Consider the following 72,089-nt stretch of genomic DNA (forward strand, 5'->3'; position numbering starts at 1 on the left):
ATACCAAATACTTTATTTTAAAAGCATGGGATGTCTTATGTTCAAATTTCATATGCGACAAAAATTATGAGGTTTCAGAATGAGCCATGAGATTTTCTCATTTATGGTGGGTTCTAGGGGTGTTCTTCGGGTTTTTTTGGGTCGAGTTCTTCGGGTTTCAAAGTTTTAAATCTTCACCCGAAACCCAACCCGAATCTCTCACGAGTTTTTCGGGTTCGGGTAATTCGGGTTCGGGTTTTTTCGAGTTGGGTCAATCAGGTTTCGAGTATCCTAGAAAACAAAACTAAAAACAAAAAAAATTTAAAAACTACAATGCTAAAATTAAAACAACATATTATTCTTTGCTAGTAAGCAAATAATCAAATAATAAACCAAGATGATTTGATAAAACAATCCAAAAGAAGAGTAAAACTAACTAGAACCATAATCGTCTTCAATCGAGCGTGATTTGGTTGTTCAATTACGGTTGCTATTAGTAACAAATGGAAATCATAAATTAACAATAAATAATCGATTATGACCAGATTCTGATAACGTTAGTGGCTAATACTATGCCTATTATATCTAAAAATATATTTAATTTCAGAACTAAAGTTTATTTGGGTTGACCCGAAACTTATAAATCAAACCCGAGAACCAACCCGAATTACTTCGGTTCGGGTTAGTCTTTTCTCGGGTTCGGGTTTTTCGGGTCGGATTAGTTTGGGTTCAGGTACGTGTTTTCTCGGGTTGGGTTTCGGGTAATAGTGACAGCCCTAGTGGGTTCCTCCTGAGAGTAGAATAAAGATTGCATATGATCAGATGGATCAATGCTCTGTTAGTGATCCAAATGGGCGTTAAACAAAAAAGTTAATAAAAACCCATTTTCATTGTTATATGTTAATGATTCTTAAAACTAATATAACACTCTTCTAGACTTCTAGTCTCCTTGTGTTTGTGCTTCTTTACACTTGCTTTAGATTTAAAGGATAAAAGGTTATTAAAAAGTTATCTAAGGTCGACTTGTATGGGTCGTCGGAAGATCGCAGAAGGGTCCGACATGGCATGCAACGTCACGCCTGAGACCCTTTCAAGTACCGCACTGGCCTCTGGGTCCGCATGAGGGTGCTCAGATGGATCACAATAGCTTCTCTTTCCACATTCTTTTTTCTTTTTTGTAAAGGTTAAGAGAAAGAAAGTTGTGAATATATAGAGAAGAAGATAAAAATGGGTCTTGTTTGATAGTGTCTTAGATCTATTCTCCTTTTTTTGTATACTTTTTTGTTTATTGTTAGCTAATATAAGTCGTAGACAATATAAATGCATTTTAATTATATTTATAGATATTATATGTTAAATATATATTTTAAGTATTATAAAGTGTATTAAATAAAAAAGAAAAATAGAAAATAGAAAATGATGAAGAATAAGAGAATGTCCCATGCTAGAGACCGAAAGGTAAAGTTGAGTTATGTAGAAAAAACTAACATGACTTAGACGTGACGAATGAGGAGAGTTTGACTCAAACGAGTCATACCATTGACAATGTCAAATGATTTAGAATTAAAAAGCATAATATACATCAAAAGAATTGAATTGTGATACATACAATTGAAAACATAAAAATGAAGAAAAAAGAAAATTTATAACCATCTAATCGTCCATTCCTCTGTCACTATCACCACCATTTAGGGGTGAGCATAAACCGAATTAATCTAACTGAACCTGAATTACCAAAAAACCGAACAAAGCATTAACTGACGACTAATTTTTTGATTTTTTAAATAACCGGATTTTCTGTTAACCACTTTTTAATAACTGAAAATAGCCAAACTGAACTATTTAACCAATAATTTATATATAACAATCATCTTCTTCTAATGAACTTTATTTCGATACTTCAACATGATATTTATCCAAATTTCGTTAATCATTGTATTCTTTATCTTAGATGGTTCATTCCATTAGTAACATTTATTAGTTCATTTTAAATGAAATGACGGTGACTTTGAATTGTGTTTATTCACTTATATAGTGTGTTTGACAATTAGCCATTCACTTGTTAAAACTTATATCTAAGTTTATGAGTAATTATTTATGTATATTTTGAAACTAATATGTATTAAATGATTGCTCATGTGTTGATTTTAGTAATTTTTTGAACAAAAGTCAACAAAAACTTAGTCAATGTTAAAATTTTGGGTTTAGCGTGTAATTAACCAAACATAACCGAATTAACTGCTAAATCACCGATTAACCGGAACCGATAGTTGTTTTTTAATAATTGAAATGTTTGGTTACGGTTTCGGTTCTTGCCATTAACCGAACCGAACCGTGTACACCCCTACCACCATCTATTTATTGTTGTTGCAACTTCCGCTTACCAATCCCCTGCTACCTCCACCACCTGTTAGTCCATGTTGCTACCTATCGGCCTCAACATAACCACATAAACACATGTGGGGGGAGATGATGACGGGGTGGCAGAGGCAACGACATGATGATAGTTGGATGTTCCGTTAATCCATTTCAGTTAGTTAAATTCCATTACAAGTAAAGGGTTTGTATGTTTTTTTAGAATCTTTGTAACTCCATATCCATTCAATCCTAAACAAACATGTTATCATTCTAGTTTCAACAACATTTGATAACACAAGTTATAACTGATTTGAAATTCCAACTCCATTGGATTGAGTGAACCAACCACCCATTTAGTGTATTTAATTATCAGCTTTTAATACAAAAATGTTGTCATATTTATACATATTAGGTTGTGGACCAAGTATTGAACAATGTGTTTAGGGGGGGGGGGGGGGGGTTGTTAAACCATGGACGCACATAGAATATTGAAGACACTGTTCGTGATCTTAGTGTTACCAATCAATTTATGCAAATGAAATTTATAGAACACAGAATGGATTTCATATCGGGCTTAATATGTTTGAGAATGCAGTGTCTTAAAACTTAAATGACAGACGTCTATCCAAGGTGGCAATAGTTTCCTCGCAAACCACACTTTACCGTTTTCTTATTTAGATAAACAAAAATATTTTCACTTAAAATCACCAAAAACCAACCTAACGTGGTAACTTGATCTTTCGTTTTCTTATCTATACTAACAAATGACAAATTATCTATGGTTTGCTTTGATTATTTTGTCTTAAAATTCGACCTGACTCCAATTATACGAACATAAATATCATGCAACCCTAGCCAATCTCTAGGTCAAATTACCGCTTTAAAGTGTGTTATGATCACAATTCTTGTTTAATATTATTATTATTATTATTATTATTATCAATCCAAAATGGCATTTCCAACAAACAAAAGGCACATGCTTCAAATGTTTACGAATTAATATTAATTTTTTTAAAAATTTTTTATGATAAACCACTAACTATAGTCTTGAATAACGTCAGATCAAACTGACCAGACTAGTTAGGCCGCCTATATAGCCAAAAACAGTCTAGCTTACCCGCTCGACTATAATCCAACAAAGTTAGCTCACGAAAATTACTCGTATAAAACTGTTCTTTTTATTTTATTATTACTATTTTTTTATTTTAACCTTTTGAATCTATTTCTAGAAAACCATTTGAAAAGAATAAAATAAAAAGATAAGTCTTGTTTAGTAATAACTCAAATTTCAAAGCATGGACATTTACGTCAAATGTGATCAAAGGTATATTCCATTCCAAGACTCATCACTACCGTTTTTCAACATCACGTGCTTCTTCCGTGACCGCTGTGTTAATCATAATAATAATAACAACAATAATAATAATAATAATAATCGATACAAGTTCGATTTCCACTTGTATTACTGTACATAAATATTGACAATTAAGAATTTGAATTAGGCTTTGCGAGGTTGTTAGTTCGAATTCTGAATTCACGTGAGTTTTCGTCTCACTGTGTGTTACGTTACATAATTCTGCTTTTTGTCGGCCGCCGACAGTATGGTAAACTAGGGAACACCCAAATCAAACCCTAAAGCTATTTAATAATAATAATAATAAAACCCCTTTATCCATCCATATAAATACAAACCGTGTGCTACCTTCAAGTCATCTCATCAATTCTCAATTCTTCGCATTGTGTGGTCTCGTAACATCGGTGCCCTAATTTCTCAATCGAAACCTTAATTCACTTATTCACATCTCACCGCATCTGTACAATCACTCGGTATGCATTCTTTTGATTATTATTAAGTTTAATTGAAATTGGAAACACTACAGAGTTGATTTTGATGTTTAGCTATGATATTGCTGTGATTAAGTGATTCGGAAGTGAAATTGATTTTTTATAGCAGGATTTGTGTTCCTGTTACTTTGAATTGCTTGTGATTTTATGTAATTGAAATTACAAGCAGTATGCAGGTATTTTTAGGTTTAGCTATGGAATTGTTGTGATTAGTTGACTTTGAAGTGAAATTGATTGTTTATAGAAGGATTTGTGTTCCTATTACTTTAAATTGCTTGTGTAATTGAAATTGAAAGCAGTATACAGGTATTTTGATGTTTTGTTGGTGAATTGATGTGATTAGTTGATCCGGAAGTGAAGTTGATTGTTTATAGCAGGATTTTTGTTCATGTTACTTTGAATTGCTTGTGTAATTGAAAGTAGTATAGAGTTGATTTTGATGTTTGTTGGTGAATTGTTGTGATTAGGTGATTTAGGAGTGAAATTGATTGTTTATAGCAGGATTTGTGTTCGATTCGGAAGTTAATTTGATCTGTTACTGTGAATTGTTTGTGTAATTGAAATTGAAAGCTGTATGCAGGTGATTATTATGTTTAGCTATGGAGTTGTTGTGATTACTTGATCTGGAAGTGAAATTGATTGTTTATAGCAGGATTTGTGTTCGATTCGGAAGTGAATTTGGTCTGTTACTTGGAATTGTGTGTGTTTTGGTGTTATTTGGTGCTCAGATGTTTATTTTTGAAGATCTAGGGTTTTGTTTTGCTTATTGTGTAAAAGGAAGTCAACTGTTGGATTTTGGATGATTATATAGTTTGTATAATGAGGTTACAAAATGCTGATCATGCAATTAGGCAATTAGCATATGGTTATACTTAAATTAGTGTAGGCTGTTTAGTTTAGAACCCGTATATAATTGATTCTCGTGTGTAGTTGGGGAATTGTCGTGATTACTTGATTTCGAAGTGAATTTGATCTTCAACAGAACAAAATTGATTGTTTATAGCAGGATTTGCATTCGATTATTGTTACTGACGATCTGTTACATTGAATTGTGTGTGTGTAATTTTGTGCTCAGATGTTGATTTATGAAGCTGTTAGGGTTTCTTACTTCTTAGATCTAGGGATTTGATTGTTGTGTAATAGTAAGCTTGTGTTGGAACATGAAGGATTATAGTTTGTATAACGAGGTTACAAAGTACTGATCATATGTAGGGTTTATGTTTGGCAAGATATGGAAAGGATGTTAACTATTAGCCTATGTGTATATACCTAAATTAGTATAGATTGTTAGGTTTGAGAAGCTCATGGATAGATTGGAGGTGTATGATATGTAATTTAAGACTAACAACATGGTTAACATGTTAGTTTTTCAGTTTGTTCCTTTTTGACATGATTCCATGAAATTAGAGATGTAAACGGCCAAGCTGCTTGTGAACTATTTGAGATTGGCTTGTTAAAAGCTCGAATCTCGCCACGTTTAAACAAACTAAGCCCGAGCTCGAACTTTTATTGAGGCTCAATGGCTCATTAAGTAAATGAGTTCTAGCCCGAGCTTCACATATCTTCTACATATGTAACTTTGATATACTTCTATTTTAGCTCCCATTATGTTAATTAAGGGGTGAAAGTGTGAAACTGGTAGTTTTATCTGTATATATATATATATTGATTAACCGACTGGTTTGTGTTTACAATTGTGGCAGCTAAGTTTGTGATGGTTTTGACGATTCTGGTCCTGTAATGCCCTTTGTGATTGTCTCTAAATGGGCTGCTTTAATTCTACTGTAAGAAAACCAGTTCCTGGGCACGAGAATCCGATTGTTCTTGCTTCTCAAACAGCCTGTAAGATGATTATCTTTTTCATTTATCATGCTTTTATTTTTGCATAATTCTATCCACCTATGGTCTATGGAATAAATTTTCCTAATGTTAGCATTCGTAATCGTCTTTTGTATCTCAGTTAGTGTCAGTGAAGTTGAAGCTCTATTTGAGCTTTTTAAGAGCATAAGCAGTTCTGTAATCGATGATGGATTAATTAATAAGGTATTCCATGTGCTCGTTATTATTTTGTTTCTCTCTATTTGTAAAACAAATTATGTGGTCAATATGTTAGGTGACAATACTATTCTTTTAATGTCTTTACCTTTAACAGGAAGAATTCCAACTAGCTTTGTTCAAAAACAGAAAGAAAGAGAATCTTTTTGCGAACAGGGTATGTTGCTCCCTTCTTTCATTTTCTGTCATGTAATCTGATAACTTTCAATTTTTCATTAATACTTGTCTGTTATCGCATCTTTGGAGCACTTATTTACTTGTTTTTTGTTACGTAATTACGTAATATCCTCCTCATAACAATAATTAGGTAAGAGTCCCTTTAATTGAGTGAAAACTATTTGGTGAATTTGAAGATAAAATATCAAACGTTTTACTTGTTAAGATTTTTACTTGCATGTGTAAGTGTTAACCACATTTCATCATTCAAAACTATTTTCCTGATATGACGATATATGCATTTTATTTGTCTACTATGTTGATAGAATTATAAATAATGTATTTTTTTAGTCATAAAGAGCACAATTAAGGAAGACCGATACTTTTTGTTTGATTACCAAAAACGCACTTTCAATGATTGAATATGCATGTTTATGCTTTTAGCTTTGTCATTAATATTACTTTCAAGCTACTTTATGCCAAATATTATATTATTGGATATATTTGGATACCGCTACAACTATTATTTAAGTTAGATACTTATTGTGGGTATGAATTCAGACAGATTCGGTTTCCGATTTTCATTCACAGCCTTTAATTTGGTTCAAATTAATCAAAGTACTTAATTTTCAGCTCATTAATTAGTTAATACTTATACCATATATTCTTCACTTTGTGAGTTTCATCTGCAACTCTTTTCACATCAAGTGCACATGCCTGATGACCTATAACCACATCATTTCTTCCCACCATGGAAATCACATACAAATAATGAGAATGATTAATAACTAACAAACGTTTATTTTCCAAGCTAATCTTTTTTCTGGTACGTAGTCATGATAAACTAAAATACCTTACCTTTTTGAAATATTCTTTTTCTAGTGCATAATCATAACTAAATGCCTTACGTTTCCTTTTTGTATATAATCGTTTATAAAAATAAGTTCGAGAAAAAATTTTATGCTCTCTTGTAAAGGAGCATCTAAGTTTAGGTGCTATAGGTGAAAACGAATAAATGCACCCTATGAGATTCCACATATGTTGTGTTTATAGAGTTCACTTTTTTTTCTTTTTAAAATATAATAGCACCAACTTGGATTCAGGATCTAATATATAATCTGATTGAAAAGAACAGTGCTTTCATGTTGTACATTTCCTAAACTTTCAAAACTTTCATGTGCAGATATTTGATCTTTTCGATGTAAAGCATAAGGGGGTTATTGATTTCGGTGACTTTGTTAGAGCACTTAATGTTTTCCATCCTAATGCTCCTCAAGAAGACAAAATCAGCTGTAAGTTCAACACGGTAGTCATACTGAAATTACATAAGGGCCCATGAATATGATCTTATTATTGCTTATAATATAATTTCATGTTGTGTTTCAGTTTGTTTCAAGCTTTATGATATGGATGGAACTGGATTCATAGAGCGTCACGAGGTATGTTTATCAGAAGTTACTTCCATTTTTTTCAATGAAAACATTAACTAAAAACTGTAGCAAATAACTATGTAAATATTGTGTATTAATTTATTGTTATTCCTCGTAACATCTTTATTATGCATACATTTTGCAGGTTAAGCAAATGTTAATCGCACTTTTATGCGAGTCTGAGCTGAAGCTAGCGGATGAAACCATTGAAGTAATACTTGATAAGGTAATCTTACTTTTGCCTTTTGTGAGATTCACACAATATTCTTTTTTGCCACTTATTGAATGCTTTTTAAGCGAGTGATAATTATTACTCGTCAGTACATATATTTTTGGAAATGTTATTATTTTGCTAGAAAGCGAACCTATAATAAGGTTATATAAGCACATCAAGTCGTCAAGTACAATTTTCGGACGCCTAATATGTATCATACATAACTAGATTTGAACAACTAACCTTATTACAGAAACATGATTTGAAATCCCGTTTTTGTTTGAACAGACGTTTTCAGAAGCAGATGTAGACCAAGACGGGAAGATAGACAAATCAGAGTGGCACAATTTTGTCACCCATAACCCTTCCTTGCTCAAGATAATGACTCTTCCGTATCTAAGGTAATTATTATATCGAATAATATTATGATTGTTGACTAGATTTAGGAGAGAAAGAGAGACAAAACAGTTATGCGGGTATATAACCGTCTTATATAGCCATACCTCCATGTGTTTATATATTAATGAAGAATGTGTTGCTAAATGCAGGGACATTACAACAACCTTCCCAAGTTTTGTGTTCAATTCCGAAGTTGAAGAGATTGCTACATGATAAGAATGGATTGTGAAATAGTGTTTTGTTGGTTGGCTATGTTTTCTTAACCGGTTGATGTGTTTCAGATTGAATAGAATTGTTTTGTCTTCTTATGTTAAGCCCAGTTTTGGTTTGGCTTTCATGAGGAGCAGCAACATTAGGATTTATGATGAGCATAATGATATTGACTAGATTTATTATATCGAATAATATTATGATTGTTGACTAGATTTAGGAGAGAAAGAGAGACAAAACAGTTATGCGGGTATATAACCGTCTTATATAGCCATACCTCCATGTGTTTATATATTAATGAAGAATGTGTTGCTAAATGCAGGGACATTACAACAACCTTCCCAAGTTTTGTGTTCAATTCCGAAGTTGAAGAGATTGCTACATGATAAGAATGGATTGTGAAATAGTGTTTTGTTGGTTGGCTATGTTTTCTTAACCGGTTGATGTGTTTCAGATTGAATAGAATTGTTTTGTCTTCTTATGTTAAGCCCAGTTTTGGTTTGGCTTTCATGAGGAGCAGCAACATTAGGATTTATGATGAGCATAATGATATTTTTTTTCTTTTTATTTTTATTGACAAATCATGATCGATGTTTTAGAATATGTTGGTTTGATATGATTTCGATCTGTTTAGATGTTATGTTGTGATTGATCGAAGAAACAATTTTATGTAAATGGAGTTGGATCATATATATCATGTTAAAAGTATAATTTATGATTAAACCATATACTGATATACATGTGCTTATTTCGTCTAGTACTCGAAATTGGTTATGCTAGTTATTGTAAAAGGTAAATTTCTTTTGAGTGTGGACGTGTGGTAGAAGGATTTTGGACGCAACGGTTACAAACTGGTAACACTGCAAAGTTGGACCATTACGTGCGTTTCGTTCTCTTCGATCTCCCATGTGATGAATTAGACACGCTAATATAACAAGGGAGGGTATTTGCGTAGATAAAATTTTGTACAACAATGAATCTAAAAAATTGACACAATGTTGAAATCAACATTGTATCAAAACTCATAATAAAAATGAATTAAAACACAAATTTGGATGCACTATTGAGTCAACAATGTGTCTAAACTCATTATATAAAACAATTTTTTAAAATAACAAGACTAGCATGAAATATAAGTGAATAAAGTTATATCATGACACATGAGCATTACATGTTTGGTTTGAAGGTGTGACCTTGTGCTTTCGGTTTTAAGTTTTCATGGATAACCTTGGAATTGTGTAATCACTTTCAGATTAATGTTATATGTTATTTTAGTGGTACTCCAAATCTTTAATCAGATAAGACAAAGGTTTCCAGAACGAGTACGGAAATCTCTCTAAAAATCTTACCATAATTTATATCAACTCGACATCTCAAATCTGAACAGAAATCCTTTATATATGTGTTTAATTGGTGTAATGTCACAACACTCCATGAAAAGACACAACATTTGGCAATAACGGTCAACTGTAATCATCTTTTGTTACCTTTACTTTATTTAGTTTTGCTATCGAGGAACAAAGTTGTTACAAACCTTCAGTTCTAATTCCACAAAGTCGATACACACACAAATCCTCATTTACCACCGAAGACAATTTTTTTATGCCAAAGTCAAAGTTCATACCTCACACCGATCATTAAATTCAAGCAACTTCCACTAATCATCTTTCGCTACCGCTACTTTAGTTGGTTTCGACCAACATTTTTGTCAACGAAGAAAAAGGTTGCTACAGACCTTCAGTTTACTACCGAATAACAAATTTAATACAAACCCTTTACTACCGAACACCATCTATAAGCAACTTTACAATTCCGAAGCAACTTCCAATACATAACAAACCAACCGGTCAACAATTAGGCCTCCAACACAAGCCCAAAGACTAGTCACGTGAGCATCACGTGCCATCACACTTTTCAAAAACCAATATCAAAATCACCCCCAAATTAATAAACACACAAACAAAACAAAACCCACCAAAGATCCATCCATCCATCCATCCATCCATCCATCCATCAAACACACAAACACAAAACCCTTGAATCAATTTAATTTAATTTAACCTCTCAATGGATTACTCAGAGCAAGAAGTCGATTTATTCGGCGACTTAGAATTCGAAAACCAAGACCACACCACCACCCACAAAAACAACAACAGCAGCCAGCAATCCACGTCATCCTCCACGTCATCATCCTCATCTGGGTCATCGTCCAATCGGACCAGTGGTAGCGGCAGTGATAACAGTGGGGCCCACGGTGAAGAGGAAGAAGAAGAAGAAGATGAAGATGATAATGGTGAAGTTAGGTCAAGTGGGTATAATAGTAATATTAATATTAATGATGTATCTGGGTATGTTGAAGATGATGATTATAATATTGTGGAAGAAGATAAAGACTTGTTTGGGGATGATAATGAAGAGTATCTTAAAACCCCTATTTTTAGCCCTTTTCCTGTTCCTGGTAATTCTTTTTATTATTATTATTATTATTAAAGTTTTGATTTTTATAGCATTTAAAGATGAATTAATATTAGTATTAGCTTGAATTGTAAGCATTTTAATAAAAAAACATAGATTTTCTTGGCAATAATTTCTTTAATTCTCTCTTTTTTCATATTTTTTTATTAAAGTTTTGATTTTTATAGCATTTATAGATTTCATATTAGTATTAGCTTGAATTGAACTGTTGTTGGAATGCTGACATAATATTAGGGGTGTTCTTGGTGTTTCGGTTTCCCCGGGTTGGGTTATTTTGGGTTGGGACTTGGGTTAATCGGGCTATATGTTAAAAATATAATTTCTAGCCCTTCTTCTGTTTCTTGTAATTTTTTTTTCATATAGTTTTTCATTAAAGTTTTGATTTTTATAGCATTTGCAACAAAAGTTATACCCAGTAAAATCTTTTAACTTAAAGTTTTGATTTTTATATCATTTAAAGATGAAATAAAATTAGCTTGAGTTGTAAGCATTTTAATGAAAAAAACATTGATTTTCTTGATATATGAACTGAATTGCTGTTGGAATGCTGACCTAATATCAGGGGTGTTTTTCGGGTTTTGGTTCAGTTCGGGTTAAAGTTTTGTAGCATATAAACAAGAGAAAAATATTAGCTTGAGCTGTAAGCAGTTAAACAAAAAACAGTGATTTTCTTGCAATGTATTTTGCTTTAATATTATTTTAGGTGCATCATTTAGTGGTTTGTTGTATGCTACATTTTTTTGTATATATCATATATGATATATTAATATTCCAGTTTTTTGTATAAATCATAAAGATATTTTTGGGTCTGATAATGAAGAGTATGTTAAAACCTTAATTTCTAGCCCTTTTCCTGTTCCTGGTAATTCTAATTAATTCCCCCTTTTTTTCATTTTTTTCATATTTTTTTAATTAAAGTTTTGATTTTTTTATAGCATCTGATAATGGAATAATATTAGCTTCAACTGTAAGCAATTACACATAAAAACATTGGATTTCTTGCTATTTGACCTAATGTTAGTTCAGGTGTATCATGTAGTTGTTTGTTATATGCTGCATTTATATATTAGTATGCCTTGTCTATTTTCGAAATTATTCGAATTTACAGTTTTGCCCTAACCACCATCACCAAACACAAACAAAAAACTTTGATTTTAATGATACTTGAACTGAATTGTTGTTGCAAATTGCAATGCTGTTATAAAATTAAAGTTTGTGTTTTGGCCTAATACTATATCAGGTGTATTATCTAGTGATTTGTTGTATGCTGCATTTATATGTACATATCATACTTGATATATGTATATCCCAGTTTGTTTGATTTTTTCTTTTGAAATTGTTTGAATTTACAGTTTTGCCTCAACCGCCACCACGGAACACAAACAATAACCCGGGAAGGGGTGGTTTTGGCGGGCGTGGGCGTTGGCAAAACGAGAGAGGTGGAGCTGGCATTCTTCCTAGGCCTGGGCCGATGCCACAGAGGCAGAATTACGGTTATGGGTCAAAGTTTTATGCTCCTCGTAATGATGAGCGGTTTGTTTCTGAACTTAAGTTTTCAAAGAGTGAAGAAACATTATCAAGAAAGTGCATAGCATTTCAAGAGGTAAAATCTTTCTTTTGATAGTTTACATGAACTGTGATGACTGATTAAAGTATTCACCTTTTATCTATTATTAGCTATTAGCATCATAATCACCGATAGAGACAATAGCTGCATAATTTAAGTAACATATTGCCCACATTTTTTGACTTTTTTGCTTCATATCGTGTTTAAAGTTTAAATATCTGTTTTGTATGAACACGTTTAACTTTGTTTTTGGATGGTGACATTTAGCCATCTGAACTTGCTTGCTATAGTCGTTTGGAAGGCGGAGAAGTATACTTTGATGATAGTAGTTTGGTGAGCATTTTTTTGTCATTTTGTTACTCTTTACGTATTATTAATTTCAATCATCTATTCAAGCACTTTATATGTTTTTCTACTTTATCAGCGGCTTTTCAAGCGACTTATTACAGAAGATATTGGGGCGGATTTGAACCAAGGTTTTGATACCTTTATTGAGAAGAAAGGTACATTTTATCTTTGTAACCGTAAATAAGTATATAAAAAACAGACTTTTTTACACAAAATAATCTATTTTAATAATTTGATACTTTTGTACCAGATTTGGGTTCTCAGGGCTTTGGTGATCTTCTATCTTGCATACGAAACAAAAATATCCCCTTACAGAATATGCACTTTGTGGTGAGTTTTTTTTTCTCTTTTATCTGCTTCACATTATGCTTCAGACTCTTAAGCTAATTACTTTGTTTTTTATTACAGACTTACAGAAACAATCTCAATAAGGTAACTTCTTGTATTAACATATATGTATATATATATTTTTGGCTTAGAGAGTTTTATAAACCTAATTTTTTTTAAAAAAAAGCTAATATTGTGAGCATTTAGATAAATATAAAATGGTCTTATGACTTTATTTATCACTTCGTTTAATGGCAGATTATGGCTACTGCTTATTTGAGGAACGAACCTTGGGAAATGGGTGTGCATAAAAAAAAAGGCGTTGTGTATCTTGATGTACATAAATTACCCGAAAGACCAAGAAGCGACCGCGATCGTCGAATGTACTATTCAAAATCTATTCTTTTTTGTGCCTTTTTATTATATAGATGCTTTAAGTTCATATTTTTATGCTTAGTTATATGGGCGTTAATTTGATACTGAATTTAGGAGTTATTGGGGATATTGTTTTGAGACACTTGCTACCGAAGATCCAAGAAGAGACGATGGAGAAGGGATACATCATGTGGATGCTAATGTTGAATATTGTGCCGTAATTAAAACTAAATTAGGTGCACATCGTATATTAATGGGCGCTGAAATGGACTGCTGTGATTCCACTGATGACGGAAGGAGGTTTTATGTGGAATTAAAAACAAGTCGTGAGGTACATCATATATTTAATTGTATTGTTTGATATGGATGCAGCAAAATATCAAATTTGTACCATAAGCTGAAATTTTGTGAATATGTTGACCTTTTTGCAGTTGGATTATCACAACAAGGAAACATTTGAGAGGGAGAAGTTGCTTAAGTTTTGGGTATTTTCATTTTTCTAATATATGTTTCACGCAATCATTTGTTATTAATGGTCTGCTAATACTTGTACAATGCAATCGATTTATTGCATTACAGATTCAGTCTTTTCTTGCTGGCGTTCCTTATATCGTCATTGGATACAGGTATACATTATGCTTATATAAAACTATATTTAGCTTAAATTTTCTGCAAGTGTGTTTCACGATTTGACTATTTCATGCGAGATTTGAATGGTTATGCATTTTTAAAATAGTTGCTAAAAGCTTTTATTGTCGTGTAGGGATGATGCTGGCCGGCTTGTGCGTACCGAGAGATTAAGAACCAAAGATATAACTCACAGAGTAAAAATGAAAAATTACTGGCAGGTATGCATTTACTGATATATAGTTATATACCCTCCAGGCCTCCACCTCTGCATCTAGATGTGCATAAACGGGCCCGGGCCTAAGACTGGCTATAGGCTTGAAAGCCCAATTAGTCTGGTCTGTTCTAGGGCCAAATGCCCAGTTATTTCAAAGTGGTCCCTAATCAGGCCTATTAAACTCAAGGGTTGGGCTTTTTTGTCCCGAGCCTAGGCCCGTGTTTTGTGGTTATATAGGCTAAATTTATGTAATGATTTTAATCAAGGTTGTAAAAGTCGCTAGGCAGAACCTAGGCGGTCGACTGGGGAGTTGGGTGTACTCGGAGTTTGCTAAATAAAATTAACCTTCGGATACTATATATATGTCAAATATCATACGTTTTGCTAATATTTATAACAAAATAAGTAAATATCAATATAAATAAGATAAATGCATTTATAAATACTAAATTATTTTAAAATTATTTAATTGTTAGTTAAAAAAACTGATATTCTTTTTTTAATATTATAGAAATATGAATTATGCTTTATTTTTTAAGTCAAAATCGGCTCAAGTTGACCGACTAGATGTGATTCTGGCTGAGGTTGATCACCTTCGATCGATTCTTAGTAACTAGGCGTAGTTATAGAAACTCTCCTCTGCGTCATACCTTGTAGCGATTACTCAGGGAGTACTCGGCGTTGTAGACCAACTTTTACAACATTAATTTTAATATCAATAAACAGGGAGGAGTTTGCTTAGCTTTTGCTGATGAGGTTTTATGTTGGCTTTATGGAACCGTTAAAGAGAGTAAGATCTCGTTATATTTTATAATTTTATTCTTATTATTTTTTTCATAAGCTTTTTTAACCTATTATTTGGTATTGCAGATGAAGACTATATATTGCAGTTCGCTGCACCGTTCACTCGTTTGGAGCTTTTACAGGCAAATTCTTGCCCACAAGAAATAACCGATCACGTTCTGCAACTGTGAGTTTTAAATTTATAATTTTGTTCATGGACAAATAGGAGCAACGTACAACTTTTAATGCACGATCTTCAAGTTACGGTTTGACAATGTAAAAAGTGTTTACCTAAATTAAGGATTTTGTTTTGAGTCGTATGCAACTCTTTTGTCGTATATCATTAGGGGGAAATAACAATGGATCGAAGAATGCCTTGAAGCCAAAAAATGGCTTTTTCGAGTTCTGGGCATGTCGATTTTTTAGCAGGATTGATAGACACATGTAGATTAACGGCTTATGGAGATTTGAATATCCGACATTTTTAATGTACTTGTAACTGTGAATCTAATATTTGTTTCTGCGGTTTCTGCTAGTATATGACTTCTCATTGAATTGTTTACATTTTGGTTCATATAATTGTGTGATTTTTACTTGCTAGATGTGGATATGATTTTAATTATAAGATTTATTTCATTTATATACCTCAAAGTTAATAAATATCATATATATCTCTGTAAAATTCCAACTATGGATCGAAGAATGCCTGCAATTCGTCTTTCATCACATTTAATTTCCAAAACTATCAACCCATAGTGTTCTTCAAAATGGACTTTTAGAACACCTTTGAAACTTAGACCAGGCGTAATGGACAACGCCCAAAACGCCACCCACTTTCATCCCATTTGTTGGTTGTATGGCCTATAGTATAGTCTACCTTTATCCTCTTCTAGCGTTTTGTAGAAAACATTGGGAGCCGTTTTGACACACATAACGCCAAAGGGGCCTGTGTTCCCCGATGTTTTGGGTCAAAACGCTGCCACAACTTTCCCCACTAAGCTTGGATTTAAGAGTTGGGAATGCGTGTACTTGAATTTTGAATTTTTTGTTTGGTCGTATAAGAAAAAGTCGATCAGTATATCTGCAAGCACGTTGTCATATAAAACAAAAGAAAAAAATACAAAGTCATTTGAAAAGTACTCGCATTTTATAGTTTTTATGACGGGTTTCATGGCGTGCAATTAATCAATTACACTTTCAATAACAACCTTTGCAAAGAACTGTTTTGATATCAATCGTTAAAAAAGGTTAAAAACGACTAGGTGCGTTCAAATTTTTGCATTAGACTAGTAATAGTGGCGTGGCATCCTTGTCACCTCACTCTACTTTTATTTGTTAAAACACTTAAACCATTTAAGCAATCTTCCAAGTGGGTGTCAGCATCATTCGTCACGTCTGCGCCACGTCAATTTTACCCACATCATTCAACATCACCCTTCAACAGTTCAACAAAGGAAATACATCATTCTCCATTTTTTATTTTTTTTATTTATATAAGATTCACCATTCTCCTCTACTGACCATGGTCAGTAGCCTCAGGTCACGCATGACCAATTTCAGAAGGGGGCGGGGGGTTTAGTGAAACCGGTAGATTGAGGAGTGCTATGTAGCTGCCACCTAGGACCAGTGGAGATTGTCCACTGGTGTATACCCATCGGCCTAATGGAACAAGGAGCTCAAGAGTGTGGGGTGTACAAATCCAACCAATCAAATTCAATCCATACATATTTTATATATAAAAAAAAGAATTATAAAATATTGTGTTGTTAGTTAAATCATTACACATTTTTAATGAAAAAGTTAGTGAGAGCTTTTGCCTTAACGGTAGTGACTTTTTTCAATTTTTGATTAAATCACTACACATCGTTAGACTATCCGTTGTGGGGCTTTTGTTGGTATTAGATTCATCCTCTAATATTGTGTCACGTCTTGCTAACCAGACGCTAGATAAGATTCAGATAAAGCCCATGTTCGTTAACTTGACCCTGTTGTGGATAAAGCCTATGCTCGCGAGCCGTTTTCCCAAACATTCCCCTCCAGTTTACCCATTAGCGCCACCCTCCCCAACACCCATTGCGGTGTTGACCCCACCAACAACAACATTACAGACTCCAATTCCAATCGATTCGACTCCACGGCTTAATCAATTGATTGAATCACAAGTCGGAGTTTGTATCAATGGAATCGATAACAGAAAGGTTATCACATATGGAGAACCTGTACTTCCCTAGGGCTCAGCAGTCATCCGCTCTTGAACCCTCACAACGCAAATCCATTCTTCAAGACCTTTACTCCCGTGACCTCCCTCTTTTCCTAGGTACCTACCAATTTCTATTATTATTATTATTAAAACCTTTCTTTCTTTCTTTCTTTCGTATCGTTTTATTATGATTGACATGTGCATTACATTAGCTAATTGCAATCGCCACCGATATGTTTGTTAGTAAAATATAGGTACCAATAATATCGGCTGACCGATATCAGTGTTTTAAGTCTTAATTCTCAGCTGTTAGTGTTTTGCAAGTTGCAAAAGGTTAATTTTTGTTAATATACTGAATTATTAGCCTCGTCAATGCCGATATCGGATATATTTCTGCATTCACTTTTTAGATAACAAAAGTAAGGGATTGTTTGGCAATCTAGTGCTGAATCAATAAGAGATTTAGAGGTAGTCTCTAAATCATTTAGCATGTCACTCTAACTTAACCATTTAGAGGCTCCATGAGCTATTAAGAGGTGTAACCAAACACACTCTACCTTTGACCGATTCAGAGGTAGTCTCTTTATGTAATCATTAAGAGGCTCATGACCTCTTGACTCCCGAGGCGCATGGAAACCAAAAGTATTTAAATGCAAATGGTATAAAATGTGTCGGTTGCCAAGACACGCTTTCTTGTGTTTGGTCATTTTGCATGAAGCAGCTTTTAACGCAACCTGACCCACTGTGAAAACATCACACTAATTGCAATTCCGTTTTGTTCTACTTTGCTTCCTAAAGTCTACAATTGAGTATAGATTGCATGAATTTGATGCTTGCCATAGAGATTTAAAATAGAACTTCAATTAAATTATGTCATTTAGTGTTTTAAAAGAGTGTTGAAAAATCAGGAATTTGAAGCTTTAGAAATTCATGGCAGTATATTGAAATTTATAAAGCTTTTAACCCATAACATGGCAAATAAGTATAGACACTGATTCCGCAACTAGACTTTTGAATTCAGTCACAGGCAGTATTGAAATTCGACAGTATTGAAATTCAACGATGAACCGCTAAGTATTAGGTTTTAGATTTAAAGTTAAAAATGGGCACCAAAGGGTACTGTGGTTTAGTATGTAAGGCTTGTATAATTGGTTTGATTATGCACTGTTCTAAGTGTATCAAGTCAACATCTTTGTTGTTTTCTTGACTGGCTCATGCAGTTTGATTTATCCAAATTACTAAAGGGAACATCTATATGATCAACAGAATTAGTATGATAATTTTGCTTTAATAAGTGTTGTAGAACTCGCTAGGCACTAGTCAGGCAGTTGGGTACCGACTAAAAGGGATTATTCGGATTGGAATTTTATGTGATTTTTCAATCTTATTATTCGGATTGGATTAATAAGGATAAGTTTATAAATACTTTAAAGATTTTGACCGATTTGGACTGGCTTGTTGGTTTGATTAGGTGAAATCGAATCGGTAGCATATCTATTAGTGTGTAATCGCAGATTTTTACAATTGAAAACATGAGGATGAGATATTAAACACTTCTATCACAATACACATTACTCTCAATATTAATCTACAATTAAGTTAGAAAGAAAAGAGGTGTTTGACTTTGACATTCTTCCTAAAAGAATTGCAGATTGGAACCCAAACACAAGAAGTAATAATAATAATAATCACTCTTCAATGAGTGAAGAAGAATACATAATCTTTTTTATTTTTATTTTTATTTTTTATTTATCAAAAATCTCTTATATTTTCTAGTAGTCATACATGCTAATAATGAAATACACATCCAGAACGCTACGGATCACTGTTAACACTGGACGAGCTTAAAGAATTTGATACACTAAGCGACAACTATGAAATCAACTGGCATCTAAACCATCTCCGCACCTTGATCAATCCAACATCCGAGGATCTGAAATCAAGATCCGCAAAGGTCAAGAACCGGAGGCGTGCGTTCATGGATAAATTAATGTATGATGGGAAGTTCTTCTCTGAGGATTCAATGAGGGACCGAGAACCCTACCTGCACCACGAGTTTGTTGGCAAATTTCAAGACCAAATCGGACGACAAATGTCTCGGCCCGGTGAACGGTGGTCCGAGACATTGTTGAGGCAGGCTGAGGAAGCAGTTTTAGTGGATAAGATTAGGCGGGAACAGCAGAGATTGGGTGTAGATGATCGGGAATGGGTCGGGAATGAACCGCAACAAGAAGAAGAAGAAGAAGAGGAGGAGGAAGAAGAAGAAGAAGATGACGTGGAAGACAGGAACGATAAGGGTAATTTGGTAAATGAGCGGTCAGGGTCGGTGGCGGGTGCTAGTTTATCGGTTGATGAGATGGAGGATCGAATGGAGCAGTTTACGCATGTAATGCAGCAGAAGTTTCTTGCGGGCGAGGATCATCAGCATTTCGATTACTCGAGTATTGATGATGATGTGACATTGGATGATCATTGGGTAAAGGAAGCTACTTATGATGCTGAGGAGAAGTATTTTGCTGATGTTTGAAATGCTTAATTTAAGGTTTTATTAGTGGTGTGTTTGTGATGATCTGATATTATTATTGTACTGTAATTACTTTCATCTTTGTCAAAGTTGCTTTTGGTTTGTAGTGAACTTTTTGTAAAAATGGGTTGTTTTACAAGGTTTTTTAATCTGTGTAATTTAAGCTGTTCAAGAAAAGTTAAAAAATGAAGTACTTGCGTCTTTTTTTAACACCTTGCCTCCTTGGTATAATCTTACTACAAGCCATTTGGTAAATAAAACACCTTATGTTACAATGCTAAAGAGAGTATTTTGGATATATATAGTTTTTAACAAAATTTACATTGAAGGTAGAAAAAACTTGAATAAACTGTATATTTAAGTTTTTCTTTTTTAAAAAGTTATATATTCTATATAGCGGCAACTTTGTGTACCAATGAAGCATAACGTAAAAAGCGTACAAAGGCCTTCGGCGTCGTGATTACATATGAAGGATAATTAGTACGCAACATACGCAATAAGTAACTAAATTACATATAGAAGTTAAAAAATTACTCAACATGTAAAAGTAGTTAGCATAACAAAAAAGTAAGTGACTTGTAAAAAATCATGCAACATATGTTAATAATCACACAACCTATATTTGATCTTGTGTAGGCTTTGCACGTTAAGAGTCATTTGTACATCTTAATTTTGAAACAACTTCGCATTAAATCGAATAAAAAGTTAGAATAAAAAATTAAAATATGATGTTAATCTTTTTTTGAATATGCAAGAAACTTTTTAAGATATTTTCTTGAATCAAGAATTTATTTCATGACCTTTACTTTTTAAACTAGTAGATGAGGGATTCGAGTAATCGAATCTGGATCATACAAAAAAATCAGCTGTAATGCTAAATAGAACTCTTGTATTTATACTAGAATTAAAGTTTAAAACATTAATTATATATTTAAAATTACTGAACTATACTATTAAATGTTATTTTAAAATCAAATATTTGCTCTTATAAATCTCACAATACATCTATAGCTTCAATAACTTTTTGGAGACAAAAAGATATAAATGCTATGAATTCTAATCATTTTTGATAAAAAGTGTTGTTGATGGTTCATTGGTCAAACGAAACTTTAGATCTTCTCACTTTCTTTCCAATATGGATGGTGTATAACCATGTAAAATTTATGTGGTTTTAGATAATTTTTGATTTTAAAAATCGAGTCGAAATGTGAATACGTTTTATTGTTAGTTTACTGTTTCAACCAGTTTAGCGAACTTAAAAACCAAACTAGTTTTCTTTGTATTGTATACTTTTATCGTCATGAAGTTGTTTATTTATGTTATTTTTTCTAAACTATTGTGTATACTTGACTTTTAATCATATAGCTTATTTAGTAGGCTTTTAGAGTCTTACACATCTAATTAAAGTTGATTGTGTGTGGCAATGGCGTGAGTAGACGATGGTAGGTGACAATAAATGGTGATTGGTGGTGGATGGCAAGCGACAATGATGGTCAACGACAACTAGTGCCCGTAGTGGTTGTAAGTGACCAATGTTAGGGAGACAACGGTAAGTGTGGATACACTAACACGGATTTTATTCACGCCCTAACTCCCTAACATTTGTGTTAGGGGGTTGGGTGCAACACGCATGCACTAACACAAATTTTGTCTTGTTATAATTTTAATATGTGCAGTTTAAGAAGATATGACAAAAAAAAAATTGTTAGTAGTTTGTTATTTATATTTAAAGAAATATAAAAATTTTATGGAAGTGAAAAGGAAGAGGATATCTACTCAGCCTTGATGTAGAAGGATGATAGAAAAGCCATTCCAATATGCCTCTCACTTGTCTACTTCATCATTTTGTTAGGAAAAACATTCCCATTTTTACATCACTTTTTCATTCATTGCATATCAATTATTAATTTTGCATTGCCTTTTCAAATATCAATAAACATATGTTTTAAAAATATACTATTATAATAAACAAAAAATAATAGTTCAACCACATAATTGATCTAATAATTTGCCAAGTGGCATCCCTATCTATTCATCTTAAATTCTTAATTATTTTATTAATATAAATCATTTAAAACATTCCATAACTTATCTCTTTATCTCTATCACATCAAAGCTCCAAAATTATAACATGTTTTTCTCATAATGTTTAATTTTAACAAAATGAAATGTTTCTTAATGAACTCCATTTTCAATATTTGTTTTAAAATTTGAATATAACATTCCATTGATTTTTACAATTTAATGATTTATACAAATAGTCTTATAATTTCAAATTAAAAAGTGAATGCTTTAAATTTATACTTATTCTTATTATTAGTTTAAACTATAAACTACATGTAACACTTTGATTTTTGAAAACCATTTATGATTTGTAAAATCTTTAACTTTTCAATTATAATTATAACTTCTATTATATTCCAAAAAAATTATTACAGTAACATGGTCAAAAGCTTGGAAACTACTCCTTCCGTCTCATTAAAGGTGTCGACATTTTCTTTTTTATTTGTCTCATTACAAATGTCCACTTTCAAAATTTATTAGCAAATTTTCAAGTTTACCCTTAAACACACACAACTAACATTAATAAACAATATTGATGGACCCACTTTCCAAAGACATTATTGTCATTTGGTAAGCAAAGAAAACAATAATTTAATCTACCTTAAACTTTGTGTTTTTCAAACCAAGACACTTTGACCATAATGAAGGGAGTAATTTTTATATAATCTTACTATCCTATGTGTTTTATTAACATTGGTTTAATTCACATAAAAAAACTGATGCTTAAATGTTACAAGTTTTGCACAACCATCCAACAACGGTAATTTTCATTTTCGGCCATGCAACATGCTCATGTGCATTAAATCTAGATAAATATCTTTTATGAAAATACATGTGAATATAACCAAAATATCTTACGGTCGTTGTTATTCAAAATCTATATTGACTTCATATTGTTTGAGATGTTTTGTTGCTTTGAAAAAGTGAAGCGGCTTTTTATATTTAAGATAATTTATTTTATGTTTTAAAGTACTTTTTCAATTTTTGTGGATTAATATTGTTTTAAAGTCTTAGTATCCGGTGTGTTGATTATATATTCTTTTTAATGTTAAACACAAGTATTAGTTTATATTACTTTATAAGATAATATATTTAGGGGTGTTTGGGATTCCTTATTTTCATCAACTTATAACTTATAAACGTTTTGAAAAGTTAATAAAGTGTTTGGCAAACCATAAGGCCTTATGAATTTTAACTTATGGAGAAGGCAAAATAAAGAGATTTTGAAAAGTTAGGAATATGTAACTTATTAACTTAATGGGTTTGATTTACCTATTACACTCATCTAACCCTCAAAACCCATTACACTCCTTTTAAAAAAGAGTGTCATTTTTAGTTATTTTGATTTTTCCCAACACATAAGCTAATCCAAACATTTTTTTTTTAAATTATTTTAAAAAATTCATAAGTTTTTTTTACAAAAAAGTATTTTTTTTCACTTAAATGAGCAATCCCGAACACACCCTTATTTAAATTTTGAGTATTGTTTATTTAACTATTTGTATGAGTTTTATCAATCTTTTTGTAAAACACTATTATTCTTAAAAACATAAATACTTATATCAAATTAATATTAGTACGAAAGGATTTTTGTTTTTAGTAACAATCATGTGTTATTTATTAGTAAGAAAAGTTAATTAAATAATTTTTAAACATTATATACAAGGAAAACTTTTAGAGATTTATGTCGCACTTTTCTAGATTAATTTTAGGGATGTGTGCGTGGTGCGGTTCGGTTTTTGGCTAAAACCAAACCGAAAACCAAAACTTCGGTTTTTTGAGTTTTTGAAACCATTCAGTTTCAGTTTTTGTTTTGGTTTCGATTCAGTTTTGGTTTTTTCGGTTTTTACCATTTGAGCTTGAAAATTTTAGACCTATAAAAAGTTGGCAAAAAATAATGAATTTATGTATAAATAATTTTGATAATTGTAAAATTACAAACTATTATACATTTGATAAAAAATATTAGAGTTACATATTTAATAAAATCTGATAAATTGCTTAATATAAAATATAAAAAAATAAAAATTTAGGAATTCAGTTCAGTTTGCTTTTTCGGGTTTTTTTACATGTAAAACCAAAACGAACCGTTAGTGTTGTTTTTACAAAAAACATACAACCAAACCATTAATTTTTGTTTCGGTTTAGATTTTTCGGTTTCTTGCACACCCGTAATTAATACTAGAGATAGAGGCAATATTCTAATATTCAGTGAAGAGATAACTACAAATATTGTATACGAAGAAATTTTTAGAGATTAATGAAAATTTACCATTCAATTTTCTTTTCTTTTTTATTTATGAAAATTTTATTTTATTCAATATTGTAGTACATATTCTATTCATTTATCGAATACCAAATTAGTATAAGTATTTCACATTGTATTGTTCTTTTGTTTATATAGTTTATCCGACTCGTGTATACACGGGTATTTAACCTAGTTACAGTAATATAATAAGAAAATAAATGAAGACATATTTCTTAAGGCAAAGTTTATTTGAATGGTTAAAGATTTGAAAAAAAGAAAAAAAAAACAATATTAATTCATGTAGTTAGTTATGCCAGAGAAAGATCGCGTTGTAACCATGGTGTGCACAATCACATCGTTATGTATCTACATTTTGCGTGTGCATCTACATTAATGCATGTTATACATGACCATGTTCACGTATGAAAGAGGGTGTACACCATACCTCCTAACTCGTATAGAATTTTATTATGAATAATAATATCTCTCATTTAGTATCAAGCAAGTCCAATCACACCAAAATGACATTAATAACACTAAAATCACCAACACTATACACACTAATTGAGAATAAAGTCTACACGTGAAGAAAACGTAAATAAGCGACAATGCAATCTTGCATCGCATTGCTAGAATGTAATCTAAATAATTTATGGTCTCTCATTTAGTCTCAAGTAAGTGCAATCACACAAAAATGACATTAATAATAGTGAGATGATCAACACTACATACTTATTGAGAACACGTAAAGAAAGAGTAAATAATCGACAATGCAATCTTGTATCACACTGCTAGAAAGTAATCTAAATAAATCATGACTTTGATTACATATTTCAAACATGGCTTTGAGTACTTTAATTTATGTTTAATAATACATCAAATGACAAGATAACAAAATATTTTATTTCTTGAGGTGTGATTTCTTAAATAAGTTGGTGCTAGTGAGGCCCCATATGACTATAATTGGTGAGCAAAACCATGTGTTGAGGCTTCTTCTACCCAAGTATGTTTGGCTTCTTCTTCAAAAGACTACATATATTAGTGCCCCATAGAACATGGCTGTTTTTTTAAGCTCAATATTCATTCAACCATAAAAAATACCTGGTACTGAGGTAGTGGGGTATTGTGCTTTCAAAGAGGATTCTAACAGCAAATCATGGAACTTTTATCATAATATTCACAAACATGGATGCATATATGCTTTTATGCGCAAATCATCTTTTTAACGGCTAAACCCACACCTTATTATATGTTATATTGTCAAGGTTTGAACATCGCTTTCCACCAAAAAATACTTTGCTTGTTACCACTAGGGTACAACCAAAGTGACTTTTTTTTTTGCATGATTCGTAGCTATAGATTTTTAAATGTAACTAAATATTTGGTTTTCTTTTGTCTTAGATTGTTATGGTAGCCTTTACACCTAAACTATAACAACCTACATCTAACTCACAAACCAAATCACTTTTTAATCGCATAATAAACACGTGTCGATGTCTTGTTGGGTTTGACACTAGTTTTTTGGGCTTCTCTTTCAATTGCTATAGTGATGTCAGTGCCATAACGAATCAATACTGATGGATTTCCTGCCACATCGCTTGACTAATCCTACTAGCTAGTACAAAAGTGCAACTCAGCCAAAAAAAAGGATAAAAATATGTTAATATATACCATATTCGGATTTTATGTTGAAGGCCTAAAGGCTAAAGGTGATAAAAACTATACTTATTAATACTATCATGATTTTGATTTTAGGGCACTGGGGTTAGGTATTGTGGTGTGGTTGAAAGTTGAAATGTTGCATAGACAAGTAGTCAAGTAGGTAAACCATTTGTATGGGGGAAGGTTAACGTACAAATGGAATTAACGTGCTAAACGTGAGAATCAAGTAGAGTAATTATATATACAAGTAGATTAATTATGTAATTACACTATAGAGTAATTATCATAGAGTAATTACATAATTACTCTATTTGTATATATAATTACTCTACTTAATTCTCACGTTTAGCACGTTAATTTCATTTGTATTTAAGGAAATATTTTTTATTTTGTTCTTATTTTTTAACGCTAATTCTTTTATTATCCAAAGTATATTATACTTCGTCTTGCAATATTAAAATTTTATTTTGAATAAACTCATTTTCACTAAAATTTGTATTTAAATAACAACAAAATATAAATGGAACCGTGAGTTTAAAACGTTAAAATATAAAAATACTAGATGTTATTAAACAAAAAAGGAAATTCTATATTAAATAAAACCGAGACAAGACAAAAATAATTAAAATTATTTTGACATAGCTAGTTCAACCATTTCAAATTTTAATCATGAATTCGCTAGTTTTTTTTTTTTTTTTTTTTTTTAAAAAACAACTACCTCGTACATTTTTTTAAACCTATTTTTTATCCTACGTCAATATTTATCGTGTGATAAGAACATCCAATCATTTGGGGAGACTATCGTTTTGTTATTTGATACTCTTATGCTATAGGTTCTTTTGGTCATAGCAATACGACCAAAAACAAAAAAGAAAAAGAAAAAACTATATTTGTATTTTAAAACTCATTTTTAAAAAGAAATAGAATTGGATGACACACATGTATAGCACGTTATAATTTCTTTGTTGCCTTCTCTATTTTAAAGAACACAATGAATGGAATATTCTTCTTATTGTTTAAGCACTAGTTAATCTCAAACGGTCATCCCCATATGTTGTGGATCTTGACCCTTTTAAATATCATATAAAATATAAAATACATGTATTTTACTTTTATATATAATTACATGTATGGACATCGAACATGATTCCGTATGAAAACTTTTGATGAATTGTGCAAGTAACGTTCATTATAGTTGGTTTCTATACGTGTTGATCACATTGGCACTCTTCTGACCGTATAATAGAGCGAGTAAAGTATATAGCTTGCGAAGATATAGAAAAAGAAACACTAAAACTAAAACTATTTATGATATTATTAATAATATAAGATTATTAAGTATGTAAAAAGATTAAATATAAGTTCTTAGATGGATGGATCTCTACGTTGACGACTGTCAGAGTCTTATGTTTTCTATATGTTCCATTTGTAGAAGAAAACAGTAGTTATTTAGCTACCAAATATTATTTAATGTATTCCAGTGTGATTGCATCTATGCTGTGAAGTAATATTTTAAGTAATTGTCTCTATCTATGATAGCTGTATTCTTTTTAAATGCTATATTATAGTTTTGTTCAAAATCAACAAAAAAAAAAAAGTATTAATAATTACTTGAGATTTTTTTTTTCTCACAATGAACTTTACTTTTACAATGATAAAATTTCTAGTATGATTATTCTTAATAGTTAATAGTTAATACTATGATATTATACACATTAAATCGTATCTTTAACTTTGATTCGGTTAGAGCTTTTAAAAAGCTAATTTGTTACTTTCTTGTGAAAATCATAAAATAGCCATTTTCCAGGTGTGTGGCAAATATATAGTAATGTCAAAACGTAGTTCGCAGTGAAATACGTCACCTTGTGGTCACGTATTTATTTTTGAGCAATAAATAGGAGTGAAACAAAAAGATGCAACAACCCTAAATTAATAAGAACAAATTCACAAATATTATTGAATACGCATCATACATGAGTGTGTTGTGTATCACCTTTATTTGCCGATAAACACACGTAAAACAGAAGATAAGCGATTAAAAAGTGACACGCGAACATATTTTGAGAAGAAAATGAATTAAGAGGGCTTTAACAAGGCATACATGAGTGAAATGCAAGCAAAAGTACATATGCGACCCATTGAATTTCGTAACTCCTGGCTACTAATATTATTGATTTTTGTAACATGAATAGCATCATATGTGTAGTGAGGATGATTAATCACAAATTGGGATCAATTTATCTCACATGGACCCATAAGATACGAAAATTTTTGAGTTATGTACATTTAATACATGTATAATACACCCGGTAAAATAGTTATTTCTATGATTTGCTCTAAAATATTCAATATAATATCACATGCTTAAAAGAATTGAATTATTAAATTTTATTACAAATAGTTAATGTTAAGTATTGAAATAAACATGTATGTATGGTAGATATAATATTAGTTGTTATGGTCTATAAACATTATGTGGTGGTAGGGATGGAATACGCAAATCGTTTATCGTACAATAGGTACGCAAATGTCTGGAGCGTCCATCTTCAATAACCATCCTAACCTAAAATCACAATTACGCGAGCCGGCCTCCCTCAACCTCTTCTCCCGTCGATTCCGTCCACCTTCACCATCGCCGTTCAACGATTCCGTCCACCATCCACCTTCGCGACCATCATCTTCTTCCAACACAACCATCGATCGTTGCTCACATGTCAGTTGATTAAATTGCTCAATTGAAATTGAAATTGTTGAACTAATTGATCAATTAAACTTTGAAATTGGTCCAATTAATCATCAATTTGAAGTTTTAATTAATCAATTTTGAGTTTTTGAAGAAACCCACTTGCAGACGTTTCATATTTTGTTAATATGGTCGAATCGTTGATCAAATTAACAGTCGATTGACGATTGTTTGATGATTATGAGATTATATGAAGTGATTTCAGTGTTCAATTTCATGTTTACATGTGTTTAGTTTTTTTTTTTTTTTAGTTTTAGAAGTTCTGAACAGCCAGAACTTCTTAGAACTTTTAAACTTTTTATCAGATCCAGAACTTCTAAACTTTATTAAACAACTTGAACTTCTTAGAACGTATTAGAATGTTTAAAGATGTTCATTTTTTTTGAACACCCAGTGCTTCGTTGAATGTATTAGAACGTTTAAAGATGTTCTTTTTTGGTCAGAACGTTTAAAGGTATTCAGTTTTGTTTCGGAACGTTTAAACATAATATTTAGAATCCTAATCAGAGCTCGATTGAGTGCGTTTATTTCTGCAATTCCATAATTGATTGATGAATCTAAATGCTTCTACACATCAATCCGATTGTTTAATCATCATTTTGGTGTTTATTTTGGTCAGAACGTTTAAACTTTGAGAAGAACGTTTAAACATGAACCCTAATCATAGCTCAATTAAGTGTGTTAATATGTATTTTCATAATCGATTGATGATTCTAAAGCCTCTTACACATCAATTTGATTGATTAAATCATCAATTTTTGATCAATTTGAAGATTTTTAATATTCAGTGACGTTCTTTTCAATTTTGGGTTTTGACTTGAGATTTCATACTGTAAGTTGTGATTAGACTTTAGAAATTGGATGAGATAGATTAAGGAGTTCTGAATTTGGATCGGAATCGATTTTAAATCGATGAATTTGATCGCGAATTACTGTTTGGGTTATTTACCAAACTGTCACCGCGTGAAATTGAAATCGATGACCAGCAGTGTCGCGTACGTAATATATGATAAGTGATTATTATACAATAACTCACCCCGGTTTAAATATATAATAGTATTAGTTGGTTTTGTTGGTTTCTCTTCTATTTTGAATTTTGTAACTTCAGCCTTGGAACTCAGTAAACTTGGGGTCAAATTCAAATTAAAACAATACCTTTTTTTTTAAATTAAAAACAATACTTTATTTTTCCCAAAAAGTAAAAAGGAATATAATATATATGCATATTCCTCACATTCAAGTTTAAGTAAAAGTATTTTTGGAATTTTGTGAAGCTTTTTATTCCTATATTTTAATTTTACTATTGTAATTCCTAAGTCAAAAAACTAGTGCATCAAATGAATTGAATATTATTGAAGATTATACAATGATTATCATAATGTTCTATTAAGAACATGAAGTTTTTATTTGTAACTTTAATATATAATAATTATACGCAAAATGTGTTCATTATATTCTTCCTATCAAATTGAGCCTTTTTAATCAAGTTATTTATATGTTACCTTTTTTATCATATAAGGATTTTTGGACGGCTTAGTTGTATCCTCAATCAAATGCATACATATACTCTTCTTTCTATGAGGAAGTGGCAAAATAAAATCAACTTAAAATTGAGATCACGATTCAAAATCTTAGCGAAACACTATCATTTTATATCACTCACATGTAATTGTTTGTGGTATGGTAAATTGTTAGTTGTGATCTAATTGGTGCTCAATATGCTAAGTGTAAGATGCATAGAACTTCGAAGAAGACTAGGTCAACTTGCCTTGCTCTTTACTGTTTTAGTCGGCATCCGCTTTACCATTTATGTTTTCTTAGTTTATATTTGTCTGTTTTAGTTAAAAGCACATCACTTTAGTATTTTACTCATTTTTTCTATTTTTTTTTTTCAAAAAGCATGTTTCGTTAAAAAGCCTCAACAAGACGACGACGACAACAACAGACAACACCAAACACAAACAACATTAATTTATAGCAAACACAACATAATTACAATATTTTGAAATTACACCAATCTTCCCAAATGATAGATTTGTGTTTATACCTATTTTTAAACCACAATAACTCAAGAGATTTGATGTCTTCCATGAATTTATTGTTTTTATTTCTTTGTTCGAGAAGTTATTCGTAGAATTTATGTATCTGTTCATTTGTTATACCGCCTTTTGGTTCATCCTATTTTTTTGTTATATTTACAAAATTGTAAAATTTTGAACATTTAGAAAGAAACTTGTTTTTATCATTTGTTGTTTACCAACATAACTAATTTTATGATAAGTCAAGCATATGAACCAATAACCTAATATAAAAAAGAACCAATAACATATGTAAAAAAGAATCCAATTTATGTTTTTAAAAATTGACATGATCTTTTATTTGAAAATTAATAATGATCAACAACCTTTGACTTAGCTTATCAAAATACCAACTACCATTGACAAAGTTTGTTGGTTGCATATCTTAATCTTAAAATTGTCTTTTAGTTTGCTTTTGAAAATTGAACTCCCACTCATAAATGCAATTTTATTGCTGTTCGTTTGAAAGTTTAAAAAAGGCCCCCCAAAGAAAAGCCTAAACTAATAATATTTGACATATTGTTGTCCTGTTTTATGTTTAATCAATAATCAACAAAGGATATGTGGTGTTTGATTTAATATTTAACCAAATAATCAAATTTTTAACTTTTTTTTTACATTTTTTTGAACGTCTAATTTTACATTTTGTAGGTCTAAAGTCTAAACCCATGACATCCTATTTTTCACCATTCAAAGACATAAGATATAAACTATTTATAGTAAGCGCATTCATAATGGGTTCTCCATATTATATAAATGTGTTCTCCATTTTTCAGGGGTAAGAGACACTCATGGGTACTACTCATGCATTGGCTAATCTTCCATTGTCACTTCATTTCTACCCTTAAGTACCCACAAACTACAAAATTAATGATAACACTTACTCACATGTGTAATAAATTATTTATTAATTCATTTTATTCTGTAATATTTGTCATTGAATCAATTTTATGTCGCAAACCTTTGCCATGGATTGAAGACATACACCATACCCACATGAGGTAGCAGTGGTGTTGTCATGGGGTTTGAAAGCCATACACACTACTCATATGTGTGCTCCATCCTCTCTTATTGTTCATGGTTAAATTTGGGGAAACACTATTTACCTTTCATAAATTTTAATTTTTTTTAAAATGGTTGTGAATGAAGAAAAGATGAAATATAATAATATAGGTATAAAAAATATGATTTAATTGAAAAAGAGAAATTAGTAGTGATTTTTAGTGTAATTTTAAATTTAGAAATAGAGAAGCGATTCGGTTGCTCTAACTATTACAATCAACAAATGAATAAAGCGAAATTATAATTCCACTAAAGGAAAATGAGTTTAAAGCGATAAAAATGAAAGATGATGTTCTATATATTTATTAAAAAAATAAAGACAGTAATTAAAATTTTTTCTTTCTGATTTAAATTGTAACAAAGCAAATTTGATGTTTTCTTTTGTTCAAATAGTAGCCTTTTAAAGTGTCAGATATATAATGAAAAACCTTAACAATGTTTAGTTACTAGACTATTAAAGTTCAAAATCTCATATTATTCACAAAATAACTAAACTGTTTGTTTAAAATAGTTGCAAAATTCACGACCCGACCGAATTTGGTCGATGACGAGTCACGCGTGTGTGCTTCTAGTTAATTGTTTATCAACAAACTTCATTTATACTGTATATATCAGCCAGCCTAGGTTATAGATCTTCACATCTAGCTTTGGATCAGACCAAACTTAAAGATTAATTTAAAAAAAAACAATTATTAAAGCATCCATAATAACAAGCATCCACATCAGATTATGTATTTATTTCCCCCAAAAAACACGACGTCATTGTGGGTGCAAGGGGCGGATCCGGGGGGGGCACCTTAACAAGATTTTTATAGTGTATATTATACCGGAAAGTCACAATCGCCCTTACGAAAAAATATCCTAGATCCGTTACTGGTGGATGCTCTTAGCTCTTAGACCGTAAGTGTTCAGCAGGCCGGTTCGTTGACCGGGTTTTGCACACCCCAAATGACAAGGTATGTATCGTTAATACCACGAAAACAGGGAGTTGACCAAAAATATCAAACAGACTTAGTCAACTTTTATGTAATGACACAAAACCCCCTATATATACACTTGCCTCTTTGTCTCACCAAAACCATCCTCAAAACCATCAACACTCACACAGATCAAAACATGATATTATTGTCATTATTATTATTATCATTATTAACTTTGTAAATGTGTCACAAGAAACCATGCCTACAATTTGAAGACCAAGATTCAAAACCAACCCATTTCACATCTCATCACAATGAACAAAACCCACCAAGCAAAATGCATAAAGCTCTGTTTTTCATCAGGGTTTTAACCCTCCTCTGTTTACCTTCAATTTACCTTTTTTCATCAAATAATCACAAATCTTTGTATCTGTATCTCATTTTTTTAACTTTTCTTTGTGTAATCCTTCTTAAACACACTCCAATTGGGTTAATTATCACAAAAAGTTTGAATCTTTTTAACACCCAGAAAGCATGCACACCAGTTGTATGGTCAATTGGCTCAAAGAACCAGTTTCAAGAAAGTGAAAATATTAGTGTTTGTGGGTTTTTGGTGAAGGTGTACAGTAATGGGGATGTGTATGAGGGTGAGTTTTACAAAGGAAAGTGTTCTGGAAGTGGGGTTTATTATTACAACATGAATGGTAAATATGAAGGTGATTGGGTTGATTAAATGTATGATGGTTATGGTGTTGAGACTTGGGCTAGAGGGAGTAGGTATAGAGGCCAATATAGGCAAGGTTTAAGGCATGGGTTTGGGGTTTATAGGTTTTATGTTGGAGATATGTATGCTGGTGAATGGTTTAAGGGTCAGTTTATGGGTATGGTGTTCATAGGTGTCAAGATGGAAGCAAGTATTTTGGTGAGTTTAAAGGTGGTGTTAAGCATGGTGTTGGTCATTATCATTTCAGGTACATTGTTATTAACTTTAAACTCTTTCATATGTTGTTTCTTACTTCATGTTATCATAAAGTTGCATTCTTGTTTAAGGGGCTGTTTGGTTGCCTTTAACTGATTCCATTAAGAGACTATCTCTTAATCTGTCAGGTCTCTTAATGGTTCTGCACAAGGTTGCCAAACAGCTTCTAAAAGTTTATACTCAACTAGGCTAAAAACTTGTGTATTACACGGGTTAAATAAATGTTTTTTTAATATTTATTTTAAATAGCATATCATATATTTTTCGATAACGTTTTTTTAACAAATTAAAGTTTAAAGTATAGGAGTTATGGTGTAAGGGTCTAGGAGAGCTCTATGGAAGCTGATGCAGCTATTGCTAGAGTTTCTACAAGCTCTTGTTTGAAGCTATTGCAAAAGTTTGCCATGGCGTATGCCATTTTACCAAAAAAAAAAAAACCTTTTTGCGGTGTTTGTAGTGTAGGACTGTAATCGTGAACTAAACAATTGAAATTGTAGATGCATAAAAAGTTCAAATGATAAATGCATATCAAAAGGTGACACAAAAGTAAATGTGTATCACTCACTTGGACATAAGAATAGTTCATCAATTTCTCGGTGTCTCCAACTCTTTTAACATCATGGTACACATACCTCTTTATCTGCAAACCAACATTGATTAATAATGTCGAATTTATGTATTATAATTTATTTTGTAATTAGTTAATCATAAAAGACCTGTAGGAGGCGATGAGAGCCGTGAGGTGTGAGACAGTGAGGGCAAAGAGCCACACAACAAACAAGGCAAAATATGTTTTTCTCTTATTTTTCCGCATCTTGATGAAATTTTCAGGGGTTTCTAGAATGTCATCGAGATGTAGAAAAAAAAACGAGAAAAACATATTGTGATGGATTGTTGCAAGGCTCTTTGCCCTCACTGTCTCACACCTCACGATTATCATCTCTTCCCACATATCTTTTATGATTAACTAATTACAAATAATCTAATTATAATACATGAATTATTCACAAATAACTAATGTTGGTTTGTAGATAAATTGGTATGTGTACCATGATGTTATTAAGGTTGGTGACATTGAGAAATTGATGGTGTTCTTGCGTTCAAGTGAGTGATACTTGTTTAAGTTTGTGTCACCTTTTGGTACGCTTTTATTATTGTTGTTTAAATTTTTTATGCGTCTAAAATAAATTACATGTTATTTATTTTATGGCTACAGTCTTACGATACAAATTACAAAACTTGTGTTTTTTAATCCGAGGCTTCAAACAAGAGCTTGGAGAGTGGCGGAAAAACCAACTTTTAGGTGGCCTACGAAGCTGACACGTGTGTCCCATTGATTTTATTTATTATTATATAATGTAATAAATGAGCAATTTGACAATATTGTCATAGCATTGTGTTAGTTTTTGCATCTATTTTTTTACTGTTTGTTTCAACTACCTTGATGTTACAAACATCAATGTTTATTTTAGCATATACATCTGCCATTTAACATTTTAAATTTCATATTCCTTGTGAGCTTGATCTTTACTATTCAGATTAGATTCCTAAAAAAGTGATGCTTTTCAAGCACTTGTAATATTTAATATGGAAAAAGTGAATATAATTGTACAAAAAGTGTAAAGTACAGTTTTTTTTTTCTTTTTCGCATTATCTTCGTCGTGATTCGTCCACATATTATGACATTATTACACGAAAAAGAATATTACCCGAGACAAAATATTGACTATGAGCTTAATTATTTGATTATATAATGATATGCAGAAATGGTGATGTGTATGCTGGCGAGTATTTTGCAGACCGAATGCATGGTTTTGGTGTGTACAAATTTGCGAACGGTCATCAATACGAAGGCGGCTGGCATGAAGGAAAACGACAAGGGTTCGGTTTGTATACTTTTAGAAACGGTGACACTCAATCGGGTCATTGGGAAGATGGTGTTCTTAGCAAGAATCAAATGTATCCCGTGTCGGTTTTGCACTCCAAAGTTGTTAAAGCAGTTGAGGAATCGAGACGGATAGCTGAGAAAGCAATGGCTGCAGCGAATGTGGATGAAAAAGTGAACCAGGCAGTTGCAGCCGCCAACAGGGCTGCAAATGCAGCACGGGTGGCGGCAGTTAAGGCGGTGCAGAGACGCGTGCACCACCTTGAAGATCCTGCACTGGTCATAGTCTGAACGGTGTGTCGGGTTCGGGAAGTTTTGTTTAACCATAACTGGTGATTGAGATAAATGTAGTATTAGGTGTGTGCTTAGGTTTTCCAGTTAATAACATTTGGTCTTGTTTGTAAAGTGTAATTATGTTATATGTGAGTGCAAATATAATTTTAATTTAACAACATAGTAGTTGTTATGTGTTTGGATTGTAATGGAGTTTGTGTGTTGGTTACATGTGGAACAGATATTTAACAAGTGTTGATTAATAATATTTGTCATGTGACTTGTGATGGTGGGACCCACAATGGATCTTAATATACATGCATGGCTGGATCCCTTCCATATGAGGTAACGACACATGAGTTCAGTAACTTGTGAGGTTTGGTACAATGGATCCAATAAAAGCATTATAAATCTATGGACTTTTTTTAAAAATATATATAAACAAATCCATGTTCATTCAAATAAAAGAAACCTATAAGTTATTCAACAAATGATCAACCATATTGACCAAGTTGTTTGGGTTGACCTGACCCGAAAAATAGTTAGCTTTGGTAGCTTTTTAAAGGCAAAAAAATACGACATGAAAAACCTGTAACATTTCATTTGAGACCGTTATTAGAGTATGAGACCGAGTTTTGGATTAGCTTTACGAAGTTTTGCATGATTAGGACATGCATTAGATTCAGTGGTAACCGATCCATTGCGTGAACCAAAGTACTAGACGCATTTTCAAGTCGGATTATATAGCTACTCGAAAACTCATCAAATATGAAATAGGACTACCAAAACCAGTCTTGTACACCACCGACTAGACGTGCACAAAAAAACCGGTTCCGGAACCTAACTGGTGGAACCGAACTGGAACCGGTTCCAGTTCCTACCCGGTTGGCCCAATACCCGGTTTGGGTATTTTTGTACCCGAAAATCGTACCCGGTTCTCCTATTTGTATGTCCCCATCGGTTCCAACCCGGTTCCTACCCGGTTCTTAATTGTAACCGGTTCGGTTCCTACCCGAAAAAACCGGTTCCGGCGGGTTTTTTTTGAAAAGTCAAACACAGGTCAAACTAGCCGTTGGAACTGGTTTTTGAGACACAAAATAGCCGTTGTAACCGGTTCCAACGGTAATATAGCCGTTGGAACCGGTTTTTGAGAGAGAATAGAGCCGTTGTAACCGGTTCCAACGGTAATATAGCCGTTGGAACCGGTTTTTGATGCCCGAAACCTATATATAACTTGTTTTTCACCACTTGTTTCACCACCAAACTCAAAAACAAACTAAAATACTACTCCTTTAGCAAACCCATTCCGTTACCCGACCATCCAACTAAATATTATTATGGCACACATCAAAAAAACTAACAAGAAGGCTAAGAAGAGTGTTTTTGTTGCCCTCGTTCCTGCTACGGAGGACCCAAGGGTTGTTACGGTAGTCAACCATAACCGCAACGAAGACATATGGAAGAATTGGGATCTGATTGTGGATGACGAAGGTTAACAAGAAGGCTAAGAAGAGTGTTTTTATAGCATCCAAACTTCTTTTCTCTCGACAATACTTATTCGTATGTTTTCGTAATGTCGAGTTGGACCCTGCTTTAAGAAACTTCGAGCAATATTTGCAACGTGTCATCTCATGTGAGTCGGTCATTAGACACAAATCGTAATGAACCCAAACATCGGGGCATCTTGTTGTTTCGATCACCATAACAACGTCGTCATTAGTTGTCATTTGTTGTCGGTTTAAGCTTAATTGTGTTTTGGAGTGTGTTTTATAGTTTTGGAAGTGGTTTAACAAGTACACACTCATACATTGGTATTTATAGAATGAAAAATGGCTAAATATAGTAATAAAACCGGTTCCAACGTATTTAGTGTAAATTATCGATTATCGATATATAATTCTAAAATAATAGTAATAGATATTATGAATAACATAATTTTACCACCAAAACCAGTTTTGTACACCCCCACAGCTTGTACGAATTGTGTTTAAATCATTGTATTATATTTTAAAAATAGTAATATAAATCATAAATAACACTCCTAAACAATATCATGGGGCAAGAACATTGGGCTAGTAAACAAACAAAAGCTGTTGATAAAAATTAAGACCATTCATTTGTGAGGACTTTGTACAGCTCATTAATTATTATTGGCGGTAACAGCTGCCTGATTGCAGGAGTCTTTTAATTTAAATGAAGTACAATAACCACAACAATAAACAATTATCTTGACAAAGTAATTTCATGTCTGCAAAATTAAATATCAAAAGATTCGAAACATGTTGGATCATTGCACACAGATTAAACAAAATTGACAAAACTAACAATATCAAAAGAAGACTTCAACACTGATATCTAACTCTCGGTTTGCTCCCTAAGCCTTCGAATGGGGCTCCTGACCGTAACCGCACTAGCAGTGCTGTTGTATGCAACACAAACACATCAGTGACTGAAGAAAGTGTTAATTATTTATAAACAAAGGATTTAATAATTACTTCAACGTGTATGCACTGCCGGCTTTGACTTTGCCGCAGTCTTTGCATCCCCAAATACCAACAGCTTTCCTCTTCACAGCATACTGTGAAATATTTCATTGAAAGCATAGGGATAGCAAAGAGAACAAAAAATTTAATAAAAAAATCAATACTTTTGTTTAATAAAAGAATAACAGATATAGAAAAGTTATTTACCTTTCCACAGATTCACAGAAAAACTTGCTGTGCTGGCTGACCTCCATTTTCTTGATCTGCTTACGTAGACTAGCACCATAACGGGTACCTAAAAAGATTAAGATAGTAAAATATAGAGAAATATATATATATATATATATATATATATGAATTGTAACATAAACTAAACCAAACCAAACAATCAAGTATATTATCTAAATCATACAATCTAAAAAACTAAGTATAAAACAAGACACTCACCATACTTTCCGACAATCCCAGCCTTCTTTGTCCTCTTTGTCTGCGAAACAAATTTGAAAAGATCAAGGTTACGGATCAAAGTCAAGAACAAGGTTAAGAATCTAAGTCGATATTAGGGTACTAAATCAACGTCAAGATCAAGGTTAAGTATCTAAGTCAATACCATGGTTGTAGTAAGAAAGGTTAATTGGAGAACCATATGGAACCGAGAAACCACGATGTAGTTTTCAAAGCTTTCGCATACAAACACATGTAAAGAGCAATCTAATTAAACACCTCATTTTTGTAAAATAAAAATACCATCTTTCAACAGTTTTCTATAACTATTTTTATTTTTTATTTTGTCAACTTCGTTTCTTATTAAAACACCTTCTACGTATATGTGTATATATGTATGCAAAAATAAATTTTTACATGTGATTTTTTTTAACCTTTTTTCTTTATTAAAACAGCTTCTACATGCGTTCATATAGGGAATCCACAGCTTTCTATAACCATTATTTTCTATTTCATGAACTTTTTTTTCTTATTAAAACGGCTTCTACGTGTGTTCATATGCAAAACCTCCCAAAAAAAGTTAAGCAAAACTAAGTTTTACATGTAGTTTCTTTTTAAAACTTTTTTCTAATTAAAACAGCAAAAAAATTAAGCAAAACTAAATTTTTACATGTAGTTTTTTTTAAACTTTTTTCTAAATAAAACGGCAAAAAAAATTAAGCAAAACTAAGTTTTTACATGTAGTTTTTCTTAAACTTTTTTTCTAATTAAAACGGCTTCTACGTGTGTTTATATGCAAAAATCTAAAAAAAAAAGCCTTTGCAGGTAAAAAAGAAATTATCATGTTAACACCAAATGCAAACAACCATAGATCTAAAACTTATAGAATCTTAATACTTGTACATTAAAATGATCATCTTAACACCAAATGCAAACAACAAAACATTTAAACTAGCAAATATTTACACTCAAAAAATGAAAAAAGAAATTTACACTTGTTTTCAATTTAGTACTTATTATTAATCAGGTAATATTTTAAACAGCTACAACAATATATGTTGGTTGTCTATACTAAAATATGTAACATTGCAATAACAACGTATTGAATTGTAATATTAACAGAATAATAATAATAGATTGTACCATTTCGTAGGATTGAAAGAAGAGTAGAGATCACAAGTTGCTGAGAAAGCTTTGACGGCGGTAATAAACTCAAAACCCTAATTTCTTCGCTGTATACTATTTCAAAGAGATGGAGGATTGGTTATGAAGTTATGGGCCGAAAGAAGCCCAGTAGGCTGTGCAGGTTTCATCCGTTTATTTCAGTCAATGGGCTGTGCATTCTGACTATATGTTTTAGACTAGGAAGCCACATGTAGAGATTAAAAAAATACCCAGAGCCGGTTATTTTTTATACCCGGGCTCCCGTACCCTACCTAACCGTAGGGTACAGATAGGGTATGCATTTTAGTACCAAAACCCATACCCGAACCGGACCCGACTTGTACCTGGTAATACTCGAAAACCCGAACCGGTTCCATACCCGGAATCGGGTTTTTCCAATACCCGAAACCGGGTTTTTTCAAATACCCGAAATTACCCGAAAAATAAATGGAAAATACCATAAAAATACCCCTTAAAAGTGCAACTCATAAAATATTCCAATCTATACCCGAAAATATGGTTTTTTCAATACCCGGAAATAGGGTATTCAAATACCCGATTTTATAATACCCGTTTCTATACCTGACCCGACCCGAACCCGATATATAAGGTATGGTTTTTAGAGGCAATACTCGAACCCAACCCAGGTATTGCTAATACACGATTTTCCAATACCCGATCATACCCGAATCAGGTTCCATACCCGACCCCGGGTTTTTCTAATACTCGATTTGTGTACCTCTAGCCACATGTACTAATCAGGTTTCACTTTCTTAAAGATTCCGCACCTAGAACTGAAGCCGAGCAGGAACCATCGGTGTTTTTTTAGATCATGACTTTTACTAGATATGGATAGAGGTGCATAAATCGGGTTTTTATAATACCCGGTCCAGGTATGACCGGGTATTGTCTCTAAAAACTTTACCCTATACACTGGTTTTGGGTCGGTTATTCTAAAACTGGGTATTTAAATACATTAGTTTGGGTATTGGAAAAACCTTATCTTTGGTTTTTTATTGGTGCCGATTGGATTTTTTAAGGGGCTACATCTTTTGGTAGTTTTATGGTTTTTTTTTTCCAGGTATATTTCATGTAATTTCGGGTACTTGAAATACCCGGTTTCAAATATTGGAAAAACTTGGTTCCGGTTTTCGGGTATTACCAAGTACATATCGGGTTCGGTTCCAGGTACAAATTTTTCTATTGAAATGCATGCCCTATACGTACGCTACGGGTAGGGTCGGGCATGGGTTCAGGTAATAAATACCCATTTCCGGTTTTTTTTCCCCGATTCTGGATTCAGGTTTTTTTTCACCTCTAGGCAGGGGATATGTGAGCTAGTCAAGCACTTTTCACTTATCATACCTAGCTTCACTTGTATCATTATTCAAGTTGGTTCCCGCGTTGTAGGGTTGGGTGATATGTAAGATATTGGTGTTCAAGTGAAGACACTTCATAAGGTAAGAATAAGAAATATCGTTTGGTTTTTCGCATGGTTCACTTTGGTTTTGGTGTGGACCGGTTGAGTTTTTGAAACTAACATTTAGAACAAAAAAAGTGTTTTGAATCAAAAGATGGTCGCAATACATTTTAACCAACACCAACTATTAAGTCTATGATGTAATATATATCATGCATTTTGTTGAACTTCAACTATTTAAACTAGTTGGTGTCTATACAAGTTGCATATTACATACCTAGGCGTCTCTTATTATGATGAGCTTGGTATCATACCAGTACCGATCCGATCCTGAATTTCCCGATCCTCATTTTCATAAAAAGTTGGTACCGATACCGTAAACAAAAATTCGGTAAATACCAGTACCGATACCCATCCCGATTTTCTTAAATGCTTGGTACCCCCGACGGTACCAAAGTGATTGTTTCAGTACAAGTACAACTGGTACTTTTTGCTCATCCCGACATCTTATTTTTTGATAAGCATATTAATTTTAAATAAAACTAAACAATTACCTGATGCGAACAACTTTCCTTTTTAATCTTTTTTAATAAATATTTTTTATACAACTCGTAGGTATTGGTGTAAACGAATAACGAACAACTTTCATTTAATTCAATCGGAGTTAATGCTCCATTACATGTTTCTGGCAACCAAATCGTAAAAAGAGTTGGAAAAATCCAATTGGTTGGTCAATGATCATGTTATGTTTTTTTAATTGATAATATAAGAATTGTTCTTGAACCTATTTGGTCATTTGGACGTTGATGAGATCATGAGATATTCTAATTCTAATTCATATTCCCCCAGTTGTTTACTTTTTTGCTAAAAAGAATAATTATAAAATAAAAGATTATTAAATTTGATAATTAAAAATATTTGGGTCTTATTGGCTAACACTACTCGTACATGCTATAGTAATCATATAAATACATGAACCGACTAATGTTTAGAAAGGTAAAATTAATACAAACCATATGTGTCGAAATTCACATGGTGGACCAAGACGACAGTTTGCCACCTGTCAACTTACCGGTCCGGATCATGTATTTGGAGGTTATGCTATAGCATCAAAAATTTGGAATTCTATTGCTTGGTGGTTGAATTTGGATTTTCCGATTAATAAAGGCCCAAAAAGTATTATTGATTGGTTGGATTCTAATACTTGGGTGAAAAAGAGAAAAGATGTCGTCGAGACGATTATTTTTACAGCTTGGTGGATTATTTGGAGTGCCCAGAACGAAATGATTTTTAGTTCGAGTATCAAGTATAGAGAAAGCCTCTTTGATTCCATTGTTTCGGTTTCTTTTTTATGGTATTCGTCTCGTAACTTTAAACACCGTATGAACTGGGTGACGTGGCTTAAAAACCTGTTACTTAGTATGTAATTTTGTCTTGTTTCTGGTTAGAAATTTCTAACCAAAGTGGTTTTATATAAAAGTTTGCATTTCAAGAAAAAAAAGTTACCGGTCCGGTTCTATATAGCTCGACTAGTGTTTTTAAAACGTGACCGATTTTTACAGGGATTCGGTTACATGACCGGTCCGGTTTTATGCAACTTCGTAAACAAAAATCAATCAATAATTATCCACTAAAATGGCAGGATTCAGGACAAACGACGTCGTCTTACTCAACCATAAAATATGTATTGGTTCCTTTTATATCTATCTTTCCAGTCCAGTAACCTCCAATAGGCAATAACCACATCATCATCATCATCATCATCATCATCATCATCGGCCAAAACTCGACGGAAATGGCGACATCCTTCGCCGCCACAACTTTCACCGTACACCACACACCAAATCGGACTTTCTTATCAACAAAAGCCTTATCCTTTTCTTCTTCCAATTCATCTTTCTTCACCAACACCTTCAAACCCTTGACAGTCTCCCATGGAAACAACAGAAGGCCCAATAAAAAGAAAACCGGGGGGTTATCCTGCAATTGTTTGTTCGGACTTGGTGTCCCGGAGCTCGTCGTCATCGCCGGCGTCGTTGCCCTTGTTTTTGGCCCCAAGAAGCTGCCGGAAGTCGGTCGGAGTATTGGCAAAACCGTCAAGAGCTTCCAACAGGTACGTCACTTTTATATACTCCTATCTTTTTAATTATTCATAGATATATTATTATTGTCACCAATTAATGTCTTATTCACATAGTTAGGACTTAGGACTTTTAATTTTAGTTAAATATTTTGTTTTGTTTATTTTACATGTAACATTGTCAATAAATTATTTTCACTCTTTAATAATCTTAATTAAATGATTTGTGAATTACTTGTTTTGAGTCTTTTCTCCAAAGCTTCCTTATTGATTTACTTGCTTGTTTGTTTGTTTGTTTAATCTTTATGAACGTGGATATTGATAATTCCATTTACCATTTGTATCACTGTCACATAATGATGAGACTGTATTTCGTAATATGTAGGCTTCAACATTATTAGGCATGTAAACGAACCGAACGAGCACAAATGAGGGCATGCTCGTGTTCATTCATCGAACAAATTCATTTGTTCATTAATCGACCCTTTTTATGTTTATATGTACATAATATAACTACTAATGTATTTATTAAAATTCAAACGAACAAACATATACAGACAAGCATAAATGAACAGGCGTTCACAAAAAAAAAATGGACGAACAAAACATGTCTTCATGTTCGTTCGTTTAAATTGATGAACATTTTTTTGTTCATGCTTGTTCGTTTATCAAGTAAACAAACATAAGCAAACTTCATGCCGTTCATGAACGTTTAGTTCGATTACAATTTACAAGCCTAGAACTTCATGCCGAACAAACAGTTCATGAACATTTAGTTCGATTACAAGCCTAAACATTATGGATTAATTGACAACCATAAATATATTCACTCTAATTAGCATTACATATTATTTTACCTGTCATTCCTTCTAACCTTGATTTGAAGCTGTATACTTTTCTTTTCAAGAAGAGATTTTCAGGCCCGTTTAAAACTGAACCCAGTTACATATTCGGTCTAAGTATGTATGTATTTGCAGGCAGCAAAAGAATTTGAAACCGAGTTGAAAAAAGAACCTGAGACACTGGGAGAGTCTTCGGATGTAAGCGTTGTGAATGAGCAGAAACCTGAAGACACAAAAGTGCCAACCACAAAGGATAGTTTGTAGTGATGTTTTTCATAGCATTGTTGTAACATGTTTTAATGTTTGTTTGATAATCGTTCAACTCGTGTTGTTTGATAAAAGTATGTATGAGCAGTCTGTTTTTGATCTGGTTTCAGCTGGTACATACATATATATTTCGACTGTTTTCCAACAACCTGACATTACCTAATCAGACAATTCATGCATAAATAATCACGTCTAAAGTAAAATTTTATTGATACTTTCAATTTCAACATAAAAGAACTGTCTCCAGCTCCAAGTTTGTTAAACGAGGAAATTATGTTTTGTTTTCGTTTTTTATTTTATATATATATATATATATATATAAAAAGTTGTGTAGAAAAGTACTAGTATTTTGTTAAAATTGGTAATCAAAATGAATTTACATAATTCAACAAATAGGAAAACTCTTATAAGAAGAAAGGTATGATTATGATCTCACTTATAAGAAGGTAATGAGAACTTGGTTTAGGGATGGGATCTTTTTCCCGAATACCCGTATCCGCATCTGTTCAGTACCCGTACCTGTATACGTACATGTCGATTGGGTACGGGTACGGGTACCAAAATTTACTAATTATAGGTGCGGGTACTTTTGGGTACATATACGGCATACGGGTACAAGTACATGTATTATGGGTACCGGTACCCGTTTAGAATATGCAGGGACTATAATTAGGTTTTCAACACTCATAACTTAACTTTTAAGCAAGATTTTCAAAACATAATATATATTAGTTGAATAAGTTCATTCTTAATCTGTATGTGTATATTCATATATTGTGTATCGTATATTTTTATTTCATATATGTGTAATTGTGTATATCATTAAATAACATGTATTAACTTTCTCTCTTGTTTTTCCTATAGATATTAAGGAAACAATAAAAATAAACAAAGAAAAGGAAAAGGAAATGAATTTCATATTATGGTTGATTTGTTCCATTTCTAGTTTTGGTTGCGGTATTACGATTCTGGTTGTGGTATTACGGCTTTGTTATTGTAGATAATTGATTGTCGGTACCATACTGTTAGTCTGTTACCGATACCTAGTTTAATGGAGATTTTTTTAAAAAAAAAGAGCAAATGGGTATCAAAGCGAGCCCCGTACCAAAGTACCTGTACCCGTACCATATAAATCGGGTACGGGTATGAGTACCAAGATTTACTGATTCTAGGTACGGGTACTGGTACGGGTACGGTCCTGATCTCATCCATCATCCATAACTTGGTTAAGTGGTCGGTGGTGAATTCTATCTAGAGTTCAAGATTATCTAATCGGGCACTTCTTTCTTTGAAAGAATTAAAGCCAGTTGGGGCAATGAAGAGGTAGGTCCCAGCAGAGCCCAGTTGGACCCGCAAGACTCACCTTGAAGAGGGACGTCTGCGCAGAAACCAACTGGATCCGCAGGACCCACCATGCTCAGAGACGTGACGTCCTTACGCGCAGTACGCAAGCTGTTCCCGCAGGAAATGCCTCCCAATGGTGAAGGACTCCGCCTGTTCCCGCAGCTGCGGATACAAGCCATCAGGGAAGGCCACCCGCGCAGCAAGGCTACACGCACAAGGCACTTAGCTCTCAATCATTCAGTGTCACCTGAAGGAATGAGCAAAGCCGGGAACAATCCCGCACAAAGGCGGGAGGGGGAATACTCCCGCCCAACTAAGCCAGTCCGTACGATACGGGAAGATCTTCTGTACTGTACCTGACGAGGTATGGGCAAAAGATCTGACTAAAGATACGACAGCTTATTGACAACAATATGGCGAGCAGCATGCTCTTGTACTGTATGTCACTATTAGCCGCTGCCTACTCACCAACTCCTGTCATACCACGTGCATAGCCGGCAGTTGGTGGAAAAGGAATAGTACACAGCAGGCCTGGTCACTGTCAGCCGCTGCCTACCCACCAACTACCAGCAGGGCACGTGCGTAGGCCACAGTTGGTGGAACAGGAACACTATTCAGCCGGCCACACCTCCTTGGAAACCTACCTTCGGCTATAAATACCCCAAATGGTATGATCATCTCATCTTATCATATTATCATCATATTATACCTGATATCTGCTCTAGCAATCTCTTAATATATATTTATATTTAAAGAGCAATCTAGTCTGATTCTCACGCCGGAGGGTGGTCACAAGGAGGAACCCCCCCCCTTCTCAGTGACAAGCTCACGGTGTCTGTTTTGCAGGTTATCAGAAGAACCATCTTTACCGGGTCTAACCCCTCGTGGGAAACATCTATCTAACCCCCAGGTTATCCGTAATCTGCCCGGGGTCCGGTTAGTGTTTCTTCATTGGCGCCATCCGTGCATAAAAGCTAGAACTTCATTTCTTTTCAGTTTTTTCAAACTTCTGGAAAGATGGTTAAAGAAATTCCGGTAACCACAACCCCAGCTACTGGGGGGAATACCGACTACACAGTTTTTACAAACACTACCCCGGTTACCCAAGCCGGGGCAAGTGAAGTAAATTTTACGAACACTACCCCAGTTACCCAAGCTGGGGCAAGTGCAGTAAATAATCGCTCACTGGGATTCACCGATACCCAGTTAGAGAAACGAACAAGACTCCCCCGCCAAACACTCGATGAAGTTAAGGCATGGGCGGAGGCACGTCAGAGGGAATTCCAAGCTGAGTTGGACGAACGCTTGCGTTCCGTCCAACAGGCTGACGAATTCGAAGAATACTTGGACGATGACTCGGAGACGCGAACCCTCGCCATAGGGCAAAAGGGAAGCGTAAGGAAACGGACTCCCAACCGAAAAGGCGTTTTGGAGAAGCCTTCAAACCAAAAAACACAGGTGGAAGCCCACGTGACTTCTCCAAAACATTTAGACCAACTGTTGCAAATGCGGGAACGTCCAAATTTGCAAGGGACATTGCGGAAGCAATTGCCCCAAAAAGTGCCAAACAGATGTCCAACATAGGCACATATGATGATATATCTGACCCAGATGATCATTTGAACAGATTCATAGCGGGGGCAACCGTCAGCAATTGGACGGAACCTACGTGGTGTTACATGTTCCAAATGACGCTTGTTGGGCCAGCTAGAGCGTGGTTCGATCGTCTGCCGGTCAACCACATCTACGACTGGGCAGACTTCTAACAGAAGTTTAGCCAACACTTCAGCCAACAACGAAAGTATACCGAGGAGCAATGGACAATCCTCAAATGCATTCGAGAGGAAGATGAATCTTTGCCAGACTTCATCACTCGCTTCAACTCAAAGAAGCTAAGTCTGGGTAACATTAGCGAAGATCTTGTTCGCGCTGCTTTTATTCAGGGCGCGAACGACCCAGAGCTCATCCGCACCTTAACGGGTAAAGATGGCATGCCATCCACATGGGATGCCATCATGACAGCAGCAAAACGCTTTGCGGAAACGGAGAAGCAACTGGGTAGAGATTTCCCACAGAGCACAAACCTCTACACCCAGAAAACAAGAGAAGACAACGTCCTTACCGCCCGATTAAACAAAAAGCGGAAGCTAGGCATTTGGCAGTCAAGGGTAAACTTTGACACCTCATCCGGCTTGCAACATCGATTAGGCGGAAGAGATAACGTACGGTCGAACCAGAACTCCAGATGGACGCCACTCACCAAAAGCGTCACCGAGATATTCGCCACTGAGGAGCTCCCATGGCCAAAGGCTCAAATAATCCGACATCGTCCCAATGCTGATCGGAGCAAATACTGTGACTTTCACAGGACAAAAGACCACAACACTGAAGAATGCACAGACGTAAAAGACATGGTCGAAGCATTTGTCAGAGATGGGACGCTCGCGCACCTCGTGGCGCAATGAACGCTGAGCAGGCTGATCCGTGTAGAACCCCAGCTGGGGAAAACACGAATAAAATTTTCAGCTTCAATGTGGAGACTACATGCTGCGTAAAGAACGAGATCCCGAACCAGGTGCATATCGGCTCGATGGCACTCCCATCCCAACAACATGGAAGGGAGCTCAATTACACAGTTTGCATGTAGATCAATTCCAAATTTGTAAATAAAAGGCCCAGAGCCACTTCTAATGGAAATGATTCTCCTTAGAACATCGACGCTGATGATTTTACATTTATACTTTATGAACTTTCAACACGGATATGCCGGTTTTCACCGCATAATTACGTGGAAAGTCGTTGCGTGGGGAAGGCGGCAAAACCCGCATAAACCTAAAAAACGGCAAACCTTCACGCAGGTCAGTTGAAGGGGAAAAGTTCAGTCATCCCACTAAATGAAAGTGCCGGTCTATCCGCATGAATCATGATAGAGGAAACTGAACACTGACCTATTAACAACCGCGCGTCGAACGGTTAATTTATTCAACACGGATATGCCGGTTTTCACCGCATAATTACGTGGAAAGTCGTTGCGTGGGGAAGGCGGCAAAACCCGCATAAACCCAAAAAACGGCAAACCTTCACGCAGGTCAGTTGAAGGGGAAAAGTTTAGTCATCCCACTAAATGAAAGTGCCGGTCTATCCGCATGAATCATGATAGAGGAAACTGAACACTAACCTATTAACAACCGCGCGTCGAACGGTTAATTTATTCAACACGGATATGCCGGTTTTCACCGCATAATTACGTGGAAAGTCGTTGCGTGGGGAAGGCGGCAAAACCCGCATAAACCCAAAAAACGGCAAACCTTCACGCAGGTCAGTTGAAGGGGAAAAGTTCAGTCATCCCACTAAATGAAAGTGCCGGTCTATCCGCATGAATCATGATAGAGGAAACTGAACACTAACCTATTAACAACCGCGCGTCGAACGGTTAACTTATTCAAAACAGAGAATTTCTAACAAAAGGATGAGGAAAACCTCCACGCAGGTCAGATGTAGGTAAAGTTTAGCCATCATACTAAGTGCAAGTGACGGTCCTACCCGCACAATCACGAAAGATGAAGCAAAACTTCAACATATTATCTACCACGTTCAAATGTTAACTTACTCTAAACACTTGGAAAATTGCTAATTTAAACTAAAGTATGCAAGTCATATAACGTTTATAAAGCAAGGAATCCAATGAAAGCAGCGGTCTTACCCGCACAAAGATTTATATTTCATAATATTCGTTACAAGAATGGCCGAGTAACTACCCGCCTACAAGAATATAAATCTATACAAGCTAAATCTATCCTAGCAGTGGGAAGGGATCTTCAGGATCAGGCTTCAGGGCCACTTCTACTTGGACCAGCACCATCAGTAGATCGTGGCAGTTCAAGGAAAGCTTTAAGGATAGCTAGCCCATCATCAGCAGCAGCAACTTCATTTACCTTCTCCACCACCGGATGCGGGAAGGCGGCATACTGATTCACTGCTTGGTCGTATACAGCTTCAGTATCCACATCAAATAAAGGGAAGTTGGAAGGCGGGATGCCTTTCTCAACGAACCCTAGACCAAGCAGGAAGCCGGCCTTTTCCCCATCCTCATGAGAAGCGTTGAGGGCTGCGCTCATAGCATCGTCATAAGACGTATCAGCAAAGACCCGATGCACAACCTACAAGAAAATATACAAGTATCAGAACCTTTTCTATTTACAAAGAAAAGCGTAAAGACATGAAAAGCATACCTGAGACAACGCTTCTCGAAGAAGCCATTCCTTGGCAACCAGAGCTTCTTGGAGGGCAGCTTGAGCTTCGTTACGGGCGCGTTCGGCTTCACTTTTATTGAGGTTGGCAAGCAACACTTCTTTAGCCGCAGCCTCTTCGACGCCCTTTAGCTTCCGCTCAGTGTGGTCAAGCACCCCCCTCTGGTCCAAGATCTCTTGGAGCTTTTTGGCGTCTTCCATCGCCAAGGCATCATGAGCCTGCTGGAGAGCCTCTAATTTGGCTTTAAGCTCCTCATTCTCCACGCGTAGAGGCTCAGCAACAGCTTCAGCCTTGGTGGCCCTCTCGGTTGCGTTCCTTGCAGTTTCCTTAGCCAGCCGAAGCTGTTCGTTAACAGCTTGGGCAGCCTTGGAACGAGCCTCGAGTCGGGCCTGAACTTCAACCTCGAGGGCCTTGAAGGCCTTCTCCTTTTCCGCAGCAGCTGCGGTAAGCTTTACGTTCTCCTCCCGGACAGCCCGCGCCCGAGCTACTTCTTGAAGACGAGCTGCTTTTAACTTGTCGTTTTCACGACAAAGCAGCTCGACGCGCGGCTGCATCCGGGCCAGGAGAACCCGAAGCTCATTGGTTAGCCTACCCTCCTGGTAGCTAGCCATGGCTTCCCCCAACGTACCACTGGGAGCACGTGTGTAACACCCCGACCGAAGGCGGATTATACATCGGGGCGCCACATATTGCTTCATTACTCGCGACACTATTGGTGTCAATATTTATTAATACACATTTTATCGCGCACGCGCAGCGGGGAAAATAAAGAACATAAATCAACATAAATCGATATATTATAAAGCATAATATTCAAATAACATAAACTTGTCTTGTTACATTTTAAATCTAGGTCCAAAACAAAAGTAAACATCCTATGTGTCCTCAAGCTTCAAAGCAGCTACTGTAAACCTGAACATGTGTTAAAATAAACGTCAAACACTTGCGTGTTGGTGAGAAATCAAGTTTAATAGATAACCATAGATAATCATAGATAATCATAGATAATAACAGCAAATCTGCGCACAACACGTGTATGTCTAGAGTTTAACAAGGGTGTAATCAGATTGTGATCAAGCCTAAGATAGTTCATAGATCATAGTTCAATCCATGCTCCCAATTGAGCATAAAAAACGAGAAAACATCTGTGCAAGTGTAAACAAAGAAAACCGTAAACGATAGGTCTCCCGTGTTCAACTAATGGTACCAACGGAACTGCGGAATAGGCCGAACAAAGCGGTTAATGATACACATACAAATAAACAGCCAAGTAAACGTCCTCAACACATGGGATACTGCGCGACTAAAATTTCATAAACAGTTTAAGACTCAGTTTTGTATGAACACATGAACATCCCAAAGCATTTAAAAATAAAAAGGGATTAGATACGAGATAACTCACTTGATAAAGATGCGATGTAAGATAATGCAAGAACCAACTCTTAAACAAGCAAAGTTAACCTATAATTAAAGATTATGTTTCAACGATCGGTTTTAGGTCTAGGTAATAAGTTAGCATAATTAATAAGTAAATTATTATATATAATATATTACCGGAAAAGCAGGAAGAACAAGGAGAAAGACGGAGGCAAGAGAGGAGGCGGCAGGAGGACAACGGCCGAGAGCAAGAGGGAGGAAGAGATAATAAGTGTAGTGTGTGAAGTGTTAAGAAAATAGTATTATATTTATAGGCAAACCCTAGGGGACATAAACCCTAGAAAAGATCTCCAAAAGTAAAAGAAAAGATAACAGCAAAAAGATTCCAAAAGCAAGATCTCAAAAGATAACAAAAGATATCAAAAGCAAAAAGTAAAAGATCTCAAAAGATATGGCAGCAGGAAAGAGGAAAAGCAAAAGGGAAAGCTGTCAGGGAACAGTAAAAAGCATGGGCGGAGACAGAAAAAGGTACAGGTTAAGCATGGCAAAAGCAGATCCTCAAAAGATAATGTCAGTCACTTTCTGTCAACCAATGGGGTTGGTGCGCATGCTGCGCCGAAAGTAACTTTTCAGACAAAGCAGATTAGGTCAACAGCTCAAAAGATAAGACAACACAAAAGCAAACGGCTAGATTTAAACAGAACTCAAAGGGTTCAGCGCGAGAAGGCTGAGTGCGCGAGCGCGAAGGCTGGCACAACAATCCTTAGCGCGCTGCGGGAAGAATCACAAATCCTTAGCGCACTGCGAGAACATAAATTCCTAGCGCGCCGCGGGAACTACAAATTCTTAGCGTGCTGCGTGAAGAACTAGAATTCTTAGCGCATCGCGGGAAGAACATACATTCTTCGCGCGCTGCGAGAAGAGTTCTCTTCACGCATTGCAGGAACAAGATGTCTTCACGCAGGCTTCCTTAGCGCGTGGAGCTGCAGACATCCTTAGGCGGGAAGAACCAAAGGACAAGCAAAGGAGGGTTCAAGGCTTAAGGGTTAAGCAGGAGGGCGGGACGGCGACAAGACAAAGAGGCGGGACGACAAGAAAGGAAGGCGGGACGGCGGAAAGAAAGGGGAAGAGAAAGAGGCGGGAATGAACAAATAAAAATATATTTAATTTACTCAGTTAAATTTACAAAGATTAATAATAAACTTTAAATCATAAAAAGAAACGGATCAGAGAAACGGGTACCTGGGTCGGGTCGGATTCGGGCAGTTGTCACAGTCTCCCCTACTTTAAGAAATTTCGTCCCGAAATTTAACTCGTAGTAGGTGGCGCAGAGAAAAGGTACGGGTACTTGATCTTCATCTGATCTTCCCTTTCCCACGTGAACTCGGCTCCGCGCTTGGACTGCCAACGAACTTTAACAATAGGGATGCGACTGCGCTTGGTTTTCTTCACCTCGCGATCCATAATCTCCACGGGTTTCTCAACAAAATGCATAGATTCATCAACTTGAACTTCATCAAGAGGAATGTGAAGGTTCTCGTCAGCTAAACACTTCTTGAGATTGGATACATGGAAAGTTGGATGCACATTACTGAGCGCGAGCGGCAGGTCGAGTTTGTAGGCAACTTTTCCTATACGCGCGAGAATCTTGAATGGCCCAACATAACGAGGCGCAAGTTTACCTTTCTTCCCAAAGCGGACAACACCCTTCCAAGGCGACACTTTGAGGAGAACAAGATCACCAACTAGAAATTCGAGAGGCTTTCGCCTGCGATCAGCATAACTCTTCTGTCGGCTTCTGGCAGTCAGCAGATGATCACGGATCTTGGCGATTTTATCGGTTGTCTCTTGAACTAGTTCGGGTCCTGTGATTTGAGTTTCACCCACTTCGCTCCAACAGATCGGGGAGCGGCACTTACGACCGTAAAGTGCTTCAAATGGGGCCATACCAATACTAGAATGATAGCTGTTATTATAAGAAAACTCGATCAAAGGTAGGTGTGAATCCCAATTACCTCCAAAATCAAGAACACAAGATCGAAGCATATCTTCAAGGGTTTGAATGGTTCGCTCAGACTGTCCGTCAGTCTGAGGATGATATGCTGTACTCATGTCCAAACGAGTTCCTAGCGCAGATTGGAGAGATTTCCAAAAGCGAGATATAAAACGGCCATCGCGATCGGATATGATGCTCAAAGGAGTACCATGGCGGCAGACAATTTCCTTGACGTAAAGCTGCGCGAGATGCTCAACATGGTAGGTTTCACGAATGGGCAGAAAATGAGCAGACTTGGTCAAACGATCCACTATTACCCAAATGCTATCATGTTTGCTTGCTGTCAAAGGTAACTTGGTAATAAAGTCCATTGCTATACCTTCCCACTTCCACGTAGGAATTTCTGGTTGTTCGAGCAAACCAGATGGGCGTTGGTGTTCAGCTTTAACTTTAGAACAAGTCAGGCACTTAGCTACGAACACAGCAATATCCTTTTTCATGCCAGGCCACCAATAAGTAATGCGCAAATCCTTGTACATCTTATCAGCGCCAGGATGAATAGAATATCGAGATTTGTGCGCTTCACAAAGGATATCAGCGCGAAGATTCTCATCACAAGGGATCCAGATGCGATTGAGATAGCAGAGAATTCCACTCAGATTAGGGACAAAATGCGCTTCCGCGCCACACGCTAACTCGGCACGAAGGTTGCCATTGCTGATGGATGCGCGCTGCGAGTCGCGAATGCGCGATTCAAGACCGTTTAGGATCGGCGCGAAATGAAGCTGGGTGCGCGGCAAGATACAGTTAAGCTGGCTGGGTTTACGGCTGAGCGCATCAGCTACCACATTAGCTTTACCAGGGTGATACCGGATCTCACAATCGTAATCGCTGATGAGTTCGTTCCATCGGCGTTGTCTCATGTTAAGTTCCTTTTGATCAAAGATATGCTGAAGGCTTTTATGGTCAGTGTAGAGGATACACTTGGTACCATAGAGGTAGTGTCTCCAGATTTTCAAGGCAAATACAACTGCACCAAGTTCGAGATCGTGAGTTGTATAATTCTTCTCGTGAATCTTAAGTTGCCTTGATGCGTAAGCGATAACCTTGCCTCGTTGCATAAGAACACAACCGAGACCTTGGTTAGAGGCATCACAATACACAACAAAATCATCACTTCCCTCAGGTAGCGTTAGAACAGGAGCTTCACACAACAAACGTTTGAGCGTTAGAAAGGCTTCTTCTTGCTTCGAGCCCCAAACATACGGCTTACCTTTGTGCGTTAGAGCTGTTAAAGGCAAAGCGATTTTTGAAAAGTTCGAAATAAAACGCCGGTAATAACCAGCTAAGCCCAGAAAGGAACGGATCTCGGAAGGAGAGGATGGTGTAATCCAGTTCTTGATTGCTTCAATCTTGGATGGGTCGACATGAATACCCATCTTGTTTATAACATGACCAAGAAACTGTACTTCATCAGACCAAAATTCACACTTGGAAAGCTTAGCATAGAGTTGCTCGGCTCTAAGCTTTTGCAATACCAATCGGAGATGTTGCTCATGCTCGGCCTTGGTCTTAGAATACACCAGAACATCATCGATAAACACAATCACGAATTTATCCAAGAAAGGCCTACACACCCGGTTCATTAGATCCATGAAAACGGCGGGTGCGTTGGTCAGACCGAAGGACATGACCAAGAATTCAAAATGGCCATAACGAGTACGAAAAGCAGTCTTGGGAACATCTTCATCACGAACACGCAACTGGTGATAACCAGAACGGAGATCGATCTTCGAGAAACAGGAGGCACCTTGGAGTTGATCAAAGAGGTCGTCAATACGCGGTAAGGGATACCGGTTTTTAATGGTGAGTTTGTTCAACTCGCGGTAATCAATACACATGCGAAACGATCCATCTTTCTTTTTAACGAACAACACCGGAGCACCCCAGGGCGAAGAGCTAGGGCGAATGAATCCTTTAGCAGTCAACTCTTGAAGTTGGCTGGCCAATTCTTGCATCTCAGCGGGTGCAAGACGGTAAGGAGATTTAGCAACGGGGGAAGCACCAGGGACAAGACCAACACGAAACTCGACTTCACGAGCGGGAGGGATACCAGGAAGATCATCAGGAAAAACTTCAGGAAAATCACGCACAACAGGGATATCGCGAAGCTTCTTTCCTTCATCGGGTTTAACCACATGGGCTAGAAATGCAATACACTTCTTCCGCATGAGTCTTTGGGCTTCGGCGCAAGACATAAGTTTAAGACCACTGGAGGGTTTTTCGCCGTAAATATGAAGATCACCATTTTCTCGAGGTATGCGAATCAATTTCTTGGCGCAAATAACTTCGGTGCGATTCTTCGAGAGCCAGTCCATACCAATAATAACATCAAAACTTCCAAGAGGCATAGGAATGAGGTCAATTAGAAAATCGTTTTCGTTAAGGTTCAGCGTGCAATCTTTAATCACAGCGTTTATTAAAATAGTTTCACCATTAGCCAATTCAACTGAAAAATCTTCTTTTAAATCGCTGCGCGGTCGCGCAAGCTTCTGCTCGAAGGCGCGAGAAATAAAACTTCTATCGGCGCCAGTATCAAAAAGTACAGATGCATAGTGACCGTTAAGTAAAAATGTACCATTAACTACGTCATTATTCGCTTGCGCTTGGTGCGCTGTTATGTTAAAGGCTCGGCCTCGCGCCACTTGGTTCGAAATTTGGTTCACCGGATTCGCTTGAGTAATCTGGACTTGTAGCCTCGGGCACGCGTTCCGGAAATGACTGGGATCACCGCAGTTATAGCACGACCTGGGTCGTGGATTCTGGTAAGTTGGTTGTGGGTTATGCGGGTAGGCTGGTGGTGTTTGCACAATTGGGTTGGCTGAAGGGACTCTACAGTACTCAGTAGTGTGACCAGTGCGGCCACATCTGTTACATTGTCGACACGGGGTTTGAGGTGGGTGATGAAGTCTACAGGTTGGGCAGAAGGGTTGGTTTCCTGTGTAAGGTTTCTTAGTTGGCGGGGCAGGAAGTGCTGGAGTGGTTAAGGCATAGTTGTGGACTGCAGGAGGTGCTGGGTAGGTTGACAGTGGGTTAGGCGCGTAAACTGGGGATTGATAAATGGGTTGCTGGACAATGGGAGGGTTGGTAAGCGCATAGGCTCTGCGCTTGCGTTTGGGGTTATTATGGTGTGAGGGTTCTGGTTTGGTTTCTGATGGTTCAGGGACAGTCTTGGTGGGTTTGGTCTTCTCAGCTCCCCGCAGGAACAGGGTTCCTGCTCTGACATGGTTGTCGCTGAGCACAGCGGCCAACTCGATGGCGTCAGAGAGGGTTGCTGGGTTTCTGGCCCATACGGAGTCTTGAATTTCCATGGGGAGACCCCCAAGGAACTTCTCGATGGCTCGGCGGGTAGGGGTAACAAGGTGAGGGACCAGTAAGCTTAGCTCGTGGAAGCGCGTCGCGTACTCGCGCGCTTCGCCGCTGTACTGTTTCAAGTTCCAGAATTCTTCTTCCAGGCGCTTGACTTCGTTGGGAGGGCAGAATTCTCGCATTAGGAGATCCTTAAATTCTTCCCAAGGTACGCTAGAAGCAGATTCTGCGCCACGCGCATGAGCTACTCCATTCCACCATGTAAGCGCCCTAGATTCCAGGACACTTGAGGCATAGAGGGTTCGTCTGTCTGAAGGGCATTGGGTATGGCGGAATGTGTTTTCAATTTTCTCCAGCCACTGGAGCATCACGGTGGCTCCCTCGAGACCTGTGAACTTGGGTGGTTTACCCGCATGAAAGGATTTAATGTTGTATCCGGAGGTGTTGGCATTGTTTTGGTTTAAGGCTTGGGCTATTGCGGCGGCCATTTCCTGGGAACGTTGCTGTTTACGCCTGCGCGATGCTTCTCTCTGGCGATAGCGAGCTGATAGTGGAGGCATTCTATAAAAGTTTTAGTTTTAGTTAATAACTTGGTTTCAGCGCAAAGTATAACCTTATAAAACTTGTTTCGCGAAGTTACATGCTATCAAATGCTGAAGTAAAACATGAATTTAAATGCAAACTTAATACAGATAACGAATTCGAATTTGGGAATCGACAATTCATGTATCACCATGACTTTCCGAATTCTCAATTTAAAATATACGAGTAAATATGTATTGGAGATTGACGATTCATGTATCACCATGACTTTTCAATCTTCAATATAAAACATACAAGAAATAAGCATTGGAGATTGACAATTCATGTATCACCATGACTTTTCAATCTTCAATTCAAAAACATAAAGTAAATGGGAATTGAAAGTCAACTATTCATGTATCACCATGACTTTTCGGATTTTCAATTCCAACAAACGAATAAAAATCGAAAAATCGCGAAATAAAACATAAAACCATACGCTGCGTAGGTGCCAGCATATCAAATAAATAACGAGTAATTAACAATAAGCGCGCAAACATGAGATTTCTCTCATGCGCGAGAAGGGACTCTTAGGTATTCTAGGCCGTTACGTCTAACCACCTATCCTAAAGTCAACGAGCTCTGATACCAATCTGTAACACCCCGACCGAAGGCGGATTATACATCGGGGCGCCACATATTGCTTCATTACTCGCGACACTATTGGTGTCAATATTTATTAATACACATTTTATCGCGCACGCGCAGCGGGGAAAATAAAGAACATAAATCAACATAAATCGATATATTATAAAGCATAATATTCAAATAACATAAACTTGTCTTGTTACATTTTAAATCTAGGTCCAAAACAAAAGTAAACATCCTATGTGTCCTCAAGCTTCAAAGCAGCTACTGTAAACCTGAACATGTGTTAAAATAAACGTCAAACACTTGCGTGTTGGTGAGAAATCAAGTTTAATAGATAACCATAGATAATCATAGATAATCATAGATAATAACAGCAAATCTGCGCACAACACGTGTATGTCTAGAGTTTAACAAGGGTGTAATCAGATTGTGATCAAGCCTAAGATAGTTCATAGATCATAGTTCAATCCATGCTCCCAATTGAGCATAAAAAACGAGAAAACATCTGTGCAAGTGTAAACAAAGAAAACCGTAAACGATAGGTCTCCCGTGTTCAACTAATGGTACCAACGGAACTGCGGAATAGGCCGAACAAAGCGGTTAATGATACACATACAAATAAACAGCCAAGTAAACGTCCTCAACACATGGGATACTGCGCGACTAAAATTTCATAAACAGTTTAAGACTCAGTTTTGTATGAACACATGAACATCCCAAAGCATTTAAAAATAAAAAGGGATTAGATACGAGATAACTCACTTGATAAAGATGCGATGTAAGATAATGCAAGAACCAACTCTTAAACAAGCAAAGTTAACCTATAATTAAAGATTATGTTTCAACGATCGGTTTTAGGTCTAGGTAATAAGTTAGCATAATTAATAAGTAAATTATTATATATAATATATTACCGGAAAAGCAGGAAGAACAAGGAGAAAGACGGAGGCAAGAGAGGAGGCGGCAGGAGGACAACGGCCGAGAGCAAGAGGGAGGAAGAGATAATAAGTGTAGTGTGTGAAGTGTTAAGAAAATAGTATTATATTTATAGGCAAACCCTAGGGGACATAAACCCTAGAAAAGATCTCCAAAAGTAAAAGAAAAGATAACAGCAAAAAGATTCCAAAAGCAAGATCTCAAAAGATAACAAAAGATATCAAAAGCAAAAAGTAAAAGATCTCAAAAGATATGGCAGCAGGAAAGAGGAAAAGCAAAAGGGAAAGCTGTCAGGGAACAGTAAAAAGCATGGGCGGAGACAGAAAAAGGTACAGGTTAAGCATGGCAAAAGCAGATCCTCAAAAGATAATGTCAGTCACTTTCTGTCAACCAATGGGGTTGGTGCGCATGCTGCGCCGAAAGTAACTTTTCAGACAAAGCAGATTAGGTCAACAGCTCAAAAGATAAGACAACACAAAAGCAAACGGCTAGATTTAAACAGAACTCAAAGGGTTCAGCGCGAGAAGGCTGAGTGCGCGAGCGCGAAGGCTGGCACAACAATCCTTAGCGCGCTGCGGGAAGAATCACAAATCCTTAGCGCACTGCGAGAACATAAATTCCTAGCGCGCCGCGGGAACTACAAATTCTTAGCGTGCTGCGTGAAGAACTAGAATTCTTAGCGCATCGCGGGAAGAACATACATTCTTCGCGCGCTGCGAGAAGAGTTCTCTTCACGCATTGCAGGAACAAGATGTCTTCACGCAGGCTTCCTTAGCGCGTGGAGCTGCAGACATCCTTAGGCGGGAAGAACCAAAGGACAAGCAAAGGAGGGTTCAAGGCTTAAGGGTTAAGCAGGAGGGCGGGACGGCGACAAGACAAAGAGGCGGGACGACAAGAAAGGAAGGCGGGACGGCGGAAAGAAAGGGGAAGAGAAAGAGGCGGGAATGAACAAATAAAAATATATTTAATTTACTCAGTTAAATTTACAAAGATTAATAATAAACTTTAAATCATAAAAAGAAACGGATCAGAGAAACGGGTACCTGGGTCGGGTCGGATTCGGGCAGTTGTCACAGCGTGACGAGCCCACTCCACGCACTCCACAGGTGTGCGAAGGGTTGTTCCTCGGCGGATGTTCCATCGTGGAACATACACTTCATTGGAATCCGACACTGCAAAAAACATAAAGCAGTTAGGAAAAGATGATAAAAAAATGAAATAGGCCAAAAGAACCCTACGCACCTGTAGGGTCAATAACAGGCCGATAGCCGCCAAACCCATCACCTGAACCCAACGGAAATCCATCCAAGAGGTCAGGCAGATGGGAAGGAGGCAGAGGTTGGCGATAAGCCCCATGCATACCTGAAGGATCGGCCGTCGTTGCCGATGACGGAGGAGGCATGGTAACAGCCGCCGCGGTCGCCGCTGCGGAATCCGCAGCAAAAGTAACCGCCGGCTCAGTGAAAGATGCGGTAAAAATGGCACTCACAGCCGGCGGTGATGTCATCACAGCTGGAACAGTCGGCTCAACGGAGTGAGCAACTGAACCAGCGGAAGCAGGCGCAGCCGCCTGGGTCGTCGCCTCAGGTAGGCTGACCAAGCCTACCGTCATGGGCGGAGGGGTACTCCTTTGCGCTCCACCCTGGAATGCGTCAACATCCACGCCTGCACAAAGAAGATAAGTGTTAATGATGGAAAGCTATGAAGTTAAAAATAAAGTTTGTACTTACGGGTTTTCTTGAGCATGAAAGTGCGGACAGGCGGGGACGAACCCGATGGAGCCGGCCTCTTTGCGCCGCTCACCGTCGTCATCCGGGGCTCTCCGGAGGTGACAGTCGCAGCCTCCGGAGCGGTGGTCTTATCACCACCGGGATTCCCCGCCACCTCTTCGCTCTCGGTCTCCGAATCAGACCGAGGCACCGGATCGGCAGTGGAGGCCACCTTCTCCTTCCCCTTCCCGCCGGCAGCCTTCTTCTTCCGCACCAACGGAGGACCATCTGCGGATTCCTCATCAGAACATACGATTAGAGGAATTCCAGCAGAGGTTTCAACATTGAGGGGTCGAGGGTTGAATAGCGCCTTACCTGGCCGCCTGGCGCTAAGGATCTCGTGGCCTAGCGGGTAGACCTCCACGAACCGATCCGCCGTTTGTTCTAGGATGGGCAACTCGTTCTCGTCTAGAGCGCGAGTACCCATCCGAGCGGGACCGTCAGCCTCCCGCGGGTACATGAGCGACTGCAAGTCGTTCCCCTCTGAAATAAACAGGAAAGAAGTTAGAAGAGATTATAAATTAACAAAAAGAAACAGAGCATACCGTAAGGAACAGAGTTCGAACCGTATTCAAGGACGATTGGGATCTTTTGCGCATCCGCATCCTTCCACACCCGGCTCATCCCCAGCATCACCATCCCGGACTCCGCAAACCGGTAAACCGGAGATTGGACTCGGGAGATATTCGAAAACCATTCCGCCTCCTGGTAGTTGGAGGCGTGAAGGCTGGGAAGTGCTTGCCCATTCTTGAATTTCATGGCAAGGGGGATGGCGCGAGCGGAGATGTAGAAGAACTCCCGCTACCACGAGCGAAGACTGCGCTCGGTTGCGCAAATCTTCAAACCCTTAATCCGGGTTATCAGCGTATACCACCCCTGGATGCACCTCCAAGAGTAGAAGGTCATCAGGCGGTCGACATAGGGCTCAATGCCCAGAATCCGGCACACCCACTCGAAGTGGCGAATCTTCGCGATCGCCGTCGGGTGCACCTCGGTCAGGTGCATACCGTGCCTCTCCAGGACACGGTACACAAACTTTGTCAATGGGAACCTAAGATTCCCATAAACAAAGAATGCAGCATATACCCCGATCTTGCCTCTGGGGGCATCATACACCGTCTGATGGGGTTCAGGAAACTCAGGCTCGAGAGACTCGAGCATGAACTTCCTGACGACGTACTGATACAGATCGACGGGAAGAGCACACTGGCACTCGCCAGCAGTACTCTTGTCATCGGCGAACACCCCAGCCTCCTGGGCTGTAGATTCGAGATCACGAGAAGACATCTTACAGATGAAAGAAGAAAACAATTTCAAGAGAATGCTTGCCTGAAAAGGTGAGTATTCGCCGGAAATCGTTTAGAAGATGAAGAGAAAAGTGAAAGTGTGGATTACAAAGAACCCTCTCCCCCTTTATATACTAATCGCAATTAATTCGATGAATTTAATGCGGAGGAGAGAGAAATCGAAGGTGCAATGAAACTATGACACGTGGCAAAAAGCAAGCTGGCAACAGCTGTTGAAAGGACGCGTACCATTAATTTCGCGGCCACGCGCCCGAAAAATCGCGCCCACACGCCTGAAAAAGCGTCTGGAATGACCAGGTACTGTCACGTCACCATAACTTCCTGCACGTCCTGACACAGTCAGAAGAAACCGTCGCACGACGTTTCAGAGGTTTGGACTGTTCTTATCCTTTCACCAACCTTTCGAATTTCAAAAATTCAAAAAGATTCAAAAGTAAGCGGGAAAATACCCCTTACCTTGGCAACCAAGTAACCATAAGACGGGTGCGGGTACAGTGTTAAGGCAAAACCCTTCACATACTTAGCACCTGCAGGGAATTGAAGCCAAGAATACCTCGGCAACCAAGTAACTATAAGACGGGTGCGGGTACAGTGTCAAGGCAAAACCCTTCACATACCTAGCACCCGCAGGGAATTGACGCCAGGAATACCTTGGAAGTAAAGTAACCGTAAGACGAGCGCGGGTACAGTGTCAAGGCAAAACCCTTCACATACCTAGCGCTCCGCAGGGAATTGAAACCAAGAAGGATCTTCTGGGCAATGCTTGCGGAAACGAAAATAACATCCCCGCATAACGGGAACGTCGAGAACTACATTGTTTGAAGCTCCAGGATGGAATTGGTGGTTTTAACATAATTGATCACTATGTTCAAAACTACCAAAACCTCATGGAGAATCCACACAAGTGGGACTCAACGCTCCTGACCTGCGAGGAGGTCACAGACCTACCCGCATCATACCCAAAGACCAAGCAGGAAAGTTGGGAATTTCTGCAAGTGACAAGGACTTCCGCGGGAAGAATCCCCATGGAAAACCTTAAAAAACCCTTTTCAAAACCCTTTGCTTAAGTCCAAAAGTTCACCTCACTTTATTAAACATTCATGAGAAGAACATTGGACTGGGGGGACTTGAAGAGGTAGGTCCCAGCAGAGCCCAGTTGGACCCGCAAGACTCACCTTGAAGAGGGACGTCTGCGCAGAAACCAACTGGATCCGCAGGACCCACCATGCTCAGAGACGTGACGTCCTTACGCGCAGTACGCAAGCTGTTCCCGCAGGAAATGCCTCCCAATGGTGAAGGACTCCGCCTGTTCCCGCAGCTGCGGATACAAGCCATCAGGGAAGGCCACCCGCGCAGCAAGGCTACACGCACAAGGCACTTAGCTCTCAATCATTCAGTGTCACCTGAAGGAATGAGCAAAGCCGGGAACAATCCCGCACAAAGGCGGGAGGGGGAATACTCCCGCCCAACTAAGCCAGTCCATAAGATACGGGAAGATCTTCTGTACTGTACCTGACGAGGTATGGGCAAAAGATCTGACTAAAGATACGACAGCTTATTGACAACAGTATGGCGAGTAGCATGCTCTTGTACTGTATGTCACTATTAGCCGCTGCCTACTCACCAACTCCTGTCATACCACGTGCATAGCCGGCAGTTGGTGGAAAAGGAATAGTACACAGCAGGCCTGGTCACTGTCAGCCGCTACCTACCCACCAACTACCAGCAGGGCACGTGCGTAGGCCACAGTTGGTGGAACAGGAACACTATTCAGCCGGCCACACCTCCTTGGAAACCTACCTTCAGCTATAAATACCCCAAATGGTATGATCATCTCATCTTATCATATTATCATCATATTATACCTGATATCTGCTCTAGCAATCTCTTAATATACATTTATATTTAAAGAGCAATCTAGTCTGATTCTCACGCCGGAGGGTGGTCACAAGGAGGAACCCCCCCCTTCTCAGTGACAAGCTCACGGTGTCTGTTTTGCAGGTTATCAGAAGAACCATCTTTACCGGGTCTAACCCCTCGTGGGAAACATCTATCTAACCCCCAGGTTATCCGTAATCTGCCCGGGGTCCGGTTAGTGTTTCTTCAGGCAATGAGCAAAGACTTGCAGTAATATGGTTCCTCCAGACATTGCTGGTGACACTGGCGTGGGGAACCTAAAACATTTGTCTGGCAACGCTGAAAACAGTGGTGACGCTTTATATATATTATAAAAGGTTAACATTTTAAAAGGTTGGTAATGATAATGACACTGATTTTCCCTACGTGTTGCGCGACAAATGCTGTCGGTAAAACCAAAGAGTTGCAGCGGCGAGTCAACGCAGATTCGGCCAGTATTGGCTATAGCATATTATAGAAAAAAATAATATATTTAAAAAATATTTATTCAGTCGGTAAAACTCAAGCGTTGGTAAAACCAAAGCGTTGCGTGGCGAGTCGACACGTATTCAATCGGTATCGGTTATGTTCGTAACGGTACCATAATTAAACCCAACAAATAAATTCATCGAGTTAACAAATAAAAAGATTAACATATACAAAAGTTAAAATTTTTTAAAACGGTGTTTATTTGGTCGGTAAAACCCGAACGTTGGTAACACCCGAGCGTTACGACAACAAGTCTACTCAAATTTGGTCAATATCGTTTATGTTCGGTATGGTATAAACAACATTGGTGAAACCTAAGCGTTAAAACCTATAAAATAAAATCGTCAACTTACCATATAAAAAGATTAACATGTGAAAGACAAATATTTAAAACGATATTTATTCAGTCGGTAAAACCCAAGCATTGTCGGTCTCTGACGTTGAGGCAGTAAGTCGATGTAAATTCGATCGGTTCAATTATATTCGTTATGATACCGAAATTAAAAAATTATAAATATATAAATAACCAAACTGGCGTGGCCCAATAAAAGCCATTGCGACATCAAAATCCACTTTTAATCTATATCAATATAAATAATATAAATAGATAATAAGTTATCCCATGTATGTTAAGTTTAGAATACTACATGAAGTGTTTATAGTGGGATACTACTTAACATCTTATTATCAGTGGGATACTACTAAACATCTTAAAAGCATTTGATGTAACAAATACCTTTAGGGCGTGTTTGTTTTACGGAATTCGTGGGAATTTAAAGGAATTAGAATTAAAATCTCATGACATGACGTGTTCGTTTCGTTGGAATTGGAATCTTAATTCCATTGTGGTGTGTTCAGTTCAAAGAATTGGAATGGGAATTCAAATCCTTCAAATTCCTTTAAATATAGGGATTTCAAATCCTTTCAAAATATGGAGGAATTCAAGGAAATTCATTGGAATCTTATCTCGAGTTTTTTTTTAACGAGGACAACGAACAAAACATTTTAGTTTTTTTAGATTTTTTTTAATTTATATTTTGAGTTATGATTTTTTTATCAATATTTTTGAATATTTTTGAGGGGTTTTTAATTTTAATAGAAAACCCATAAAAAAACTCAAAAAACAAATTATAAAAAAATCATAACATAAAATATAAATAAAAAACAAAAAATCTAAAAAAACTAAAATGTTTTCGCCGGTGTCATTGTAAAAAAAACAAAACTTGATGTCTATTCAATTGTCAAACGAACACATTAAAAATGTATTTGGATTTCAATTACCCCAAATTCTAATTCCTATTGGAATGTTCAGATTTCAAATCCAATTCCTTCAAATTCCAAATCCTATGCAAAATTCCAATTCCAATCCATTCCATTTCGTGAAACGAACGCGCCCTTAAGGATTGCATGGCGTCTAATTTATCTACAATTATCCGAAATGAATATGTAAGGGATGTTTAGATCCATTTATGTGGTTCTTAGTTAGACAACTTACTATTCTGATTAAAAGAATAAAGTCATACTTATTATTTGTGGAGTAATCAAGCTTCATAAACAGTTGAGTTTGTATAAAGAATGTCCTAAACTAAGCTTCATTTACCAAGCATAAGTTACACTAAATAAGACTATTATTTATAAATGATATTTATATTTATTTATTTTTAACTTTCTAGAAGTTAAGATAAATGTAAATAAATAATAAATATTTTGTTGTACAAAAAAATTAATAAAAAAACATCTATAAAAGACAATTAAATACATATAAATTTGTTGATAAACAATATAAACATGTTGAGCCCGGGACTACTCAAGTTTGAGCTCTAAGAGAAAAGTTCAAAGTTAGACGAGGTCAAGCTTCAAATTAAGTTTTAGCTCTCCTAAATTAAACAAAGCCAATCAAATTAACTCCTCTCTTAATTCTTTTTCACCCTAATTATAATTATTATTCTTATAGATATTATTTATGTGTTTAATAATAAAGTATAACTAATTTCAGGCCGTTCTAACAATGACTCGGGTTTTGTGTTTGAATGGAGTAAATATCTACCAAAGAAGGTGGGCATTGTGGCATGGAGAGCGGCTTTAGGTCGTTTACCAACTTTTGATGCTCTAGAAAGACGGGGAATTTCGGTGAGCACCCGGTTATGTTCGATTTGTAATGAGTTGGAGGAGTCCGTGGAACACTTATTTGTTTCGTGTAGCATGGCTCAAGCGATGTGGAGTGAGGTTGCCCAATGGTGTAAGATTCCTCCTCCGCTTTTGTTTTCCCTTCGGGATGTTTTGGATCTACACAAATTTGCACCCATGTCCTCGGAGAAAGCGAAGGCTGTCTATGCGGTGTGCTTAGTTGCAACTTGGTGCTTGTGGAAAAGGAGAAATTTATTGGTTCATGATGGGGGTCGGGTCGACATAGCCGGACTTGTGGAAGAAATAAAAATAATGTGTTTCTTGTGGGTTAAGAATAAAAGGAGGCGAAACAATCTTACGTCTTTAGCAGTGTCGTTTGGTAATTCATAGTTGGTGTGGGTTTGGATTGTTTCTAGCATGTTGTATGGTTGTAAACTTTTCTAGCTTCTTGCTAGAGTTTTGGAATGAATTTGTTGGTCTTTAAAAAAAATAATAAAGCGTAACATGTAACTATTTTATAATTAAATAAAATATTTTTGTGTTTATACATAATACATTCCCAATAATAATAAAGTGTTAATAATTGATGAAAAGGTTCCTTCACCCTTTTATAATAATATTACAAAAGTAGCAGCCATGAGTCCATGACCATGGCCAACCATTTAAGACCTCCGTATTAAATTATTCAATCCACATGTCAATTCTCTCTCTCCGTTAGTCAAACCATTAGGAAACACAGAGTCTTCTTGCTGTTCCTATTGTCCCTCAATAACAACCCTAATTTCATCTTCAGCTTTTTTTTAACAAATCATCTTCAGCTGAAATGATTTCAAATCAAAACATCAAAAGCTGGTATATTGGTTCACCGATTCAACCATTTTTTGTAGTACTATTTGTACTCCAATTATTATTACCACATGTCAGATCCCAAAACTCACCACCTCCACCTTCTGGGTATCCGTACGCTGATTTCAACCCTTCAATTATTACCATAATTGTTATTCTTGTAGCAGCTTTGTTCTTGATGGGTTTCTTCTCTATTTACATCCGTCGTCGCTCCAACGAAGGCGTTAGCCTTCGTGGAGCGCTTTCTATCCGTCGCGTGACGGCCGCGTCACGCGGCCTGGACTCTTCCATCATCGAGACGTTTCCGACCTTCGTATACTCCTCAGTAAAGGAACACAAGATCGGAAAAGGCGCACTGGAGTGCGCCGTGTGCCTCAACGAGTACGAGGACGAGGAAACACTCCGGCTGATCCCGAAGTGTGATCACGTGTTTCATCCAGAGTGTATCGACGCCTGGTTTGAAAACCACGTCACTTGCCCTGTCTGTCGGGCAGACCTCGTCCCAGATCCAGCCGAGGCAGGTGACGGGGTTGGTGTAGCTCGGTTGGGCGATGATGATGATCAGCGTCGCCCGACCGACGCTACAGGAGATGGAAACATGAGCGCCAACGACGACCACGTTTCCATCTCCGTTGTAGAAGAAGAAGAAGTCAACGCACAAGATCCCGCTCCAGCGACTCTGGTGACTCAACCGGTACCACCAGAGTCGCTGAACCGGGACCAGAGTGTTAAATCAAACCGGCCGCCGTTATTTCCTAGATTATTCGACAAGTTCCGGTCTCACTCAACCGGACACTCACTCGTTCAACCGGGTGAGAATTTGGACCGGTTCACCTTGCGGTTGCCGGTGGACGTAAGAAAACAAGTGGTGAACCGGGCTCTGTTGAACCGGGTCGGGAGCACGACAAGAATGGTCGGAGAAGGGAGTGGGAAAACCGGGTACAGGACCGCCGGAGCATTAAGTGGGCGGAGAAAACCATATAAACGACTAGAAAGCTTAGACCGGGTGGTGGTGAGATCAGAAAGATGGGTTTTATCACGGGCACCATCGTTTTTGTCACGAGCATTATCGATCAGGTCACCGAGGATTGTTACCGGTAACGGTGAGGGGTCAACGTCGTCAACGACGCCGAAGGGATCTAAGACGGAAGATAAGATTCCGTTAAATAACCTAGGACCGAAAAGTTGTTAAGAGTGGGGTACTACATTCTCTAGCAATAGTGGTAGAGTTTTGTTACTTTGTTTGCTACAATAAATTGACTTTACTTTTATTTTCCTTTTACTTGTTGATGAATATAAATTTAAATTTGTTATTAACTTTCCAAATAACAAAAAGCTATTGTTACGTTAATTGTCATATATTTTCTGTACTTTTATTACATTCATTGGGTATACTATATGGTGATTATTTGAAGGGATTTTAGTATTGAATTACAAACTTATCAACTGAAAAACCATAATTTACTTACGTTGTTTAAACTGAATACAACATATTCGGTTTTGTTTCTGCTTTTTATTAAATTAAAATAAATATTCAATTCGGTTCGGTATTTATTCAAGAAATTTAAATTGATCCGAATACATATATTTATTAAGTTGTTTTCTTGTTTATAGTGATAGCGTGTTATTACTTTGTTTGCTACAATAAATTTACTTTACTATATTTATCTTTTATTTGTTGAATATAAATTTAAATTTGTTATTAACTTTCCAAAGAACAAAAGGCTATTGTTACGTTAATTGTAATATGTTTCTGACACGATCATATCTTCCTAAATTTTAATTTTTTGTACTTTTATTACATTCATTGGTTATACTATATGATGATTATTTGAAGGGATTTTAGTATTGGATTACAAATCGATCAGGTCAAAAACCATAATTTACTTACGTTGTTTAAACGGAATACAACATATTCGGTTTCATTTATGTTTTTATTAAATTAAAATAATTATTCAATTTGGTTCGGTTTTTATTCAAGAAATTTAAATTCGTTGTAACAATGAGAAAACCGAATACATGTATTTATTAAGCTATTTTCTTGTTTATACAACTACTGCCATTTATACAATACAAATAGATAACTGAATTAATAACGCTTGTCTTGTAAATATTCAGTTTTAAATGGAAATCAATTCGAATTCAATTTATGTTTTTGGTTCGGTTTTAACCATTTTGATTTTGATTCAATGTGACTGAAAAATGATCAAAATTGAGAAACTTAAAGCGATGAATCTTGTATAATATATTAACACTCGTGATTATTGTATATTTTAAGTGTTATGATCGAGTTCCTAGGAATAAACACAATGTTTATTTACTAAGTATTAAGATTAGCGGAAACAGTTTTACGTACATTTTGATATGCAGGAATAAAAGACGGAAGATAAGATTTCACACAATGTTTATTTACTAAGTATTAAGATTAGCGGAAACAATTTTAGGTACAGTTTGGCATGCAAAATTAAAAGACGGAAGATAAGATTATGTCAAATAACCTCGGATCGTAAAGTTGTTGACTCGAGTACTAAATTCTCTAGTAATAGTGTTAGTGTTTTATTACTTTGTTCGTTACAATAAATTGACCTTACTTTATTTAACTTTAACCTATTGTTGAATATAAATTTAAATATGTTATTGACTTTCCAAATAACAAAAAGCTAATTGTAGTATGTTTTATGACACCGTCATATTTTGCTAAATTTTATGTACTTTTATTACATTCATTGGTTTATACTATATAGTGATTATCCGAAGGAATTTAAGTATTGGATTACAAACTGATCAAGTCAAAAACCATAATTTACTTTCGTTGTTTAAACGGAATACACCATATTCGGCTTCGTTTATGTTTTTATTAAATTAAAATAATTATTCAATTTGGTTCAGTGTTTATTCAACAAATTTAATGATGAAAAACCAAATACATGTATTTATTAAGCTATTTTCTTGTTTATACAACTACTGCCATTTGTACAATACAAATAGATAACTGAATTAATAACGTCTGTCTTGTTAATATTCAGATTTAAATGGAAATCAATTCGAATTCAATTTATGTTTTTGGTTCGGTTTTAACCATTTTGATTTTGATTTAATGTGACTGAAAAATGATCAAATTGAGAAATAAAAGACGGAAGATAAGATTCCACACAATGTTTATTTACTAAGTATTAAGATTAGTGGATATAATTTTAGGTACAATTTGATATGCAGGAATAAAAGACGGAAGATAAGATTACGTTAAATAACCTCGGACCGAAAAGTTGTTGACTCGAGTACTAAATTCTCTAGTAATAGTGTTAGTGTTTTATTACTTTGTTCGCTACAATAAATTGACTTTACTTTATTTATCTTTTACTTATTGTTGAATATTTTGTTATTGACTTTCCAAATAATAAAAAGGCTATTGTTACGTTAATTGTTTATGTTTTCTGACACTCTCATATCTTGCTAAATTTTCTGTACTTTTATTACATTCATTGGTTTATACTATATGGTGATTATTCGAAGGGATTTAAGTATTGGATTACAAACTGATCAAGTAAAAACCCATAATTTACTTACGTTGTTTAAATGGAATACAACATATTCGGTTTCATTTATGTTTTTATTAAATTAAAATAATTATTCAATTTGGTTAAGTTTTTATTCCATAAATTTAAATTCGTTGTAGCGATGAAAAAACCAAATACATGTATTTATTAAGCTATTTTCTTGTCTATACAACCAGTACCATTTGTACAATACAAATAGATATCTGAATTAATAACGATTGCCTTGTTTATATTCAGTTTTAAATGAAAATCATTCGAATTCAATTTATGTTTTTGGTTCGGTTTTTACCATTTTGATTTTGATTCAATTTGACTGAAAAATGATCAAAATTGGGAAACTTGAACCGATGAATCTTGTATAATATATTAATACCCATGATTATTGTGTATTTTAAGTGTTGTGATCGAGTTCCTTAAAATAAAAACACAATGTTTATATACTAAGTATTAAAATTAGCGGAAACAATTTTAGGTACAATGTGGTATGCAGTCATAAAAGACAGAAGATAAGTCCTCGGTCATGGTACATGATTACGGTTCAAAAAAATCCTTAGGAGTCACGTGGAAATGGGTTGGAAAACTAGAACAAGAGAATTTTAATTGATCTCAAGATGTTGGAGCGGTTACGGGTTCAACTGGAAATGGGGGATAAAATGCAATTTTGACTTGATGTATGGGTTGGAGACCAACTGTTAAAAATCGTGTTTCTGATGTTGTTTGCGTTAGATAGATAGAAAGATATCATGGTAAATGACTGTTATTGTTGGGTTAATAATAACGTGGTATGGAACTGGCGTTGGGGTAGGAAACCAAGCACGGTCATAGCTAAGGACGAATTATAGGCTTATTTATCTCTATGGTAAATTTCAACTCTGGCCGGGATAGATGGTTGTGGAAAGAAACAAACGGGTCTATAAAAGTACTTTTAGTAAAAAACTTGAAGTGGGGA

At 36.1% G+C, this 72,089-nt stretch overlaps 5 protein-coding genes, 1 long non-coding RNA gene and 1 pseudogene across 7 annotated transcripts; 6 read left to right on the top strand and 1 right to left on the bottom strand.

Annotated features, from left to right (window-relative positions):
- Positions 1–4,039: 4,039 nt before the first annotated feature.
- Positions 4,040–8,804, top strand: LOC143588340 (calcineurin B-like protein 9). The gene is made up of 9 exons (XM_077069370.1): positions 4,040–4,164; positions 5,886–6,024; positions 6,143–6,225; positions 6,335–6,394; positions 7,577–7,685; positions 7,780–7,832; positions 7,969–8,049; positions 8,326–8,438; positions 8,586–8,804. Exons 2-9 carry the CDS (start codon positions 5,946–5,948, stop codon positions 8,647–8,649), a joined length of 642 nt encoding a protein of 213 aa, XP_076925485.1. The 5' UTR covers positions 4,040–4,164; positions 5,886–5,945; the 3' UTR covers positions 8,650–8,804.
- Positions 8,805–10,675: 1,871 nt separating this feature from the next.
- On the top strand, positions 10,676–15,927 carry LOC143588338 (NAD-capped RNA hydrolase DXO1-like). Its single transcript, XM_077069369.1, has 13 exons — positions 10,676–11,104; positions 12,474–12,724; positions 12,956–13,021; positions 13,113–13,191; positions 13,287–13,366; positions 13,445–13,468; positions 13,622–13,746; positions 13,853–14,069; positions 14,170–14,223; positions 14,318–14,364; positions 14,502–14,586; positions 15,309–15,372; positions 15,453–15,927. Exons 1-13 carry the CDS (start codon positions 10,714–10,716, stop codon positions 15,554–15,556), a joined length of 1,587 nt encoding a protein of 528 aa, XP_076925484.1. The 5' UTR covers positions 10,676–10,713; the 3' UTR covers positions 15,557–15,927.
- Positions 15,928–17,541: 1,614 nt separating this feature from the next.
- On the top strand, positions 17,542–20,200 carry LOC143588346 (uncharacterized). Its single transcript, XM_077069373.1, has 2 exons — positions 17,542–17,682; positions 19,377–20,200. Exons 1-2 carry the CDS (start codon positions 17,544–17,546, stop codon positions 20,090–20,092), a joined length of 855 nt encoding a protein of 284 aa, XP_076925488.1. The 5' UTR covers positions 17,542–17,543; the 3' UTR covers positions 20,093–20,200.
- A 12,884-nt stretch (positions 20,201–33,084) lies between these two features.
- LOC143588348 (uncharacterized) lies at positions 33,085–36,095 on the top strand (annotated as a pseudogene). The gene is made up of 2 exons (XR_013145095.1): positions 33,085–33,837; positions 35,610–36,095. The product of XR_013145095.1 is annotated as an uncharacterized LOC143588348 (transcript).
- Positions 36,096–38,690: 2,595 nt separating this feature from the next.
- Positions 38,691–40,175, bottom strand: LOC143588349 (uncharacterized). The gene is made up of 3 exons (XR_013145096.1): positions 40,074–40,175; positions 38,934–38,973; positions 38,691–38,781 (listed from the first exon to the last, which is right to left on the bottom strand). It is a non-coding gene; the product is annotated as an uncharacterized LOC143588349 (long non-coding RNA).
- A 3,083-nt stretch (positions 40,176–43,258) lies between these two features.
- LOC143588350 (sec-independent protein translocase protein TATA, chloroplastic-like) lies at positions 43,259–44,820 on the top strand. Its single transcript, XM_077069374.1, has 2 exons — positions 43,259–43,627; positions 44,572–44,820. Exons 1-2 carry the CDS (start codon positions 43,310–43,312, stop codon positions 44,698–44,700), a joined length of 447 nt encoding a protein of 148 aa, XP_076925489.1. The 5' UTR covers positions 43,259–43,309; the 3' UTR covers positions 44,701–44,820.
- Positions 44,821–67,403: 22,583 nt separating this feature from the next.
- On the top strand, positions 67,404–68,934 carry LOC143588341 (E3 ubiquitin-protein ligase ATL6-like). Its single transcript, XM_077069371.1, has one exon. It carries the CDS (start codon positions 67,561–67,563, stop codon positions 68,773–68,775), a length of 1,215 nt encoding a protein of 404 aa, XP_076925486.1. The 5' UTR covers positions 67,404–67,560; the 3' UTR covers positions 68,776–68,934.
- The last annotated feature ends 3,155 nt before the right edge of the window (positions 68,935–72,089 follow it).

This window comes from Bidens hawaiensis, unplaced genomic scaffold (genome assembly GCF_021521415.1).
Source record: "Bidens hawaiensis isolate Kalapana, Puna unplaced genomic scaffold, B.hawaiensis_p1.1 tig00036331_1, whole genome shotgun sequence".
NCBI lineage: Eukaryota > Viridiplantae > Streptophyta > Magnoliopsida > Asterales > Asteraceae > Bidens > Bidens hawaiensis.

What these genes read in the sequence shown, in the direction of transcription:
- LOC143588340 (XM_077069370.1), top strand. Translation starts at nt 5,946, where the DNA reads ATGGGCTGCTTTAATTCTACTGTAAGAAAACCAGTTCCTGGGCACGAG. An exon ending in TCTTGCTTCTCAAACAGCCT is followed by an intron (nt 6,025 to 6,142) that starts GTAAGATGATTA and finishes TTTGTATCTCAG; the next exon opens with TTAGTGTCAGTGAAGTTGAA. An exon ending in AGAATCTTTTTGCGAACAGG is followed by an intron (nt 6,395 to 7,576) that starts GTATGTTGCTCC and finishes TTTCATGTGCAG; the next exon opens with ATATTTGATCTTTTCGATGT.
- LOC143588338 (XM_077069369.1), top strand. Translation starts at nt 10,714, where the DNA reads ATGGATTACTCAGAGCAAGAAGTCGATTTATTCGGCGACTTAGAATTC. An exon ending in AGTGCATAGCATTTCAAGAG is followed by an intron (nt 12,725 to 12,955) that starts GTAAAATCTTTC and finishes GGTGACATTTAG; the next exon opens with CCATCTGAACTTGCTTGCTA. An exon ending in AATTAAAAACAAGTCGTGAG is followed by an intron (nt 14,070 to 14,169) that starts GTACATCATATA and finishes ACCTTTTTGCAG; the next exon opens with TTGGATTATCACAACAAGGA.
- LOC143588346 (XM_077069373.1), top strand. Translation starts at nt 17,544, where the DNA reads ATGGAATCGATAACAGAAAGGTTATCACATATGGAGAACCTGTACTTC. An exon ending in TGACCTCCCTCTTTTCCTAG is followed by an intron (nt 17,683 to 19,376) that starts GTACCTACCAAT and finishes ATACACATCCAG; the next exon opens with AACGCTACGGATCACTGTTA.
- LOC143588350 (XM_077069374.1), top strand. Translation starts at nt 43,310, where the DNA reads ATGGCGACATCCTTCGCCGCCACAACTTTCACCGTACACCACACACCA. An exon ending in CCGTCAAGAGCTTCCAACAG is followed by an intron (nt 43,628 to 44,571) that starts GTACGTCACTTT and finishes ATGTATTTGCAG; the next exon opens with GCAGCAAAAGAATTTGAAAC.
- LOC143588341 (XM_077069371.1), top strand. Translation starts at nt 67,561, where the DNA reads ATGATTTCAAATCAAAACATCAAAAGCTGGTATATTGGTTCACCGATT.